Source organism: Cupressus sempervirens, chromosome 2 (assembly GCF_028749045.1).
Source record: "Cupressus sempervirens isolate cs-2001-9-10 chromosome 2, ASM2874904v1, whole genome shotgun sequence".
Classification (NCBI taxonomy): domain Eukaryota; kingdom Viridiplantae; phylum Streptophyta; class Pinopsida; order Cupressales; family Cupressaceae; genus Cupressus; species Cupressus sempervirens.
This window is the reverse complement of record NC_143119.1, coordinates 389,407,421-389,479,509: the sequence shown is the minus strand read 5'-3', so window position 1 is coordinate 389,479,509 and position 72,089 is coordinate 389,407,421. Positions and strand designations below refer to the sequence as shown.

The window sequence follows — 72,089 nt, the reverse complement described above, 5'->3', positions numbered from 1 at the left end:
AATTGATCTCCACCAATGTTTAGAGCTCTCCAAACTCTTCTATGCACAACTCTCCACAACTGATCAAATGGGGAATGATTAATGTCAATTTTTGTTTTGTTTTGTTTTTGTTTTTTTTCTAATCACATGGACATCACAATTATGATGCCAATGACGATGTCGAGGAAACTTGCAAAAAAAAACATAAAAATCACATTGCCATCACAAATTACCATCGCAATTTGACCCCAAATATTGTAGTGTCATGAGGCTAATATCGTGGAAAGAATATTGGAATACTTTAGAATAAATAAGAGGGGGGTGAATTAGTTATCCAAGGTCCAAATGTAAAAATAAAACTTTTCAGTGCTTAATAGATTCATATTAATAAAACCATATCATGCATGCATCCATTGGAACATCCAATACCTTAACTTAGTAGGTCACTGTCCTCGGTCAAAAAAACTTTGCAGAAATGTAAACATGAAATACCACAAAATCATTCACACAATTTGACACAAGGATTTTATGTGGAAACCTAATTTTAGGAAAATCCACCTCTAACATGCTGCCCATTTTCACTCTTCCGAAGTGATGCCTTGTTAAAGGCTAACCCTATTAAAGGTTACAATACACACTGTTAAATGTGACTTGGCTAAAGTATTTCAATCACCCTATTAGGAGTGAGCCTTGTTAGAGGACTTTAGAACATTCCATTAGAATATTACTTAGTTAAAGGATTTACAAATGACTATTAGGTCAACCTTAATCTAAAGGATTTATTTAGATTGATACAGTTGTTAGAAAGTGACAACAGGATTTGATCTGATAATAAAGCACAACTCACTTGTAGATAACAAATCTTTGGTTCAGTCCTCCATTCCTTTTGGCATTCATACTCTTCATCTCTGATTGTTTTTTCACCCTTCAAGCCTTCTTGCTTTGCATGTCAATTACAGACTCTCTTATTTGGCCATCATATGAAGCAACACCCTAGACTTCTTGTCTTCCTTAGATTCTCGCACATGATAACCCTTCCTTCTGGCCTACTATCTCTATAAATAGAGAATTTAGGTCTTTTTTCATCTAACCACAATCATCCATTTTAGGGTTAGGTAAGATTCAATGAATCTACCCACTTTTCCATTTTAGTCCCTTCTAGAAACCTCTTCTACAATCCTCTTTGAATTCACCAGAAAATGGTTTATCTTGAATTCTGTGTCACTAGCTCATCATAGAAATCTACCACATGCTTCACACAATTCAAGAAATTAACTTTGTTGGCTTAGATTCATCAAATCTTTGATTAGACTCTATTTACTATCACTTGACATTCATACTATTTACTCGACAATAATAGTCTTTTGATGCTCAACCAACACTAGGTTGTTCAACATCAACTAAGTTTTCCTTGCTTGATCACTACTATTATTACCCTAATGCTCAACACGTAATTTTTTTTTCTGATGCTTGGTACATACTAACTTTTTGATGCTCAACACATACTGAATTCTTCTTGGCTTGACCTAAATTTTCTCGGCTTACACTATTTGCTTGGCCAGCCTTGGCAGACACTTTTTATGAAAACTCTTCTTCTATACTTAGCTTAAGTAACCAATTACTTTAACCTTAAGTAGATCAATAATACATGATATCATCAATGTCTTACTTGGTTTTAGTGCTCCTTTTATACACCAAATAACTCAACCTTTCTCTAGGTACTCTTGTTATCTTATTTTATTTAAATTCTCTTCATAAATCAAACAAATGATAGCATTCAGACCAAAAAGCAGTTGTCTCACCAACAAGTAGTAAGTTTGACATCATTGACAAAATAATGATTGTTCCATGATAGGTTCCACACTTCAAACAATCTCTTTTCAATAATCTCCGTCTTTGACATTGATGGAAAACCAATACCAATAACAATACCAAAAAGAAATTTAATACCTTTGAAATCTTTCCCTCTATTAATATATGTGCCTCTTTCTTTTCCTTATTTGATCTTATCTCTCTAATATCTCCCTCAATACATTTTTTAGGTTTTAGGTACAACACTTTGTTATATCTCCCTTAACCTTATATCTCCTTCTTTGAACTCTCTCTACTATGTCCCTCTTTCTTATATCTCCCTCTTTGAGAACGATGCCAAAGACTTGTAATCTATTCATGTAGATATAATCATATCAAGTTCTCCCTCTGTCACCTTGCATATGACTATAAATCTTTTGATTCAACTCCTTCATTACTTTAGACAGCTCCTAAAGTAAGATCCACTGCACCAAATTTTAAAATATTTCATTCAACTTAGTTGACGTAGGGCACTACTCTTGCTTCTTAAGTAGCTATGGATAGGGGTATCACCCCTAGTTTATCTCTAACATATTTATGTGCATCCTTAGGTAAATCCTTTGTGAATATATTAGCTATCTGTTCTTTTGTATTCACATATTCCATTCTTACTTCTTTGGCTTGAGCTAGATCTCTCAAGTAATGATACTTGATTGCAATGTGCTTTGTCTTTGTATAGATCATAGGGTTCCTTGATATGTTTATAGCACTTGTACTATCACAATAAAGTACCACATGTTCAGTAATTTCTTCCTTCATTTCTTTGAGTGGCTATTTGATCTATACCAAATTTGTACAATTCATTGTAGTAGCCACATATTCAGCTTCAACAGTAGATTGTGATATACAATTATGTTTCTTACTAGTCCATGAGACTAATCTTTTTCCTAAGAAAAATGCTCCACCACTTGTACTTTTCTTGTAATCAATATTTCTAGCCCAATTAGCATCTGTACAAGCTCTTAATTCAAACTTATCATTCTTCTTGTAGTATAGACCACAATCTTCTATACCTTTCAAATATCTCATGATCCTTTTAACAACCATCAAATGATTCTTGTTAAGATTTGCAAAAAACCTCGCAACAAATCCCAATAGCTAATGCAATGTCAGGTCTACTGTGAACTACATATTGCAATTTTCCAATCATATACCTATACAATGTTTGATTTACTTCAAAAAAATCATAAGTTTTGGATAATTTGTGTCATGTCACCATAGGAGTACTAATAGGTTTTTAATCCTTCATCCCACAAGTTTTCAATATTTCCTTTATATACTTGGACCAAGTGATGTAAATACCATATTTCATTTGATATACTTGTAATCCAACAAAGAATTTAATCTCTCCAAACATAGACATCTCAAACTCTTTCTTCATTTCATTTGCAAATGTCTTATACAATGCATGTTGTCCTCCAAATTTTATATCATCAACAAATATTTTAGCTACTAAAATCCCTTTACCTCCTTCTATCTTCAAGTATAGATTGTTGCTATCATCAGTCTTCTTGAAACCAATCTTCACAAGATATTTGTGAAGCCTCTCATACCATGCTCTTGGAGCTTGCTTTAAACCATATAAAGCTTTGTGCAATCTACATACCATGTTCTTTTTGTTTGGATCAAAAAATCCTTCAAGTTGTTAAATGTAAGCCTCCTTTTCTAGTATACCATTTAGAAATGTTGACTTCACATCCATTTGATAAACTCTAAAACCTTTGTATGTAGAGTAAGCAAGAAGAGTTCTTACTCCTAATCTTGCAACTGGGGCAAATGTCTCTCCATAGTCAATTCCCTCTTCTTGTTCATATCCCTTGCAAACTAATCTTGACTTATTCATTATGACTTCACCATTCTCATCCAGTTTGTTTCTGTACACCCACTTGGTTCCAATCACATTCTTTTTCTCTGGTCTATGTAATAGAGTCCAAGTTTTGTTCTTCTCAATCTATTCTTTCATGGCTTTACTATAGTCTTCATTCTCTAATGCATCCTTCACTGACTTAGGCTCATGCATGCTCAACAAACATGTATCACTTCTCAATCTATTCCTTGTCATTGGTCTTTCCTCGTTATCTCCAATAATTTGTCCAATAGGGTGATGTCTTCTAACATACTTTGACAATCTTAGTTCTGCTCTTCTTTCTACAATGGGTTTGTCAACTTCAAAGTTGCTATGTACTTCTCTATCATGTAACTTAGCATTCATGTCACGTACACTAGTCTTAGCATCATAATGTATCTCGGCTTCTATCTACAACTCAGCTCCTAAATGCAACTCAGTTCCTGAATGCAAATTGGTTCCTAAATGCAACCCAATTCTTGAATGCAACTCAGCATTCATTGTATGTGACTCAGTAGTCATTGATACTTGTTGTTGCTGATTTACAACTTGGTTCATAGCTTGATCAATATTCTTCATAGTAGTATATGAAGGTTTTGTACTCTTTAGGTTCCTTCTTAGGTTTAGCTTCATATACCTCTGTATATTCATCAAATTTCACATTTGCACTTTCCACAACTTCTTTAGTGTTAGTATTTAAACACTTATAAGCTTTACTTATTGTGGAATAGCCTAGAAATATACCTTCTTCACTTTTAGCATCAAGTTTACTATTCCTATTGTCCTTGAGAATGTAACACTTGCTTCCAAATACCTTGAAATATTTTACATTGGGTGAGTATCCATACCATAGTTCAAAAGGTGCAAAAATTTTACCTTTCTTGACTTGTACTCAGTTCAAGGTATAGTCAAATGTGCTTACAACTTCTCTCTCATATTTAAAAGTAGCATTCTTCTCCATCATTGGTGTTCTAGCATAGTCCATTATAGATATGTTCCTCCTTTCGGAAATCCCATTTTGTGGAGGGGTCTTAGGTGCAGAAGTTTGTCTTTTAATTCCTCTGTCATTATAGAATATCTCAAACTAATTTGATATAAATTCTCCACCTCTGTCACATCTCAGACATTTCAAGGTTTTACCAGTCTTATTTTCAACTCTTGCCAAGTACCACTTAAACATTTGAAAAATATCAGATTTTTATTTTAAAAATATAACTATCATCATCCTAGAATAATCAACAAATACGATAATGTACTTGTCACCTTTGTAGCTTTGCACATCAATTGGTCCATATAAATCTGTATGAACTAATTCCATAATTTCTTCTGAGGAGTGAGTCTTACTTTTAAAACTAGATTTTTCATCTTGCCTAACTGACATTGTTTGTAAATCACATTATCAGATTTATGTAGTTTTGGAAAACCTCTAAATCTTTTCACGTTACTAATACTAACTAAGTTATCAAAGTTAACATGATATAACCTCTTGTACCATAGCCACACATCATCAAATTCTACAATAAGACAAGTAGCATCATTCATGTCAAGATAAAATAGATTACCTCCAACTTGATCTCCATTTCCAATTATTTTTCCATCAATGTCAGAGATCCTTTCTTTCTTGTTAAAAAAATCAACTTTACAACCAGAACTATTCAATTGTGACACACTCAACAAGTTAGGGTTAAGTCCTTCTACATAGTAAACATTGTCATGCATGATCTTGTCTGTCAGTTTTATTGATCCTTTACCTTTTATCAGAAAATGTGCATCATTACCAAATCTAATACTATTTCCATTTTATTACTCAAGGGTAATGAACATAATTTTGTCTCCAATCATGTGATGTGAACATCCAATATTAATGACCCATCTATCACTTTTCTTCACATAAGATATCAATGCAGTTGTCTCGTCTTCATCAAAATCATCTTTCATAGAAACATGCACAACTTCATCATCATGGTTATCAAATCCATCTATTTTTTTCCTCTTTAGCAATGTAGCATGCCTTCTTCCCTTTGTCTTTATATTCTTTGTTGTTCTCATCTGTTTTACTTATGTATTTATCTCCACTTCTACTGTTCTTCTTCTCTATATGCCTTGCAACAATATGACCCATGCAACCTTATTACAATTGAAACACATGATAGGTAACTTACCTTTGTATTTCCCTCTGCCTTTGTGAAATATCTTAGCCAACAATGCTTCAAGCTCTTCTACATCATCTTCATATGTATCACTATCACTAGAAACATGTTTGGCCTTTTTCTTCTTATCTTTGGGTTCTTTCAATTTTAGTTTAGCTTTGAAAGTAGATTCAACCTTTTCAGTTTTAGAATTATCAAAATTAGAAAGTTCAAAAGCAGTGAGTCTCCCCATAAGTTCTTCAAGGGTTAGATTACTACTAGGAACACACCTTAGTTCTTGTATGGAAGAGACTTTGATAGCATAGATAGGCAGTAGGGTTCTTAATACTTTGTTGATCACAGTCTTATCTTCAATAATACCATTTTCTCCTCTGATAGCATTCACAACATCTTTGATTCTTGTACAATACTAGAGTATAGTCTCACCTTCTTGCATTCTCATGTCATCAAACTTTCCTCTTAGACTTTCAGCTTTGGCTCTAAGAACATTCTTGTCTCCTCCATAGATTATCTCTATAGCATCCCACATCTTTTTAGCATAATTACATCCTTTGATGTCATCAAACTCAAAGTAGCTCAGGGCAGATGCAAGCTTTAACATTGTCTGATTGTGTTCTTTTTTTCTTTTTTTCACATCATCAGCAGTAGGATCAACATGCTCAGTGTTAATGGTAGATTATGCATAATCTCCAAGTCCTCCTAGATGTAGCTTCATCAAACTTTTCCATGTAGGAAAGTTTTCCTTGTTCAGTTTGAGCACCTCCTTTCTGTACATCTTGATCTTTAGTGTTTAGTACCTTTAAACTATTTCCTTACAAGCACCAATTGCTTTAATACCAATTGTTGGAATACTTTAGAATAATTGAGAGGGGGTTGAATTAGTTATCCAAGGTCCAAATATACAAATAAAACTTTTCAGTGCTTAACATATTCATATTCATAAAACCATATCGTGCATGCATCCATTAGAACATCTAATACCTTAACTTAGTACGTCTTTATCCTAGGTCAAAATAAATTTGTAGAAATGTAAACATGAAATACCATAAACTCATTCACATAATTTGACATAAGGATTTTACGTGGAAACCTAATTTGGGAAAAAACACTAGTATCATGCTACCCACTTTCACTCTTGTAAAGTGTTGCCTTGTTAAAGGTTACAATACACACTGTTAAACGTGACCTAGTTAAAGGATTTTAATCACCCTATTAGGAGTGAGCCTTGTTAGAAGACTTTAGAAAATTCCATTAGAATGTCACCCGATTAAAGGATTTACAAATGACTATTAGGTCAACTTTAGTTCAAAGGATTTATCCAGACTAATACAGTTGTTAGAAAGTAACAATAGGACTTGATTTGATAATAAAGCACAACTCACTTGCAGATTATAGATCTACAGTTCAATCCTCCATTATGTTTGCCATTCATACTCTTCATCTCTGATTTCTTGTTCACCCTTCAAGCCTTCAACCTCTTAAGCCATCTTGCTTTGCATGCCAATTGTAGACTCCCCTATTTGGCCATCATGTGAAGCAACACCCTAGACTTCTTGTCTTCCTTAGATTCTTGCACATGACAACCTTTGCTTCTAGCTTGCTATCTCTATAAATAGAGAATTTAGGTCTTTTTCTATTTAACCACAATCATCCATTTTTGGGTTAGGTAAGATTTAATGAATCTACCCACTTTTTCATTTTAGTCCCTTCTAGAAACTTCTTCTACAATCCTCTTTGAATTTGCCTCAAAATAGTTTATCTTGAATTCTGTGCCACCAACTCATCATAGAAATCTTTCACATGCTTCGCACAATTCAAGAAATCAACTTTGTCAGATCAGATTCATCGAATCTTTGATTAGACTCTTTTTATTGTCACTCGACATCCACATTGTTCACTCAACAATAATAATCTTCTAATGCTCGACCAACACTGGTTTGCTCGACATCAACTAAGTTTTCTTTGCTTGGTCACTACTGTTATTTTCCTGATGCTCGACATGTACTATATTTTTCTGATGCTCGACACATACTAACTTTCTAACACTCGACACATATTGAATTTGAACTAAGTTTGCTCGACTTACACTATTTTCTCAACCAGGCTTGGCAAACACTTTTTATGAAAACTCTTCTTCTAGACTTCGCTTAAGTAACCATTTACTTTAGCCTTAAGTAGATCAACAATACATGATATCATCAATGTCTCACTTGGTCTTAGTGCTCCTTTTATACACCAATAACTCAACCTTTCTCTGAGTACTCTTGTTATCTTATCTTTTTAAATCATCTTCATCAATCAAACAAATGATAGCATTTAGACCAAAATGCAGCTGTCTCACCAGCAAGTAGCAGGTTTGACATCATTGACAAAATAAGGATTGTTCCATGATAGGTTCCACACTTCAAATAATCTCTTTTCAACAAGGAACACTCACTTGACAAAGGAAGAGGGTGAATATGCCCAACATGAAATACCCCAAGGCACTTTATAATATTGTGTGAGTACAACAAAACACAAAGATGTGCAAGATCCCAAAAATGCAATAGACTAGGACTTCATCTTAGTGTGTTTGCAAATATACTACAAAAGGATGTCAACAAAGATTAAAAGAGACATAAGGCTGATACAAGAGATAATACAACCAATGAAAAATCATTTAAAGAAACAAAATTGATCCTCAGACCTGAAACAACCAAAATATCCACCAAAATGCAAAAAAGAAAAAAATTGAATGGGATGTGCTTGGAGCAAAATATGGAAAATAGAATGCCTCGAGATATGTCTCCAGGAGTGCAAAATAGAACCTTTGAATCTAATTACATAAACTAGCAACTAGAAAACATCAAAAGTCCAAATAAACTACACCATTATGACGGGCTTGGAATCAGCTTTCTGATAGTGTCTTGTTTCTGAAAAATGAAGTCTGGATGAGCAAGTTACAATAAAAAAACCACAGGTAGTCAAAAAAGAGCTAGAAGTGCAAAATAAAATATCATTTCCTTGAGATCCATGCCAAATTGCATTGGTTTCTGCACTAAAGTGTATTGATTTGCATACCAAAATCTCAAATTTTGCACCAAAGTTATTAATTTGTGTGCCAACAAATCTTGACTTCTGTGTCAAAAATCCCAAATTTGAGAAAAAATGTCAATTTACGTTGTCAAAAAATCTTAGTTTATGTGCCAAAAAATCTCGATTTCTGTGTCAAAAATCACAAAATCATTGCCTCAGGAAATGTACCCAAACTGGGAGTAATTTTTTTGCCTCAAATTCTAACTATATTCAAATTGGACAAATTCTATATGAAATAGGGGTTTTTGGGCACTTAGTGCTCAATGATGAGGTTCGTTTGGGCTCAGAGTGCACCAAAAAAAGGTAATGCCCTAGATCCAATACAAAAAAATATTTGAAAAATGAAACCTCTGAAAGAGAAAACACAGATCTGAAAAGCCAAGCCAAACCTCTCATAAGTAGAATGAGGGCATGAAGATTTGGAGCTTTGATACTATGTTGAAGTTGATGAAAGATCAATCCCATAGCTCCCAAGAATTGCCTATGTGCAAACACTTGTCATAGAAAGAGAGAAGCAAAAGCTATGGAGGATGGAATTCCCAGATCCACAGATGAGGCATTCTTGACGAGGAAAGAGAGAGATTGCTAATATCAAAAGTGAAGGAATAAATTACAAAGAGATCAATCCTTATAAAAAGAGATCAAAACTATAATAGGTAAAACCTAGGTAGCATGATAATAATTAATTATTATATGCCTAAAGTTTAGCTTAAGTAAAATAGAGATAATAAGTGACTTAATAATTAAATCAATATGATTTAATTAATAAGTAAATACTTTATTACTCTAGCACTTAATGTTATAGGGAGGTGGTGTTTCCATGATAACTTGGATCTTCTTGTTGTGGTCTCACACAAAATAGGGACCCCCTAGTTTCAAAATCCTCCATGAGGCACCCAATCAAACACCTTGGTCATCTAGAACCCCCCCATGTCTAAGTCAAACCCAACCTTTGATTAGGCAGTGTCAAGTAGTCGAACATGGCAAAAAATCAAGTTTCAGGTCTCAAAATGCATAAAGTGCTCAAATGTGCACTTTACCTCTCTTTGAGGATGCGCATGTGTGCACCCTTGAAGGTGTGTATGTTTGGAGGTGCACACTAAGGAGGGATGGGTCTATATAAACCCCACCCACTTTCTTCTCCTCACTTAGTATGTAGCCTCTTCCCACAACCACACCCTTGCACCTATCCAAGCTGCACAAATCTACATCTATAACTACCCTTGTACCTCGACTAAGGTAAAAACATCACCTTATGAAGGTGCGCACATGCGCATGTGGACACCCTTAATAGGTTTGTATGTGCTCACCCTCAAAAGGTGTACATGTGTGGCCCAAGACCTAATCTACCCCCTTTAATAAATAAACCAAAAAAATAGAAAGCAAAATTGCACCTTTACATGTGCACAGTCACACACATGCAAACCTTGCACAGTTGTGCACATTATCCTTAAGTGAAAAAATAAAAGTGCACTAGCACACCCTTCGTAGGTGCACTAGTGCACGTATTAGACACTTAAGGAGATTTTTTTCAATTTGGTTTTTTTTTGTCAGTTTGGGTCTTGACTGAGCAGGTGCAGTAGTGCGCATATCAGGCACTTAAGGGGGGATTTTGTTAGTTTAGTTCATTTTTTTCACTCAATTTTTCATCAATTTGGATCCCAACTAAGCATCATTAAGGTCTTCTTACATCAAGGTACTAATGTTTCCCCCTTTTGTGTAGATACAATGGCATCATCATCATCTTCCATGGTAGCAAAGATAGCACCCAAGCCAATGGCATTCAAATACCAAGGAGCCTCGAAGAAGTCCAGATTTCAGAACAAACAAACGAAGATTCAAGATACAAAGCTAGGTCATATTGACTGGAATATTTTCTTTACCCTCTACAACAAGCGTAAAGAAAGATTAGTGATGGTGTTAGCCCTAATCCGGAGTGGGTTAGTGAATGCCACTTCACACCCTACATCAATTCAATCTTTTGAGTTAATCATGACATTGGCCCAACATTATGCGCTAGAGAAGGTCGTAAAGACTGTGACTAGAGACATAGTCCTTGATCTCAGGCCATGAAACATTAAGAAGGTTTTCCACCTCCCTAGGGTAAACCAATACCTTCAGATATCTTATGAAGGTGCAGACATATGGTATAGGTAGAATGAAGCAGAGACCAAGGAGCTGGCATAATCTAAGTACCTAACTGATGGGACACCCTTGGGTCAAAGAGCAAGAAAGGTTGATATGATGTGGGGATTCATGATAGATGATATTGGATATTCAATTGTTCTCCTCAACATATCCATGAGACTTCATGCAGTAGGTCACTTAGAGACATGGATGGTGCACTTCATTGAAACCATCAGAACAACTAAGATGCCTATTAATTGGACCACTATCCTGAGTGACAATTTGGATGAGCAACTGATCTTGGTTAAGGATGATCCACATTTTTACATGACTTCTTATATGATGTATCTATTGGCAGCAAGAATCACAAACTGCACAGGGTTGTACAAGAAGGGAAGCTTGCAAGACACAGATGCTTGGCCCTATGTAGTATATCCATAGCTTGTCAAGAAGAAACTCCCACTTTAAAAAATGTGGAATATAAGATGGTAAATGATGGTTTCATATTCACCATCATTAGATTCATAGAAGGTGATTATGCAAAGAGGATGTTCGCAGAGGCTGCAACAAGGATAACTGGAGTTAGTGCCTACTACTTCTAGTTCAAGACCTTTACTTATCTCTGGGTAGCTAGCACTCTATTGCTCCCCAAGAAGCTCCTAAGATACACATTAGATAGGCTCATCCTACTACATAGAGCTCGCCAACTCACTTTTGCTTATGAAAGAGTGAGAAAACAATATAAGAAAATATGTAGTTGATCACCATTGGAGCATTTGAATTGAAGCAGAAGCAAGACATGCTACATTCGACTCAGAATGGGATCAATATCCCTTGGAGGATTATCAGGCTCCACACCCATATTTTTATAACACTGGGATGGTGCAACATCTAGTAGTAAAGAAATTTGTACACGAGGAAACACTAGAGGATCATTGGATGAATACAATAGATGAATACAATGTCTATATTAGGGACTATTGTGTAATGATTCTACACCTGATAGAAAAGGTGCTAAACATGGAGATACCCTTAAAGGCTTGGCACAAGGATGTCGCTAAGATAATGGATCCCTTATAAAATAGGGATAAGATCTATGATCAGCTCATCATGAATACAAAAATAGGGCATGAGGAGAATGATGACATGGATCATCGAGGTTGAAATGTAGTCAAACTTACAACGAATGGATCAGGAAACCATTTCGGATGGATCCAGTTCCCTAGGCCATGCCTCTTTAGGCTACAACTAGATAAAGAAGGGAAAGGGAACACAAGTCACTAAACTGACCTACCCTACCAAATCACTAGTGAGGTTGGAAACAGTACACCAACATGAGTATTTTGAGACTGGAAAAGGAAAGGGTAAGAAGAGAAAGGTAGCCCCAAGGGTAAGAAAGCAAGTGGTAGAGGCCCAAGCAGAATTGGCTACCTAAGAACCAAAATCCCAACAAATGTTGGAACAAGCTCAATAGGATCAACAACAATAGGTATAATCAAAAGAATAGGAATCAGTCCCACCACCTTGAGCCTCAAAGAAAAAAGCCTCCCTGTTGGTGCCCAAGAGAGCTTGAATAGAAACAACGGTGGTAGGAGTAAAAAGGAGAAAATTAAAGAAGAAGAGCACTCCCTCTCCATTGGTGTCAAAAACTATTCTTGAAGTGGAGGATGAGGAAGAAGGGGAAAAAAATGAGTTTGTCCCTTTGAACAAAAGAACTCGTTCGGCTACTGTGGCCGAAGAAGAGAGAAGGAGAAGCTCTGCACAAACACTTTCAACCTTACTTAGGGAGCCCATCTAGGTTGAGACCTTAGAAGATAAACAACAAAAAAGGATAACATAAATGGAGGGTGAGGGAGAATATGTTCTTGACCTCTCAAAATTTGATTTTATGCACATAGGCACTAAGATGGTGGCAGAGAAAATAAGGGATACTCCTAGAAATGAGTCACTAGGAGAGGATTAGAATCAATTAACTCCTCTACCTCAAGGACATGTCAGCATTCCTCCACCACTATCATAGGGCATGGAAGTGATACTGGATAAAGGGTCAGTAGCTCCACCTCCTTTGATAATCCAAGCAAAAATAGAAAATCATAATATAGAGGAAGGAGAATATGAATAGTTGCATGCTGATGAAGTATTTGGAGAAGGAAAAATAGAAAAAGAAGGACAACAAGTTCCTCTAGATACAAAGGCTAGATCATTATCCCAACATAACACAAAAGCTCTCTATGAAGATCTTCCTTGCCACCAGAAGACTTCAGAGAAGAGTGATAAGGGAAATGGGCTTGCTTCATAACCAACTTCTTCAGTACAATACATGTCACCAAAGGGGACAACACCATCATGGCTAAAGAAGGAGGTCATGTTTAGACAAAAGAGACAGATAGAATTAATAGAAGAGGAGGGAATGATAGAATTTATAAAAGTGATTAAGAAACTTGAGCCACCTAACAGTGATGCCAAAACGCTTGCCTTCATAATGAAGAATAAAGATCAAGATCTTCTAGCACATATCATCATTTTGCCTCCTCAAGCCGACGCCGAAGAATTGACTCCAAAAGACTATCAGGTGAAGGAGGTAATATTGGGAAAGCCCTCGGTGGATATGACAAAGGTCTTGATTATTATAGGCCTTAAGAAAATATTTTCACACTTGGACCGAGATGAGTTAGAGCTAATAATGTTGTCTAAGTAGAATGAGCTATTAATAGGATGACATATGAGGTGGTGAGGCCAATAGATTTTTTCGATCCTAAGATCGCTCTTGGAGCTATATTAGAAAAGAAAAAAGTATGGCCATAGATAGATTCATTTTTTGGCACATGGCAGCAATGGCATCATATTTTTTAGGAAAAGGGAGTGTAAATAGTACAAGGAAATTTATAACTATTGCACAATATCCAAAATAACACCAATAAATTGGTTTCTATTATAAACCAAGATTTTTGGCTTATGAATGAAGTGCATACATGGGCTAGTGACTTGCAGGCACTTAGATCTATCAAAGGCATAGGTATCAGATGTTGATGGAGATATACTTAGCAGAGGAGCTAGATAAATTAGATGATTGGATAGAAGAGATATAATCAGAGAATAAGGTTATGGAAGGATTACATGAAGGTATTCAACAAATTAAGAATAAAGCTCAAGAGTGATTTTTGGAAGCAGATAAGTACTACAATGTTGTTAGCCTTGAGATTTTTGAAGATGAGTCAAAGACCAAGTTTTCCTCCATAAAAAAAGTGGTTCAATAATTTAGAGATACATCAAAAATTGCTTTGTCAGATGATGATATAAGACAAGCATTTAAAATTGAAGAAGCATTGTTAGGACTAGATACTAATATTGAGGATTTTGTGGATACAAGAATAGAAGTAAGAAACTACTGGTAAGTAGTTAAGAATAAGTATGATTCATTGGATTTATCCGAGGCAAATGAAGTGGTAGAGATAATAGAGAAGTTCAAAAGTTAACATCTAGAGATCATTTTGGTATGAAAGGGAAGAAAACCCAGATGCCAGAAATGCAAATTTGACACTTACAAAGAATTTTTGTATTTTTGGCTCCTGTCAACAAGGTGTGCTTTTTTCGAAGGTGCACCGACAATTTTGAAGAAGAAGCAGTGCGCTAACGTTTAACTACCAGTTGCTATTTTAGAGCATTCCATGCATCAAAAATGCATCTTGATGATAGTTCAACTCCCAAAGGCACCTAGAGAAGATTAAGCTTCCATTTTTAGAGCTCTTAATGACTCCTAGATCATCTCATGGCTTCTATCTTCTTATTTTCTCATTCTTTTATTCTTTTAAGTCATGTAAAGGGTCATGCACCCGTTAATTGATATAAACAAGGTTGGAGACCTGCTTAGCACCATTTAGAGAGTCAATTTGTATATAATTAGATCTGTTTTATTATTTTTTTAGCATCCATTTGTATTAAAAGATCTCTCACTACCAACATAAAGGGAGGAGATGATTCTTTTAAATACATGGATGTAATATGTACTCCAAACCATTATTTTGATGCAATAATAGATTCTATTGGTGTTCTCATTCTGAGTGTAGTTATTCTTGCCAGAGTGTGCTATTTTTGTGAATGCATGTTCATGAATAATAATGGAGCCAATGGTTCTATTGCATTGTTATGATTGTTGGATCTTTTAGTTGGGGTGTTTGCCTTGTGTTAACAAATTCCATTGTTGTGATTAATTGGAGAAAGGATCATATTTGTTCTTACATAGAGTTTTTTCTCATGTGAGTGCACTTTTCATCGCCTCGGGAATTGATGAAACATGAAACATCTTTTGTTTTTATTATTATTGAAGTTCTCATTGATGATTGCATCAGTGGAGTTGAGGAAGTGTTGCTCCTAATTTCATTGGTTTTTGACCAAGATCCTTTTGATAATTTAATTCACATACATGTTGTTGCTTTGGCTTATTTTCGTTAGGAAAAAGACTAAGCATATATTTATTAAGTATCATGTTTTGAGAGAGAAGACAACAAAAAGGGAGACCAAATTGGAGTATGTGAGTACTAAGGATCAGATTGCATAAATTTTTATGAAGCCCTTACCTAAAGATACAATTTAGTACTTCAGAGGTATTTTTGGGGTTATGCCCCTACCTATTTCAGAATAGATGATATAGAGATTGCATCAGTCCAGTGGTATAGAGCACTATTGTTTGACTAGACTAAATGTTGATTCTTCTCGTATGGGGGCATATCTGTGATGAGCAAAGGTATTGAGGACTTTTGGTATGTGGTATTGAATAGTGTCTTTGGACACTTAAGCTAATTGAAGACTTGAAGCAATAAATTGACATAATGAAGCCTTTATCATTGATTTCAACGGGGGAGAGAATGCATGAAAAACATCTCCTAAGTATGTATGGGGGAGAGTTAGAAAGAATCATGTAAAAGAGAAGGAATATCTCTACGGGGGAGAAATGCAACATGAAGAGTTTTGATGAATGGGGGAGAAGCTAAGAATTTGATTAGTGAACAACTCATGATGCCAATCGAGAAGATGCAGAGTAGAGCAGTGCTCTAAAGGATATTAGATTTGATTGATGAAGAGGATTTTCAAAGATGAGAACAATAACAACAAAAACAACATAGTATTGTTTAGTATTCTTAGAATCTAGATGTTTTTAATCTATGTTTCCATCAATGCCAAAGGGGCAGATTGTTAGCATGAATGGTGATGGTATTCCTTTGGGGGAGTATCCTAAGCATTGGTGAACATGTAGCAATATTGACATGTTGCATTCATGACTATGTTTTTCATTGATGTCAATATAGTAGCAAGTCTATGAATACTAGTAGAGTAACTTGATAGAGATCAAGGTTGTATGGAAAGAGATTCGATGATCTAGTGATGCAAGAGGAAGGACATGTTCCACATTGCATCTTGATGATAAGGTTCAATGTGCGTAAAGTAAGTTGAATATGTATGAAAGATATGCTTGATTTACAATGAGCAGTACAGAGATAAAGTACTTGAGAAGCAGTTTCTGGTGATTGCAATATATCTTCTAACAAGGGATATAATCTAGAGATGCATAGTTAGTCAGTGAAAAAAGACAATATGATGGCAATATTAGCGAGTGCGTAGGACTTGGTTTCGCACATGTGAGAAGTTGTATAGACTGTGAGCCAACAATGCTATTGTAATTACAAATTAATTAATTATCGTATTATAATTAATTGGGAAAGCCTCAAGGCTTACTCAAGGAATTATTTTGAAGATACGGTATAAAGGAAAGATGTTTTCCTTGTTTGTAAGTGTGTGTGATCAAATATCAAGTGCGAAGAGTTGCGAAAATGAGCAAAGTGTTTGGTGAATGTGAGTAAGCGTCCAAGGGATTATTAGATGTGAAGTTTGTGATCTGGTAACAAGATCAAAAGGAGCAGAGCTTCGATTGACATGATAGAGTAAGATGAAGGAGTAGTACAATATGATTCTATTTTTCTACAAGGAATAATACAAAGATCATTTGGATAGTGGGTTCATTGGTCTTGCCCCTGAAGGTGTTTAGACAATGGGTCCATCTACCTTCTACAACTTCTAACAGGGTTGGAATCTCCTAACATAGATTCAAAGTCTCCTAACATGAACTAATGTGTACTTAATGTTGTTATAGATTCCTAACAGGGTTCATCCTCTAACACAAAATATTTATATTAGTACATCATCTTGTGGGTACCATCCCCACCAGGGTTTTCCCTCTGATCAAGGTTTTTCCAACTTAACATATCTGGTGTTATTATGCATGAGTATCTTGTTGTGGTTTTTGATTACATTGCTCGTATGGTTAAGATTTAATAAGGTCGATAATTGTGATAATAGTTGGATAGCTGATCCACCTCCCCGTCCTCCAACACCCCCCAGTTATATTGGTGGACCATATATTCTAACAAAGACCTCTTCTACTGACTAAACCTTAAAATTTCAATTCATAACACTTAAGCAGTTCTATAAGACCCCTAATTCCTTTTTCATCTTTGAAAAACATACACTAATTTGAACTTTCCCATTCCTTCACTGTATTCATTTCCTTTCAATTTTACTTCTTCCCACTCTTCTTATGTTGTTCTTCTTGCTTATAAGAAGTTAAATCTTCATCTAAAAAGAAATACGTGCCTTTAAATAATCTTCCATTTATTAAAATTTTTAAAAAGTTAAATCTTCATCTAAAAAGAAATATGTGTCTTTAAATAACCGTCCATTTATTTGTCCTTGCTTTGTAAAGTCAGGGAACTAATTTCGATAGACCCCTAATCAATTAATTTTTTTGTCTGATTCAATGCCATATTCTAAAGTTGGAAAAATTATATTTTAAAAAGCAATTAATGAATGCAAATTTCTAATTTCTAATTGGTGGAATCAAATTTTGCTAGGGTTTCAGTGCTTTTTGTGAAAATAAAAAATAGATGAAAATTGTGGAAAAGATAGGCTGGACTCTTAGCTAGAATCTTCCACTAATTGTTCTTTCCTTTTGGAAGGCTCTATCCGATCAAGCTCCAAAACATGGATTACTCAACTTTAAAATTGCCGAGTCAGCTCTGCTTGCTTCCCTCATCATCTGTCACTGGAAATCATAATGAAAGAGTCCTCCCCAAAGAAATCTAAGTGTAATAATGCCGAGCCAGATTCACTATGACAAATTCAAGCCTATGCATTTATGTTTACAAGATAACACAAATCACGATTTTCAACTCAATGGGATGAAGAGGCCTACTTACAAATATATGGTTAGGGGTTGTGACAACCATTTGGGTGTAGGCCATTGTTGGAAACAATTACACCTTTGCACTTTTTTACTAGTTTTTGCTCTGTTTTGGTTATGTTATTTTGTGTGTGCACCTGATAATGACTTAAATGGTAGCGCAGATGTGTGTCTTCCTTTGCATGGAAGAAAACATCACGACATTGATGAACGCGGTTGTGTTGGTGAGTTGTAGGAAAAACTTCTCAAAGAATAGAGGCCCCATTGTTGGGATTCTGAAAGGCAACGTTGGCCTCATCACCACCATTTACAACATAGTGCTTGCCAGCAACCCTTGTTCATTTTTACTCATGTTTACCATTGTTCTGGGCCTTGTATGCTTTGCAGCCATGGTTTTTATGAAGCCCACACCTAGTGCAGTTGGGGGAACATAAGATAGCAGGAGAAATGGTTTGCACTTGGTTATTGTATTAATCTTCTAATCTCTTTCAGATATCTTTCTAAAATAGGCTTCTCTTTGAGGAGGTTTGAAGGCCTTTTCAAAGTTGAATATCCTACAAAAATTTATTATCGAATTTAACATAAATTTACATAATCTTTGCTTAGTGGGTTGTCCACATTTTGTGCCAAGCTCGCAACATCAAGGATTCACATGCCCATTCTATCAAAGACATAAGTGAAATCAACATTTGAAGATTGCAAATGATCCTGGATAGGAAAAAAAAGTGGGGCTGAGCACAAGAATGAACCAACCAATATCATGCATCATAACTAAGAGATGCTTTTATTTTTTCAAACATGAGCACTTCCATTCAAATCCATTTGTGAGAAGGTTGCTAAATCTTGTACCACTCATCTCGATTGCATATGCTTGAGAGCTTTCTCTTTTTTAAATCAAACAATCTTAACATATCTAATTCCATATTATATGGATAGAGGGTACTGGCAAAATATATTGATTTTGATTTTTCATCTGTACATAGAAATTGTTTAAAAAAATTATGTCAGTCTTGTGTAGATTGTCGTATACTCTTTTGAATGTTTAAACAAATGTCTATACCCCATTCTTTGGCTCTACTTGTGCATGAGCACAAATTATGTGACAACATATTTTCTTGAGAATATCAAAAATTACAATTCTTTGAGACTCTTATTTAATCAGCTTACATGTGTTGTGTATGCTTTTTCGACCACCATTAAACAAGAGAAAATCAAGATTGGAAAAAATAAGTCAACTTTGATTATTTAACATTTTTTCAATGCTTTCCCATTTTCGAACCACACCTACCATCCAAGTTTCTAAAAAAATAAATCTATTTTTTAATTGATATTTTCAATTAAAAAAAAAAAAACTTTAAAATTTAGAACAATTTTTTAATTGATATTTTTTAATTAAAAAATAAAGAAGAATAAAACTTTAAAATTTAGAGTAGCCAATCCAAAAAGTAAGGTGCAATGAAGATTTTTAGATGTGGTAATAAATACATCCTACATATAATCTAAATAGTTAGCTAATATAAACAATTTAATATAGAAAAAATGACTTATACAATTATATAAATTATTTTCTCTTTGTATAAATTTTGACAAATAGCTTATCAATATACATTATTAAAGTGGAATGAAGTAGACTTAGTAGTACTATAATCATATCATAAATTAAAGTTTACCATAGAAATGTTTCTTAATTGGTATTTTTAAAAATGATTTCTAGAGTAAATTAATTGATTAATTGAATTATTTGGTTTGCATTAATTGACTTGTATTAGTCATTATTAAAGAACACTAAATTTAGAAACTAAATATACTCTAATTATACACATTTTTCTACTTAAAATATTGCATGTACATGCTTTCTTTTAACAAATCCCTCTTAACCACAATTTTCTTCTATCATATGCTCATTCTATATCAACTTTCTTATATTTGTAATATTGCCTACTTTTTTGTGCACATAAGGTAGGGACTCTAGCTTGCTCAGAGCTCTTGTTAGTCCCTTCCAATACTATTGCTTTCATTCAATTCAATTGACCAATCAACTCACAGGATTAAAAAAATTAAAAGAAACTTCAAATGTTTATATTTTTTTAAATTTTTCATTATTTTACAAATTACATTTTTCATTCATTCTATTGAATCATTATATTTTTGGTAGGGAGAAAATTCAATTTTCTCCAACAAAAATATAAATCATTAATTACAACTTTATCATGCATTAATTACAACTTTATCTTTTCCACATTTATGACAAGTTCATTATATTTTCAAACAAGTGACATTTTATTTTCCACCTTACACCACTTTGAACAAAAATAAATGTCTAATCAATATTAATTATCACAATTTATTTTTCTTACCAAGTTCAAATAAAGAGTTAAATATTTTTTATTTTGAATATATTTATTAGTTTTACATTGATGTTTATTTTTTGCCATTTGTAAAATGTTATTTCTTTAAGTTTACACTATATTTTACTAACTACTATTTTACAATCTTGACCTAATTTTTTTAATGCCATTTTACAAATTGTCAAACTAATACTACCCCTCAAACTTACTAGATATTTTGATAATTTGAATTAAGTAATCAACAATTTATTTTGTAAAATTAATTATTTCAACTTATAATTGAATTGTTAGAAATGAGTAGTTCATTCATATATATAATTTTCTATTGTTATATATATATTTCTTAAAATAATATAATTATTAATATTTTTAAAATTCATTTCATCTCTCTATTATTCTATCTTTACTTATCTTTATAATAACATATCATTCCTTTTTAAAACATTTTCTTTCTATCATTTCTTTCAATCTATAAATCTCTATTTTCCTTCTTTATCAATTATCGACAGCTCTTGTTAAAAATCATATTCTCGTCGTCTTCACTTTTGTGCTTTCAAAGGCCCTTAAAATTCCACTAAGCCAAAAACCTTTGAGTAGGTACATTTATCAATCGTTAATAATATTTGAGAGAAAATCTTTTCGTGACCGCGAAGGGATAGGGTTTCGTTCGAAAATATGTCCCGATCCTATAAGAGTTGCGTGATCCTTCTGAATGCAGCTAAAGAAGAGGAGGGCCTACTGTGGGCGTGACAGGGTTATCTTGCAGTAAGAGGGGCGTAAGGCATGGGAGGGTTGGCAAAATTAGACTGGACAATGAACATTTTAATCTTGCCAGTCCCTCCAATGCCTATACTCCTCACTGCACAACCCTGTCCTTCCTTCACAATACAATATTACGTTTCTGCTAGTTCACGGTATTTTCTATCTTTTAAATTTGTTTGTGCTTATCTGCAAGGGGTTTTGGCTTCTTCTCTTTATGGTGTTTTATTCAATGGACTATATTTTGTAGCGAATGCGTTCAGAGAAGATTTTTTTCTGGGTTTACTTTAGGGTTTCGTCGAGGTAGCCAGGAGAAACAGGTTATGCCCAGTAAGAATCTGTGGTAGTGTTTCGAGGCTTCGTCGTTTAATGCGTACTAGCAGGTCGTCATTTTCATTTAGTCAATAAAATATTAGAGCTTAGATCTCTCCAGCGGCGGCCTTTGTTTGAGGGAGGATTTGGGTGTTTGTTAGGTTTCTAGAATATTGACATCACGGCACTGCCGCTATATGATCATCTAATCACAAGAGCAGGGGTCTACAAACACATTTACAGCAACTTCGGTAGTTGTTAGCGTGCTCTAAAGAATCAGCCGCCGATCTCAAAAAACCTGCCGAATTGCCCTTTCCATGTTTTAAGCTCATGCTTCTTTTCGGTAGCTATCTGGGCAACAATAGTAAGAATGTCAGACATTTCAGTGGGATACGATCCTTAACTTCACGAGGTAGAAAAATATGCATTCTCATCTTCTGAACGAGATTGTTGAAAAAAGTCATGAATATTAAAGAAAAATAACTTTAAAGATAACTGCACAGTTTAGCAATATAAGCTTTCTACATATTCCAATTGCCTACAAAGACAATATTTCTGAGCAGGGTTCAAAATAAACTTTTGAACTAGGATACCAAACAAAACAAAACAAAATGAAATACATAAACTTGTAAGATGCGAATCTAAGGTGTACATCTGCACAGATAGTAGAATAACCAATTATTGGGTGGAGACCTACCCTTGTCATCTTACAACTACCCGTTGTGTGATATTTTACGCCATTGCCCTATTACGATTGGGGACCCCCTCTTTCATTTGGCTTTTGTAGCGTTAGGTGTAGAGTTGAATTGAGATTGCAGAGTGAGATTTGGTCAAGTCTCAAAGTTTGGGATCAATGCAAAGAGGAGAGGCAATAAATAGTAGCTGGAGTCAAGTGATGTGAGGACCAATTCAAATAAGGAGGCATAAGTGAAGGACAAATTTAACATATAAAATTTAAGCCTCTCTTCAAGAGAGGGCCAGACGCTGCCCTTTCATAAAGATTAAATTCTCTACTTCTACCTCCTTTAATTTTTCGTTGAATCCTTAGCCCATGTAGAATCCCATCATGTTAAGATATTTGTTTAGAAGTTCGTCGAAATGTCTAGGTATGAGGGAGCCAATGAGTGGTAAGAAGTAGCATATAATGACAAGTAATATTGAGGATGAAAGACAAGGCACACTTCAAGGAAGGAATATGAGTTATTAAGGTAGTTGGTATTTGAGGATGAGGCTTCAAATATCCTTTGTCTTAGTTGGATTCGGCCCCAACGAGAGGATAAATCTTGGGCACTTGTGAATTTTCGTGTAGGTGGTGTGAGTGATGAGGACAAGCATGCTTTTTAGGATGAGCTAGAAAGTGGGAGGATGATGCATGTTTGAGAATTAAGACTAGTTGAGAGATGGCAAATTATGCCATTCTTCGAGGATGAATCCTCATCCACACCCATTTTTTGCTAGTGCATGATGGATTCAAGCAAACACAAAGGCACCAATAATGTGAAATGGGGGAATGGCAACTTAAAGAGGCGAGGAGGTTGCCTAATATAATAAACAAGTGTATCCTCTGTGAGGAGTAGATTTCGCCCCTCCAAAAGGATTTTATTCTTTCACATGTAATTTCTGATTTTTCCCAAAGGCAAGGGCAATTCCAACATTTCATGTGCATAATGAGTAGGTCAAGTTGAGAATGATCGAGCAGTTCGAGTAAGGTGATGAGATTGGATTGTAGCAAAGTTCTCCAACAAGGGTGGCTTCTGACAATTTGGGAGAAATGTTCTTTGGTATCATTTTTTTGCCTTGTCTAAGTCGGTTGTGGTTTTGAAAAGAGAGAAATAAGAATAAAAAGAAAATCGCCAGACCCATTGCAAGGTCAGCTTGTATTGAGAATTGTGCCCCTTACCTATTCAACATGTATATAAAGGGGGTCAATTCAAATAGTTTGGACGTCAAACCTTTCAAGTTCCTCTTTAAACCCCCTTCTATTGGTAGCAGCGATTTATTTCTACTAACAATGATTTATATGCAACAACTATCTCCTTAATTTGAAGGTGAGATTCTGTTACGTTTGAAGTGAACTCCAAATTCCATTGGCGGGTTGTAGTTGAGAGGTGGTGAAATTGTGGATATAAAGATATTATAATGCTATGACCATGTGGTTTCTTTTTTATTTAATGTGTTCTTTTGTAACTTAAAATGAGATTTCACTCCTTTAAAATCAAAATGTTAAGAGATAAAGAGTGCCAAAAAAGCTAATTTTTAATCGTTTTGGATTAAAATGAATTAGGTTCAAGAATCATTCAAATGAATTTAATTTTATTGTATTAGAAGCTTTATCAAAACTAGTTTATATTATAATTTGAAAGCTTCATTAACGATAAGAAGTCTTCATCAAATAAGAGGTGGTGGAATCTAAAAGAATTTTATTCTATAGACTAAATTTCTTTGTTTTGACTCTTCTCATCTTCTTGTAAACTCAATGCATTTTTTCTTCTTGTTTTGCAAGGTCATTCTCAGAGAGGAAGGGGCTTGATGAGAAGAGGATGGTTGCAAGGTAATGATCAAGAACATCAAGGCCTCAAGTGCTAATTGCTTGAGGAATTTCTCAATCTCCAAGATATTTAAACGAGGAAGATTCAACATCAATATCACCCAAGGAAATTCCAAATTGAGACCAAAATGGGATTGAAGATAAAGTTCAAAGGGAATCAAGTTCAGATCATATAGAAATATAAATTCAAGCTTTGAATCCAAGTCAAGCCATGAGGAAAATTCCCAAGGGATAGAGAAGATTTGAAAGATGAAGTAATCTGGGAATATGGGCCACCATAATCATCCTCCAACAGATTGATAGTTTTGGAAGAATTAATCAATGTTAGAAATGTTGAGAGATACTTTCTAAACATCGAGCAAGAAATATTTGCAATATTAACAAACACACTGTACAAGCTAGGATTTAAAGTACATGGTAAAATAGATCTACAATAAAGATGATGAGGTGGCAATTGATTGTCTTCTCCAATTAGAAATTCCAATTGCAAGCACAAGCAATCAAATTATGAAAAGTGTTCTATTTTCTCATTGGTCGGGAAATCATTATAATTTTCTTAATGCCACATGAAATGGCACTCTCTTGTAATTGGTTGTAAACTTGGCAACCCTAATTAGGGTTTGTAGGGATCAATCTTGGCCTTTGATCTCCAATCGATCTTGGCCCTTCATTGCATTTGAACATCTATATAAAGCCAATGCCTTATCATTTGTAAAGAGTTAGATTCATTAGATTGGAGGAGAAGTATTAGAGAGCTAGTAATAGAAGTAGGTTAGCTAAGGAAGAGACTTCATCAAATTGTTGCTATGGTGCTATCAAAGTAATGTGTAATTCATTGTTGGTTCTTCACAATGAATTATATAATATTGCTTTGAAGAGCTGCACTCACTCGAAGTAGATATTTTTTCTTGTTGAAACAGTAATTAGTTGGATGAAAGTAGTTGTAGATGTTTACTTGCTTGACCTAAACAAATTTGGGCCATTAGCTTCTTGCTGATGGTAAGATTGTCTTGTAGTAAGCCAATGATTGAAAGCACTTAACTTCAATTGATATTCAATCTTTAGTTTGCATCCATTTGCTGAGATTGGGGAGGAGATGTCGATTTGGAAACCATTTGGAGCTTCCTTAGAAGCTTGCACTAGGTAGATGGAGCTGCTAATTAAGCCTCATCTAGTAGAGTCCAAGTTCATCCATGCTTCTTTCCGTTCATGGTTAGAAGTAGAAGTTTGCTTTTAATTTGAAGCGTGAATTGAAAGATCAAAGTACATTTTCATTGCATATAGTGATGTTATCTTAAAGAGGCGAGGAGACATTTAAAGTTGCATAAAATGAACAAGTGTATTTTGCCCATCCACGTGGATTTTATTTTTTCACATATGGAATTTTCCATCTTCCCCGAAGGCAGGGATGACTACAACACTCCATGTGTACAATGAGGACTAGGTCGAGTCGAGAATGATAGAGGAGTTGGAGTAAGGCAATGAGATTGGAATTCTAGTGAAGCTCCCCAACCTAGGTGGACTCTGCCAACTTGGGAGGATTCTATCCTCAAGTATCATTATTCCACCTTGTTTGAGTTGGCTTCCAAATACAATAGCCACGATTTTGAAAAGAGAGAATTAAGAATTTATTGCAAGGTCAACCTTATTGAGAGTGGTACACCTTCACCCATGCAACATGTATTTAAAGGGAGTTGATTTAAATCATTTGGATATCAAACCAGCAAAGTTTCTCTCTGGATTCCTGGCAGCAAATGACTCTACTGGCATTAGCGACTTATTTCTCCCAACAACAATTTAGAGGAATCGATTATCTTTTTTATTTGAAGGAGAGATTCCTTTACATTGGAAGTGGACACTGAATTCCATTGGTGGGTTGTAGATGAGAGGTGGTGAAATTGTAAATATAAAATGTTATAATTCTATGGCGCCTTGGTTTCTTTCCAATTTTAATGGGTTCTTTCATAATTAAAATTGTGATTTCACGCTCTTTAAGTCAACATGTCTAGTTGTCAAAAATGCAAATAAATTAAAATAAATTAAGTCGAGGAATCATTAAAATAAAAATAAGTTTAATAAATTCATTAGAAGGTTTTTTCATTTGAAAGCTTCACTAATGATTATAAGCCTTAATTAAATAAAAGCAGCTGAAATCTAGAAGAATTTTCTATGCAAATTCTATATTTCTTTGTTTTATCTCCTCTCATCGTCTTGTAACCTTAATGCATTTTTCTTCTTGTTTTGCAAGGTCAATCTTGGATAGGAGGTAGACATTTAAAGCTGTATAAAATACACAAGTGTATCCTTTGTGCGAGGCGGAACTGCTCCTCCACAAGGAATTTTTTTCTTTCACATATGCAATTTTCGATTTTCCTCGAAGGCAAGGATGACCTCAACATTCCATGTGCACAATGAGAAGTAGATTGAGCCAAGAATGGTAGAGCAGTTGGCATAAGGCAATGAGATTGGAATTCTAGTGAAGTCCTCCAACCTAGGCGGACTTCGCCAACTTGGGGGATTCTGTCCTCTCAAGTATTGTTTTTCCATCTTGCCTGAGTCGGCTTCCAACTACAATAGCTACGGTTTCGAAAAGAGAGAAATAAGAATTTTAAAATAAAAAGAAAACTGCCACCCCCATTGCAAGGCCAACCTATATTTAGAGTCATTCCCCTTCACCCATGCAACATATATTTAAAGGACTTCAATTCAAATTATTTGGACATCAAACCAGCAAAGTCCCTTTTTTGATTCCTAGTGGCAAACAGCTCCTATTAGCGGCAGTGAATAATTTCTCCTGACAACAATTTAGAGGCAGTGACTATCTCCTTAATTTGAAGGCAAGATTCATGTATGTTGGAAGTAGACTACAAATTCCATTGGCGGGTTGTATTTGAGAGGTGGTAAAATGCAAATATATAGATGTTATAATTCTATGCCCACTTGATTTCTTTCCAATTGTTAATGGGTTCTGTGGTAATTAAAATTGGAAGTTCATGCCTTCTAAATCAAAATGTCAAGCGATAGAGTGCAAAAAATGCAAATTTATAATCTTTTGGAATTAAAATAGATTAAGTTGGGGAATCATTAAAGTATTATTAAAGTTTAATTCATTAGAAGCTTTGTTGAAACAAGCTGAAATTTTAATTTGAAAGCCTTACTAATGATTATATAAGCCTTAATTAAATAAAGGGTGGAATTTAGAAGAATTTTATTGTACAAAAAAATTAAATTTCTTTGTTTTGTCTCTTCTCATCATTTGACAACCTTAATGCATTTTTCTTCTTGTTTTGTAAGGTTATTCTCGGAGAGGAAGGGGCTTGGCAGGAGGGGGATGATGGCAAGGTGATGATTAAGAACTTTAAGGCCTTAAGTGCCAGCTACAAGAGGAGTTTTTAAAGCTCCAATACATTCAAATGAGAAGGATTCAATATCAATGTCACACAAGGAAATTCCAGATTGAGATCAAAATGAAATTGAAGATTCAAGTTCTAGAGGGAATTCAGTCCAATGAAGATATGATCAATTTCACAAATGCAATCAAGTTCAGATTGTACAAAAATGCAAATTCAAGTTGTGAATCGAAGTCAAGCCATGAGGAAAACTCCCAAGGGATAGAGAAGATTTTGAAAGATGAAGTCATTTGGGAATATGGGCCATCATAATAATCCTCTAGTAGATTGATAGTTTTGGAAGAGTCAATCAAAGTTAGAAATGTTGAGAGATGCTTTCCACAATAGAGCAAGAAATATTTGCAGTTTTAACTATCACATTTTACAAGCCAAGATTCAAAGCACATGATTAAATAGGTCTCTAAGATAAGGATGATGAGGTGGCAATTTATTGTCTTCTCTAATAAAAAAAATTCAAATTTCAAGCACAAGCAATCAAATCATGATAAGTGTCCTATTTTCACATTGGTTGGAAAAATCATTGTAATTTTCTTACTGGCCCATGAATTGGTGCCCTCATGTAATTGGTTATAAATTTGGCAACCAAAATTAGGGTTTAGGGATATCTACAATCTATCTTGGCCCTTCATTGCATTTAAACATCTATAAAAGTCCAAGACCTTCTCATTTGTAAAGAGTTAGATTCGTTAGATTAGAGGAGAAGCATTAGAGAGCTAGTAGTAGAAGTAGGTTAGCTAAGGGAGAGACTTAAATTGTTGCTATGATGCTATCAAAGTAATCGATAATTCATTGTTGGTTCTTCATGGTGAATTGCTTAATATTGTTTTGAAGTGTTGCATGTTTTCTTCAAACTTTCAGTTGGAGTAGATTTATTTTCATGTTGAATTGGTTAATTGAATAAAAGTAGTTGTGGATGTTTCTTTGCTTGACTTGAACAAATCTGGGCTACCAACCTCTTGCTGATGGTAATAGTGCCTTGTGTGGTAAGCTGATGATTGAAAATACTCAACTTCAATTGTTATTTAATCTTTAGTTTGAATCCGTTTGATGGAATAGTTTGAATCCGTTCGATTTGAAAACTATTTGAATATTCCTTAGAAGCTTGCACCAGGTGGGTGGGGTTGATGTATAGCATCAGTTGAAGTAATATTAAGTACTTGGAATCATGATTTATATGAACTCTGTTTTACTGGTGAATATATATGTATATATATACATTTAATTGTTTACAAAATAACTTCATCAATATCGGGCTTGTCTTGAAAAGACTATTGTTATCCGGGCTTTGTATTTATCTGTTCTGCCGCCGATTGCAAAGGAAACATATTACATTTGTTGTGGTGGAAACTAGTGATTAGTTATGCCCACATAGAGGCATGACCCTATGTGGCCTTTGGCCACGTAGAGTCATGTCTCTACGGGACATGACTCTCCATTCTAATACATATACGATGCCAAGCAGTTGTTGGAAATATATCAATAACAAGGCATATACAAGTCCCAGTGATTGCTCTCCCTGCAGGTAAAATAAAGACAAGTTCATCGATTCTCCATTGGCATTGAAAGTTGAAGATCTGCAACAACACCGTCAGTCTGAGATACAAGTAAGTTAATCTGAATTTGTACAATCTGCTATAATAGTTTATCTCTATTAGAGATCTTAATTTAACATGGTATCATCCTGATAGGAAATTCTATTATTCAGAATTAAAACTAAAATCTCAGATTTACCAATATCAGAATTTTATCCTCAAATTCAAAATGGTTAATCATGTAAGATTAGAGGATAGAATTGAGGGAGCATCAAACTTTTCGTCATGGAAAATTCAAGTCATGATAGTACTAAGAGAAATGGAATTAGAAGAGTACATAGAATCAAACAAATCTATTCCTGAAAATAAACTAGATAAAACATGAAAAAGACACAATAACAAGGCTATGAAAATTATTATAGACTCGGTGGAGGATCATTTTCTTTCTTCTATATCGAGTCTCAAAATTGCTTTTGAGATGTTCTCCATTATAAAGAATACATTCGAAATTAGTAACACAAGCAGATTGCTAACATTGAAGCAAGATCTACTATATGTCAAGATGAATAATGGAGAAACTGTTACGTCCTATTTCCTAAGAATCTAAGAATTAAAAGATCAACTTGTGACCGTTGGAAATGAAGTAGATGACAAAGAACTTAGCATTATAGCCCTAAAAGGACTACCACTGTCTTGGGAGACATTTATTCGTGGACTAAGTTCTTGACTAGATCTTCCTAAGTTTGAACTACTCAAAAATGAATGCACTCAAGAAGAGTCAAGATTAATTACATGAGGAATCATTTCAAATCAAGAGGGAGAATTTCTAGCGCTTCAAGTGTGTACTAATAATAAGGGAAAAAGAAAGGGAATTTATCAAGACAACAAAGAATTCAACAAATCATAGAAGAAAAGGGATTGGTCCAAAGTACAATGCTTCAAATGTGACAAATTCAGTCACATTCATAACTTCTGTTCGGAACGAAAGAAAATTCAAGCAGCCCTAGTGGAAGTTAAGTATGAAAAGGATGAAAACCTTGCATTTTAAGTTGTTGAAGAGATAAAGTGGAAAAATTTTAAAGAGAATACCAAATTGAGGAATCAAAGGGAGTGATACATTTCCAAAGTTCGAATACATAAGTGACATTTGCAATGTTGTACTCAGATAAATCAGTCATCTATAAATTCAGTTTTTGAATCAGAGATATGGTATATCAAAATTGATTTACATAAGTACAAATGAGCAAATAACAGATATTCTTACTGAACCTCTTGTCAATGTTAAAATAGAATATTTTAGAGGTAAACTTGATATGATCAAATTGTAATTATTGAACTTAAGTTTCAATTGATATTGTGTTTATGCTTCTAGTTGAATAGTTGCATCAGATATGTAAGTCCTCTTTCAGAAACAAACACACACACACACACATATATTCAGAAGGTAATCTTTGTAAGGTGATGATCTTACAAATGATAGGCTTGTTATTATGACAGTTTTTGTTTTGGATATGCCAGAAGTCATTGATAATGAATGCATTATGATTACTCTAGATATTGTATTGGACAATTAGAGATCATAATATATGTTATAATAGTGTTCATAACATGGTGATTAAAATTATTTGACAAGTCACTATTTCAGAGTGTTAAAGTCAGATAATGTGTTATGCACAAATATATATTCTGGTATTTCTTAAAAAAATTATTGCTTCTCCTTTGCTAAAAGGGAGTGTTGATGTATAGCATCAGTCGAAGTAACATTAAGTTCTTGAAATCATGATTTATATGAACTCTGTTTTACTCGTGAAAATATATACATATATATACCTACATACACACACACACACACACACACACACACACACACACACACACACATTCATTTAATTGTTTACAAAATCACTTCATCAATATTGGGCTCTTGTCTTGAAAAGACTATTGTTATCAGGGCTTTGTATTTATCTGTTCTGCTGCTGATTGCAAAGGAAACAGATTACATTAGTTATGGTGGAAACTAGTGATTAGTTATGACCATGTAGAGGCATGACCTAGAGTCATGTCTCTACGGGGACATGACTCTCCATTTATATATATATATGATGCCGAGCAGTCGTTGGGAAATATATCAATAACAAGGCATATACAGTTCCATTGCTTGCTCTTCCTGCACGTAAAATAAAGATAAGTTCATCGATTCTCCATTGGCATTCAAAGTTGAAGATCTGCACCATTCAAACAACACCGTCAGTCTGAGATACAAGTAAGTTAATCTGAACTTGTACAGTCTGCTATAATAGTTTATCTCTATCAGAGATCCTAATTTAACAGGTGGAGTCACTGATTGAGCTGCATCTAGTAGAGTCCAAGTCCATCCCTGCATCCTTCAATACATGGTTAGAAGTAGAAGTAGAAGATTGAATTTAAGTTGAAGTGGAAGTTGGAAGATCAAACTACATTTTTATCGCTCATTATGAAGCTAAATCATTAGGAGTGCAAGCAATTGATATTTGTTGAATGAATGGTGCAAGTCCCCCAAACAATTACTAACAAATCACATCATTTCACTGAGCAGGTTTCCACAATTGAAAGGAACCTTGAAGTCATTTCATGATCTTACGTTGCAAGCTCAGCATGAGAGATGACCTTATATCAAGAGAGGATTGAATATTTGGTGTTTCATCCTGAAACATTAGATGTTTGATTCTGCATGTTGTAGTGGAACAAAACTCACATCAACACTATGAAAGCAGTATTAGAGTCTCATGGTTCTCTTACAGTGAACTTTCATAGAGATACCAGCTTTGTCATGACAGGCCTATTTCTTATTATGAGTGTTGAGATTTAGAGAATGATCTTCATTTCTTTCACCTTCCCGCACTCTGCATATAGCAATGGTTGAAAAATTCAATTTTAATAAGAAAAAACATTTGAAGGTTGCAGATAGTTTAATCTCCTCACTACTTTGCTTGGATGAATTTTCTCCAAGCTGCTTGACATACTACTTCAAGCTGTGTCACTTCCCTGAGGCTGACTTGCAACTCCTGAAGTATTGCTAAACACTAACACAGTATAATAGATTTATGTTAATGATAGAATTATTAATAATATTATATTAGTTTAATACAATAGAAATTTTTATTGGGCCGACCTAGACTCTTAATTTTGGTCCCAAATTTATAATCTAGTGTTAAAACAAACATGTGTAACTAAATGATCTTCTGGCTTGGTGAAATCATCTGGAAGTTTGCTGGTAAACTTGGGAGATTTTGCAAACACGAGAGCTTGGACAAAACAATCAGCTATCCTACAAGTTTAGGTCTCAATCCCTTACCTTGCAACATCAATTTTTTTATATTTGAGATTTTAGTTCTCCTTTTAGTGATTAATACAGATCAGCATTATCTAAGGGCATCTACCATTTAAAAAAAAAGGTAGCAGTTTTGACTTGGAGCTATGAACCTGTGGACCTCATCCCCTGTATAAACATTCAACAATTACACCCCAATGGGATTTGAACTTTGATGACGAAAACACCACCACTGCAACTTAACCACACACCATGCCAGCATCAGAAAAGGCATCTACCACAAAGGGTTCAAGGGTAAACTAATAACAAGGTACTAGCTTACATGTTCCAGTCACTCTTGAGATCATCTGAGCACTACTATAGAAAGGGCTGGAGGTTTACTGTGATCTCAAGCAAGCTGGGCACTGTATCAAGCAGTTAGATATACACTGCTGATGCCATAGTGTCACAGATAGCAGCAACAGAATCCATCATTCAGCTTCAAGGCCATTCTCGTGCCAGGCACAATGAATGCCATCTTGCTAGATCTGAGGCTTTGCATCCCACAGCAGCAGGCACAAGTGAATCCTACTCCTACACAAGTGTTGAACACTTCAGTAGTGAGTACAGGTGATTCCTGAGCTCTATAGAAGTGCTGAACACTTACGTCAGCACCTACCAGGTCACTCTAAACATTAAATGCAATCAGGTGAGGTTAGAGGTCTACATGAATCAAATCCAGTCTGATTAAAAAGTGCAATATCTTTGATCATTGTTGTCAGCAGCATTACTTTGGTTTTTGACGTTTCCATTCAAATGCCAAATTATGTTGAACAACTGCTACACTATGGTGTGAGTGGAATGGGTATCCTTTGGTGTTGGTTTTTGTAAATTTTTTGTTTTTTCTGAGGCAATCAGCAACTAGTTTCTTTTCTGTTTGGTACAGTGATTCGCATTGATAGATTTCTGCCAATTCTGATCATCTAAACCCAAGATTCATGATATTGAAAGTTGGAAAACCCTAGGTTTATTTTAAACTGGTCTCACTACTCTGCTGGGATGGTTTTTTTTATGATGCTTGAAACTTCAACTTGAATCTTTGGCCACAAGGTTGGTCCTTGTCTTAGTAATGGGAATGGGTGGGAGATAATTACCTCTGGCTTCAATAGCTGGCCATCCTTAAGTTAAAGTTGTAGCTTCAGTTGGATAAATTTGATCTGAGATACATTGTTATTATTGGTAAATCATTATTTTCTATATATATGCCTATTCAAGTAATAATAATATATATTATTATATATAGTATATAATATACATATTATAGTATATAATATGTGTATACACACACACACATATACATATACATATATATTATATTAATTATTATTATGAAATATATGTATTAATTAAATGACGATTAAACCTTAAAGAGACATGTCTTGTCTCATATTTATATGAGATCTAAATCTGCATTTAGAAGATATCTATAACAATGACTATATTATTACATTTGCAGAAAAGATCCATGTTACTTAACATGGTATCAGATGCAACGGCAAATGTAACTTCAATTAATTTCTTCAGATTTGCAGAAGTATTATAATGCATGAGGTGTTTATAATAGAGAAAGTTATTAATGGGCATCGACTAGACCTGGGGGTCAAATGTTGAACTATTTTTAAAGGCCCTGGAGTCGGCCTGTTACACCAAATGTGGTAGAGCATGCCGAGCCTAAATAAAGATGCGGGATCTTCTTGAAAAAGTGGGCCTCACCCAAGGGCAGATCTTTATACGTAAGATGAAGATATCTGTAAAATGAAATAGCCATCGGAAGCATGAAACAAAAAACGGAAGAGAAGGGAGTTAAGGGAAATGACATCCCGATAAGATTGGTGGTAACATTGGGAAGCTTGCAGACACTAGAAGAGGCCAAACACCTAATAAGGTCTAAATTGCAAGAAATGTATAATCTGCCAGAGGAAATTTGCTTATCTGCCCATTTATGAAGTGTTCAAGTTGTGATTGGTCTGTAAACAGTGCAAATCCATTTTAACCGCTAAAAGCTTTATGGAACTATGGACAAATTTATCCCCACTGATTCCCTGGTTTCTGTTATATCACTCATCGAAAGTACTTTCAGTGTATGATCCCTATTATTGTACGTGGACTAACATGCCTGTTCATGAGCAGTGCGTGCTGGATTTGCCAGTCCTATTGATGGCCTCTGCAGGGGGCTTACTCTGTTTTAGGAGTCAAAATGCAGAAAACACAACCATAATTGTCTGCAATCCTTTTACAAAAAAAACCCATAAGATATTGCCAGAAATGATCCAAATTCGTTATGTCGATATCCTGGGCATGGTGGCTGATAAAACAACAAATTCTTACAAAATCCTTGTAACTGGGACCTCCTAGTTGTCCACTGATGAGAGCATAATGGAAGTTTATGATTCCAGGCTTGGAAAATGGATTTATCAATGCAATTCCAAACAAAAGTTTCTGCAGTTTTGGTACGAGGTCCATGCCATTTGGCTCAAAGGGTTCTTCTACTGCCTTGCAATGCCAGTGAATGCAGTGCAGGGGTACTGCCTGCAAAGATATGATATGGAAGCAAGGAAGTGGGATGATCTTGATGTGAAGATGCCATCCCATGATATCCAATGCCCATCGTTGCTCATCTGTAAGGGGTGGTTACTCCCTGCTGCGAAGATTGTGAAGGATTATTCCACTAAGAGTAATTTAAATAACACTATCAGTCTTGCACTAAGTAGTGAATATGATATCACAGACATGTATGTACGACAATAAAATTGTTGAACAGAATGGTGAGATGAAAACATCATTCCTCCAACATCACCAAACAATAAGTTTAAAAAAACCAAAAAACAGTGAAGCATACACATAGGGGCGAAGCGTGCCTAAAGCGTTTCCAATGAGAGAGAGAGCGGCTGCTGTAATGTCCGAGAGAGAAGATGAAATAAGTGAATCTGATCCGATTACTCATGACGTAGTATGGAGTGGTGGAAGACCCGAAGGAACATGTGTATAATCAGACACAAGCATATTACAACGATGTGAAAAACAACAACAGTGAAAGTCAATATCCCCTCAATCAATGTGATCAAAAGACGTAACACAAGGCACAAAGGTGATTAAAATCTGAGGTAATTTTAAGGTGTCAACAAAGTGGTAAGAGTTATTATACAAAAATGGGCAGTACCTTTGTCCCCTTAATGAGTTGGACAAATGATATTTTACCGAAGACTTGTCACTTTGCTTCCTTAAAATCGGCATAGATGGCAATCGACCTCAATCAGTTTTAATCCGGCTCAAACATATTTATCTTAAACGAGAGATATCTGCTTGATCACATGCCATGCGAGTAAAAGATGAATCCCCCACAAAAATGGAATGGTGAAATCAAACCTGACATGTGGCAGATATAAGGTGCCTAAGGTGATGCAACATCAAGCACCTAGCCCATGAATAAGTTTGTTAAAGGTTGCAGGAAATTAATATCCCTTGAATGTGTAATGATCCATGACTTGGAACAAGGGTAATCAAACCCACACCCTAAGAAAGTAAGTGCCTGTAGAACATTGTCTACGAAGGATTGGCACAAGGCAATCAATGGCTTTGGTGAAATCCACAGAACCTTAGCGACAATCATGATGTGGCTCACATAAACCAACGGTCTCCAATAAATGTGGATGTGGCATTACTGGTTTGTGTGGTAGCGTTGGTTGGGAAGATGATCAATTGGTGAAAATAAGAAAGAGGGAAATCGAGATGAAGAGGGAGCCTAACATGTTATTAGAGGCAACCTTGAAAGAGAGGGAGAAGATTGAGGATGTTATCTAGTAAACCTTCAGTGAACTTGGTCTTATTGATTAAGAGAGAGTAAACAATGTTGAGATGGATTCTCTAGTGTTGATAGCATAATTCAGTTGAACAACATTTTGTCAATAAGGGGAATAATTATATTCAATGTTTCCACTATCTAACTAGCTCGTCAAGGTCTTCAACTCATTTTGGATAAGCAAGGGCAATACAAATCAGATTGGATAAATGGATCAAGCATTGTCTAAAATCATCTCGAACAGACAACCCGACAATTGAAGAGTGTCTCGATTGGGAAGAAATCATTGGACCACACATAACATGAGAGCACGGATATGGGTTGATTTAGATCCAATATTTGGATCAGCTCTTTACTTGCAGAAGGGGTAGATCTTAAATTTGGGGCAATCAACACAAGGAATTTTTTTTTTTGATGGATCGGTAAACGGCTGAAGCCTAGATTAATTATTATTATTTGTTGGAATTAATTATTATTATATTTTAAGCGAAGGTAGATTCGAACCCAAGACCTCTCACATGAGAGGTTCACAAGTTACCGTTGCGTTGTAGGCTTTTGCCTGCAATCAACACAAGAGATGATGTCAAAGAAATCCATATTTGATTTGATGCAAAATTGTTCAACAATACAGAATGAGTGGAAATTTTACATTGTGGGGGGAATAATAGTCAATGTTTCATTCCCACTTGAACCTTCCTTAGAGGGGAGATGTTCCATTCTCAAATAAATTAAGAAGACAATTTCTGAATCTTCATGTGTAGATTAGTATTCTTATCTTTTACATTTATCTCTCTCTTATTTGTAATTCTATACATACTATAAAGGTTATTTGCCTTGATCTTTTTTACTTTATGGTTGAAGATGTTCTTACAAGAAAAGTAAGTTGGTACTTTACACATGCTACCAAAAATTGTGCAGATTCAATCTAATGATAGCAGATCCAAAGACTTTGATGATCGATGAATAAAGTGAGGCTCTTGAAGAAAACATCTTTGATGATTGAGATTATGAGATCCTTCCTATATTAAGAGGGAGTATGACACCTCTTCTAAAGCAATGCAAGAGCTTAGAAGATTGATACTCAGAGTGAGTTTGGAAATACATGTGTAACTACATGCTTTGACGGGCCTACTCTTGAGTGCATCATTAGTAAGTACTGACTTATCACTAGAAAATCAAAAGATTGATATCAGATTCAGAGTGAGTTCGATAGGCATCTTTGGGTGAAGAGAGCTTCTGATAAAGTAACTACAAGACCTGACTTCCCAAGATCATTGTTCAGAAGGAGAAATTTTGAGATGCAAATCTTTTGTGGATGATATCTTCACTATGAGGAGAAGTTCAAAGTGAAATTCTTTGTAATGTTCTCTCCTCTATGAGAGAGAAGTCTGAGGTGAAAACCCTTGTTCCACCCTCTAGTAGCAGCTATGGTGGGTCCACCCTCTGACTTGGTTCATGGTGGATATCATGTGAGTTACTACATGATGCTGTTGTGATTATGTCATGAAAGGTGATGATCTTTCATTGATGTATATATTTAGAGGGGAGCAATTGAAAGGTGACGATCTTATCAATAGCTGGACCTGTTATCATAATAGACTACATCAAGTTGTTGCCTCGGAGTGTAGAAAGTTATGATAACGAATAGAAGGTAACTATTGTAAGGTGACGATCTTATCAATAGTTAACCTATCTCCTAACACCAAGATATGTTGGAGCAAGTGTTATCTTGGTTCTTTAGGCCGGATTTTGCCGGACACCTTGATAACCAACTTATCATGGTTCTTCCACCCTCTAGTAGCAGCTATGGTGGGTCCACCCTCTGACTTGGATTACGGTGGATATCATGTGAGTTACTACATGATGTTGTTGTGATTATGTCATGAAAGGTGACAATCTTTCACTGATGTATATATTTAGAGGGGAGCTATTGAAAGGTGACGATCTTATCAATAGTTAGACCTGTTATCATTACAGACTACATTAAGTTGTTGTTCCGGAGTGCCGGAAGTTATGATAACGAATAGAAGGTAACTATTGTAAGGTGACGATCTTATCAATAGTTGACCTATCTCCTAATACCAAAATGTGTTGGAGCAAGTGTAATCTTGATTCTTCAAGCCAAATTTTGCCGGACACCTTGATAACCAACTTATCATGGTTCTTCAGGCCGGATTTTGCCAGACACCTTGATAATCAACTCATCATGGTTCTTCAGGCCGGATTTTTCCAGACACCATGAAAATCTATTTGTTATGGTTCTTTGGGCCAAATCTAGCCGGACACCATAACTTAAACCACACTTAAGGTGGAATTCAAATCTTGTATTATAACTGCTGAAATTCTCTCCTTGCTAAAGAGGGAGTTGAGAAATTTAGCCTCATAGTGAAATGAAGCAAATTCCTTGTTATATATATATATATATATATATATATATATATATATTTGTGTTGATATCCTCATATATGTCATTCCAGGAATATCATATTGAATCGATATCTCTTCATATACTTGAGAGCACAAGGTGCTCTTCAAATCCCTCCCTAGCTAAAAGGGAGTGTGAAAGTTGCAGCTTCAGTTGGATAAATTCGATCTGAGATACATTGTTATTATTGGTAAATCATCATTTTCTATATATATGTGTATTCAAGTAATAATAATAATAATAATTATATATATATATATATATATATACTATATTAATCATTATTATGAAATATATGAATTAGTTAAATGATGATTAAACCTTGGAGACACGTCTCCTCTCATATTTATATGAGATCTAAATCTGCATTTGGAAGATATCTATAACAATGACAATATTATTACATTTGCAGAAAAGATCCATGTTACTTAACACCTTCCTCATCTAAAGGTTGCTGATTGGTTTTATCTTTGCATTGTAGTACCTTTTGACTGCATCAAATTCACCATACACAAACTGTTTCTCAGCTGTGACACCCACAAATCCTTCTGCTTTATCCTCTTGCTTGTGAGACAGACTCGTCTTTGGAGGAGGCCCCAATCTACAAATTTCTTGCCAATGATCAACTAAAACAGCACCCACACTTATTAGCAGTGTTGTTTTGAAGGTAGAATCTGCTCATCTTTTTTAAAATCTTCCTTCTACATCCTTTATGAAACAAATACCCCAGCCATAGAACTGCCCCGACTACTGGAGTTGTAATGACTATAAATATTTCGCATTAAAGGCACATTCCAAATTTAGGTCTAAAAGTTGGAAACATGTACATGAGACAAAAAAATTGCATTCAATTCATCAAATTTTTTGAATCATTTCATAATTTGATCTCATTTTTCAAGTTGTCAAAGGTTATTGTTTTCTATGCTCGACTTTCACTCATTCCTAACTTTAATGGAGTTTTATAACCACTCAACAGGCACATATAAATAAGCTTTTCTAGTTAAATCTACTATCTATACCTACTTATCATATATATCTTAAATATGGAGTGATAACTACAGATTTATAAACATATTTCAAATTGCTACAACATCAAGCACAAAGGAGAAGAGGTATTTTGTATGTGAATTGGGAGCCTACTCAATTCATCATAACCAATCCATATACAAACAAGTTACAATTCATGGCCTTCATACGGTCTCTCCTCTGATTGCGTGCTGCAAGCTCCTTCAGTTCTCTTTAACTTTTTCCACGCAGCTCTATCAGTCTCCTCTTTCACCTCACATGGACTACTTAAACACTATTTTCCTTGCCTTCCCTTACCTTGTTGCTTCTAATCTTTATTTGCACTTCCTCTAACCTTTCACACTCAATCTCATCTCCTCCCTGCCTTGTGCGCTGAGACTGCTCCTCTTTTCCCACAGCCAGCAGTCCTTCACTATTGGAGCCCAAATCTTCTCTCTATTTCTCACATTCTTTTTATTGATGAATTTCCTCAATCACTTGGCTGCCTCTTCTTCAATTTGTCCCCCTCCCTGTTTAGAAACCTGTAGTTCATAATTTAACAAAGATTTTATTCTCTAAGTGCACTCTTCTATTCAACCATTCAGTGCCTTTTAATTACTTCCATGCATGTGCCTCCTCTCATTCAATAAGGCTCATACTTGCACTCTTTTAATTTTATTATTTAATTAATTTAATAGTATATTCATCTGTTTGGGCGTTTGTTTTAATTTGTGCATCTTGTCTTTTGTTTCTCTTTACTGATATTGTTTCCACTCCCATCCTAATATTTATTTCTATTACAATGCATGTTATTTCTCTTTCAGTTAGTTTCTTGAGAGATAAACTTTTTGGATTCCTGTGCCAAGAATGATAAATCAAACCTCTCCAAGTTTCCTCTTTCCATTGCTCAAGCTTAAGCTATTTTTATTTCTACAAAACACCTAATTGGAACTCAAAGGACTCCTTTGCATCTGAACATGGCACTTTGCCTTCAACAGGGGATGATCATGCATGAGACACACCTGGTAAAAAAGTAATGGACCTGAGTAGTAGAACTAGTCTTTCAAGTTGTGAACAACTTGCAGAATGCTCCCATGCTGAAACGAGTACCTGTAAATTACTCCTTTTTCCTCCTTTTCCAACAGTTGATTCAAACAAGTATCCTTCCCTGGCAATGCTGCTCTGTACTCAACCTCTTGAATGTGGAGTGAATTCTACCATGAACCAAGTACCCAAATGTAATTCATATTTTGCTCCGTTGTGGATTTCAACCCACCATATTCTGACTCTCCACCAAAATGCACTTGCATTAATCTCTGCAACACCATACAAATCTCTTGCATACCAAACATTACTGGCAACATCCTTGTGAATGTGAACTAACTTACCATAACATGAAAATCATCATCATCTTCAAATTCAATAAAATATGATTCACTATTTTTCTTCTTCTGCAAGCTCATCATGCTCACATCCCGCTTTAGAATAATTCAGAACTGAAGTTCACCTTGTTACATTCATTGTTACAAAACCCTTTTCTTTAACTTGATATTTCACTATTTTTATGCCTTCCAAAAGACACTGCTGCTGCAAATTTATCTTCCACATTCAAAATAGCATTAAAGCAATAAACTTGAGATTCATCATCCACATTCTGCACTAAATAATAAATATCTCTAATTAGGGAATCTTCATCTTCACCACTTTCAAATAAAGAATCATTGGAAAACTGCTGTTTAACGCTCATATTGTTCCTCAAATTCAACCTTCTCAGAATGATTTATTGCTGCAAGAACTTCTCCATTCCTACATTCTTATCCTCATCAAAGAAAACATAAAAATCAGACTTCATCTCATCACCCTTTGGTCAAATTTCTGTTCCTTCTGCAATAAGTTTATTTCATTCTTCTTCCATTTGAACTAGTAAATCATCCTTCTCAACTTTTTTTGTATCCTCTGAAGAAATCTCTTTTGCTGTTGCAATCTTTGTAACATAATTCTCCTCATCTTTTAATACTCATTCCTTAGCATCTTGTTTATCGATCTCGCCATATTCACTCTTCCTCTTCTTCCGTGGTACATCTTTTCTGATGGAGGATTCTTCTCCTTTCCAACTCTGCTTCTATTTCCATCACTTGTTTTATCAGGTCTATCAGTCCAACTCTTATTTTTTCTTGCTTCCCGTCTCTAATTTTTCCGCAGTTTCTCTCTAGTTTTCTCAAGTCTAGGAATTATAAGAATCCATCCAATCATAAAAGTCCTTTACCGTTTCCATACTCAAGGACTCACAAAGCCCCAACATAAATCCCCCTTTCAACACTTTTAGGTTCTGTTGCAATCTGCCCCACATTTTGACAAATTAATTACGAACTCATGAACCTCTTCTCAACAAATCCTCTTAGTAGCTCCTCTTGCAAGCCACGCATACATCAAATTCACACACACTCAGTACAAACTGCCTCACATTGGGCGCTCAACCTGCATGCAAATAGAATAAATATTCTACCTACAATCTTCATTTTCTAAGAAAGAACAATAAAGCACAGGTTCAGGCTCTTTGCAAAATTTATTTTTATTCATTAAATCTGTAATATAATGGTTTACTGTTATGGTATCTCAAATTCACCAGTCTCAGAAGGAAACATTATGAATGGCAGCAAAATGAAAAAAAGAAAAAAACAATATCTTTATTCAATATTTACTCAACAATATCTTTATTCAATATTTACTCTCAAACCTGCAGTAATCAAACTCTTCTCTGCAACCTATCTTCTTCTAACCCTGAACACACTCTTGTAACCATTCTCAATTTAAATTAAGCAATACTCTTCCCTCAATTAAACACTAACCACACTAAGATCACAACTAATATTTATCAACCTACTCAATTCATCATGACCAATATATATACAAACAAGTTACAATTCATTGCCTCCATACATCCTCTCCTCCGATCTCATGCTCCAAGCTTTTCACTTCTCATGGCCTTTTCCACAGATTTCTATCAGTCTCCATCTCTTTCACCTCACACGTGCTTCTTTTAGCTTCCACACTATTTTCCTTGCTTACCTTATGCACTCACTTCTAATCTCTTCTTTGTCGTCTCTCTAATCTTATGCATTCAGTCCCATGTCCTCCCTGTCTTGTGCATTGAGACTGCTCCTCTTTTAATACAACAACCTATCCCCCTCTATCACATCAAATTTTACATTCTCTTAATTGATCAATTCCCTACCTCACTTGGCTGCCTCTTCTTCAATCTGCTTCCCTTCCTGTTTAGAAATCTGCAGTTCATAATTTAATGAAGATTTATTCTTCTGTTCAACCATTCGGTGCCCTTTCATTGCTTCCATGCACGTGCCTCCTCACATTCAATAACATTGGCACCTCCACTCCTTGATTTTTATTATTTAATCAATGTAAGAGTCTATACATCTCCTTGGGTGTTCGCTTCAATTTGTGCATCTTGTCTTTTGTTTCTCTTTATTGATATTGTTTCGATTCCCATTCTATGCTAAGCATAATATTTACTTCTACTGCAACATGTTATTTATCTTTTATCCCGTGCCAAGAATGGTGAATCAAACCTCCCCATGTTTCTTTTCTCCAGTGAATTCAATATGCTGAGGCTTTAGCTAGTTTTATTTCTACAGGAAACCCAATTAGCTCAATGTTTTCAGAACTCAAAGGCCTCCTTTGGGCATTATTGGCATTTAGTCTTCAAGTGTGGATGCTCCTGCATCTTTTATCCCGTGCCAAGAATGATGAATCAAACCTCCCCATGTTTCTTTTCTCCAGTGAATTCAATATGCTGAGGCTTTAGCTAGTTTTATTTCTACAGGAAACCCAATTAGCTCAATGTGTTCAGAACTCAAAGGCCTCCTTTGGGCATTATTGGCATTTAGTTTTCAAGTGTGGATGCTCCTGCATCATGAGTTATATAGAATGACAATTTGCACAAATCAGGTGTACTTTTCGAATAATTATAATATGATACCTCAAACCACTGATATTTTATAATACGGTCATTATTTCTCAACCTAACAATCACATAACATTAATATATAATATCAAAAACAAAAACCTCTTATAGGAGAAAACCACAGCAAAATATTGCTTATATAAACTAGTTTAACAAACTTTGTAAGCACCAACCAGCAGGAGACATCAATCTCCACAATTATAGTTACCAACCCCACTGCTAAGCACCAATTCAACGAGAGGCACCTATCTTTCCTTTGAGAAGTGCAAACTTCCAAACAAAATTCAACCTTCTAAATGTTGCTTTTGCAGATGATGGAAACTTCAATTGTTTCAACAGTTATATTTTTCACCACAAATCTTCTACAACACCCCATATCTGCAATAATTCTCTACTTTAGACATGTTATTATCACCTTAAGATATTTTCCAAATTTTACAATAATTCTCTTAGTTCTATTATATCTCCCTCACAAATCTGTCTTCCATTTATTATTCATACAAATCTACCGCTGTATAAATGATAGATTTTCTAATCTCCACTCTTCATCCCTTTTCCCCACATATTCTATATTCCATTTATCTCTTCATACTTCTATTCAGAGTTGCACAATGGCCCTACAGATAGTCAGGCTTAATATTATTTGCTGCCTCTTCAAATTTGATCACTGCATTTATTAACTTATTATCAATTGATGCCTTTTATTGGTGACAATATTAGACCCATTTGCTGCCCTCATCAACTGATACAATTATATTACCATCTTTATTATTAATAGTTTCTCTCTTGAGCAATTAAGCACATATATTTGTTTTTGAACATCTCTTAACAATGTTGACCAGTATTAGCTTCAAATGACTTTGTTTTGGGCTTTGAATATGGACAAGTCAGCCCGCTTTTGAAGATAATTTAAATTTAAATTTATTTCCATCTTGAATGCTAATGAAGGGATGTAGGCTAAAAATGAATAGAATATTAATTTAAATTTATTTTTGTAAGATTAAAGTGCCAACACGGAGTATAGGTCAACAGTTAGAAATGATTAGTGACCTTTGGCTGTTGGATGATTATATCAATCTTTCTTAAAATCTTTGTTTTCCTATTACATTAATGACGAATAATTTTAACAAATCTTGAACAACAATTTCCTTTGACATTAATGACAAATGTCTTGCTACCTTTGACATGTCTAATGCTAAACAAGCCATTTTGGTGATTGTTGAACATTTGATTTAGTAGGTTTGTATTTCTTCTTTGCTCCCACCAGTAAACATAAGGTTTAGAATTTCATGTTCTAGAATGAGTGATTTTGGGCCTTCAGTTGTACAAATTTTGAAGCAAGTGGACTTGAAATGGACATGAAGCAGTCCTATAGTGGAACTCTATTAAGTGGACTTACTACACGTGTTTTGGTTGTGATTGAATACATTATTATACAGAGAAGTTATCTTCTTAGTTTGGGGATGGTTCTATTTGCCCTTTTGCAAGCCCCGCTTAGCATTAGCTGAGTTCTTTGATTTGTGTTAAGGTTATGCATCATCTCTTGATATTAACAAGATATGTTTTATTATAGCTACATGGGTAGCTATAGATCAGTTTAAATTAGAGCTTTAGAAATGACGTATTCTTGTTGCACCATAGTAAATCAAAATCAAATGGTAGAATCTAGGCATGTGATAAAGCTAATTTTGAATAGAGATATATGATCCTCCTTTATAGAGATATAGTTTGTAGTTCCATTAGCATTTAGTCCACGCTAACCATGTAGCTGGTAGTTTTGGCTATGGTTTGGAGGCAGTCTTCTAGTGATAACTATTGTGATTATTTTACCTTGGAGAATTTCTAGATATTGTGGTGTTGTGGAAGTTCAGTTGAAATGTGATGGTTGGTTGGGTATTTATTGATGCTAAATAGATAAGGGTGACTCAACTTGATATTTCCTTATTGATTGGAAATCAAGTTTTCCAAACAGTGAGTCGTTTGTCATGGTCTTAAAAAAAAGATTCATAAGCGTACACTCAATTATATGTAATAGAGGCATGATGGTGAGATCGTCAATAAAAAAAGTGAGTGTAAATTTGAGCATCACAAGAGGAAGAATTATATCATACCCAACTTTGGAGGAGGTCCGCTCAATAAATAATGATCCAATAGGTATAGCTCATCTCACTTATTAAAAACAATCTACTTTATACCTTATTTGTTTACGAGTCTTGAACTATGGAGTTAGTTTTTACCATGGGTTTATGGAGTGTAAAGAACAATTAGAGGCTATTGGCTTATTTGCTAATTTAATGAATGGATGCATATTTGGAGATAACTTCTCTAAATGGGCTGTTGGAGGAGGAGATTTTTATTACATAGCTATATTGCTTGTGTTTCAAAGAAATGTTTGTTGGGTTGCAAGCTATTAATTTTTTTAATTCATGGTAACATAATTTATAAGTAGGATAGTGCTGTTTTACATCAAACTTAATAGGAAAGATGAGCCACACCTATCATGTGAGTAAAGTAGGCAGCTATGTTATTTTCTAAACACACTACAGTTTGTGAACATGTAATTTATATGACACTGAACTTCAATAGAAAAGAACTTTAACAACTAGTTCAACTTTGTTGGTATGCTAGAAATTTCGTATTAAGTAGTAGTTGGGACTTCGTTAGCTTGTTGGAGCTTTAAAGGTAGGTTTAACTTTGTCAACATGTTGTAACTTTAGTGGTTGGTTGGACTTCGTCATTATGGTGGAATTGCAATGACATGTTGGACTTAGACAACATGTTGAAATGTTAGAGGCAATAGAGTTTTGTAGCAATCCACTAGTTTTACAAGGATATATTGATGAAAATACAAGACATATTGATAGGACTACTAATGGGAATGTGTTTACCTTATTTGATGGTGTGTTTAGTTGGACGAGTAAGTGATAAGGTATGATCATTCTTCATACAATGGATTTGACCTAGAGCTCCTAGACAACTCTTAATTCTTTAGATTGATACAACCTAGCTTCAAAGCTTTCTTTTGGACATGGGCTTAAGATAGGTTATGTAGTTATTATCTTGTGTGAATAAAGTATGACCTTGGATAAAACCTTGTCTTTGAAATGTGCACGACAGACATTAGTGCTTTATTCGTGATATGATGTCGAATACGAGGGCCAAGGTCAATATGGTGAAATATTGATGGATGCCATAGTTTTTAATTAAGTTGACTAGCTAACAAGGGGTTGACCCTTATACAACCACAACCAAAAGGTGTCAAAAGATCAACAACACATAAATAGAGGTCTTGGCTATTAGAAGTGACAAATTAACAATAATGGCTAGAACAAACCATTAATAACACAATCACAACAAAACTACTAACCCACATCAAGAGTGAGAAACCAATTCACTCATAGCGGCGGGGATGGGGGAGAATGAGAGGTATCGTGATTGTTCTTTCATCTATAGGCAATCGTCCAAGTGATACTATCATTATGGTCCCCACCACATAATAGTGAAGCCCCCATTGTGGGATTGTCAACACTAGGAATATAGTGTTGGCAACATGGTGCATTAGTTGTCAAAGATTGGAGCAAATCAAGAGCAACAATCATAGAAGAATCTTTGCAATTAGAAGGAACTACACCAGTAGTGATAGATGGGATCGAGTCCATTAGATTAGAGGAGACCAAATTAGTAGGAGTATCACTTTGGGGAGATTATCATCAACAACTAGTGAGAAGTTTTTAAAGGTAGAATTAGAAGTTTGTATGGTCAAAATGATCATCATTTGCATATTTTCACCAAGTAGAAGCAGCTTTGCAACACAAAAATAATTGTTCGTGGTAAGATGGCTAGTAGAAAAGCATCAATGACATTGGTAGGGGAAGCCCTCATAATCCAATGATTGAGCCCAAGGCATGTCTTTAACCATGAGCACCGTATACCCAAACATTGGTGTGGAGATATTCATATCCACCAAAATGCAAGACAAAGTAGATGAGCCCAACGAAGTCATAGCCTCATCCACCTTTAAGAAATGGCCATTAGAGTTTCTAATGGCCTCAAAGCCAAAAATCTCCCAAAAATTCAATGTTGTTAGAGAATAATGGTTGCTAGGAACTTGTTACCCAATAATATAGATATAGAAGAGTCAAAGGCCAAAGACCAATGAATCTACAAACCAACCCACAACGTTGATAGAAATTCACATTATACACTACATCTCGGCCATGCACCACCATAGGGGAGCTCTCAATGGGTCAAGCTTTCACTTTTGGAGGAATGAAGGATGGATGTCATAGTTATTAATGCTTGAATGCTACAAATTTAATACCTTTGACAAGAATCTAAAGAAGGTTGCACTTATATTGTAAAATAAAGTAGCCAAAACATATTGTCAAAAAGATGAATTTATATACTTTGGCCCTATAGAACATATTGTCTATCTAAGGTATACAATTTCCTATCATGATTCAATTAGCACAAGGGGATTCGTCTAATAATATATACTATAAATGATGCTCCAACACAAGGTTAAGATTTTCCACTACTATTTAATACTTGTCCAAATTGGAGTGAAAACCATTATCTTCTAGTAACCTATTTGATAATTTTAATATTGGTAATCTCCACATGGGAATCAAAACTAGATTTATTAATATAAACATATTTCTATTTGTTTTAAGTCACTATTTTAAATATAGCTAAACATCTTAGCAAGAAAATTGGGAGTTACATAATGGAGTTATGAATTCCAAGTATTCATTGAGTTATATAGATATCATAATGATAATGATGGTACAAGTACAACATTTGGAGATATAATGTGGTATCTATACTAAATCATCAATATGAATTATAGTCAAGTATTTATTAGATGTCACATAAAATATTTCAATTAGCACCTATAAGTAGATGTTTAGTTAGGCCTCCTTGTGGCGATTTCAAATTTTCATGTCCATTATGCTTATTGTCCTCAACCCCCATTTCAATTCTAGTACTTTCTTTTAGGTGCAAAATGCCCATGGCGTTGTGTTTCCCCACAACTAGGCTCAAATTTGAATTGAGGCCTTGTTAAAGTGTTTTGATGGGAATTTACATTGCATGGTCAACCTAGGTTAATTTTGAATCTCAAAATGTTGCGAGGTATATAAATGGCATCTGTCTCCTCATTTTGGTAGGAGCCACCATTTATGATGGTACATGCATTCACAAGGTAGATCTAACAATTACCTTTATATTTACGTACTTTATTTTATATAATTTCATAACATTTTCAAGGTTGATTCCTAAACAATTCCATATTTTTTCTCCATTTTTTGTGCGGATAGACATGTAGTGAAGTGGTTGGTTCTTAATTCAAAGTGTAAGGTCTTCTAAACTGAATATTAAAGTTTCAAGCAAAATTATTGTTGTACATTTTTGGTAAATCTAATGTATGACATTTCCATTCTGGTTTTATTTCTAGATCTCATTTGTATGCATTGGATTGCCTCTTTTGATTTGATAGTTAGATGTGCTCATCATTATATTTTATCAGCTATTTAATTCACGTTGCATAAATTCAATATGTGTTTGCATGTTTCTTTTAAAATTATTATTTGCATTTGTCAAACATATAATTCTTTTAGTTCCTTGTGTATGAGTCTTATATCATTGAGTCCTACCTATAAGATTTTAGTTAAGTCGTAGACTTATGAGCTCCTTTGATCCTAAGTCTTTTTTCTCTCTTATGCATCATGATGAGAAAAACATGCCTACTAGTGAAAGTCCATTATTGTCGATACTCCTCCTTTCCACTCTTCTAATAATGAAGACGAGACCTTAAGAGCCCCTCATACACAAGTGCAAAAGCCTTCCCATGATTGAAAATTTTGAGCAATTTTCAGGATAAGGATTTTTTAATGCTGAAGCTATTCCCTTAGCAGAAGGTTTGAGGAAGTTAATTCACAATGATGAACATGGTGTTAATGTTTTACACACTATTTCTCATCAAATTAATAGTAATGTTAAACTCTTAAAGAATGTGTTCAAGATCTTGGTTTAACTCAATTTCCCACTAGTGTTCATACTTTTATTCCTATTTATTTGTCTTTACCTAGTGTTTCTACTTATGATCCACCACTCATGAGTATAACCATTCCAAACGTTAATCCTAAACATGTTAATCTTGAAAGCATTCCTAATTATATTAGTCCTTATATAGGTATTTCACGTGTCTCTTAACCTTCATCCATGCCTACCTACTACACTATTCCATTTGTGTATTTCAATGGACCTTCCATTTCCCATAATGGTCCAAACCTTTCACCTATGTCTCATACCAACCTTTCCACCAAATCCATTATCAATTCTTTTTCAAACCATGCCATCCTCACAATAAAAAATTGTCTGTATGACTTAATCCAAATTCCACTTTCCCACTTGTGAAATTATTACAATATATGGATTAATGCTTTTATTCCATAGTTTCGAAGCAATATTGGTCCTAGGATTTCTTTGACTAGTTTGATGCATTGTGAACAAGGTGTTAATTAAAAGAGGCTTATTCCATTGATAAATTTAAGAATTTATATGCTCAAATTTATGATCTTGTGCCTGATATTGAAGTTCAATATATTTTAATATCTAGTTTATAAAAAGATATTAGAGATGAGATATTGTTGTCGAAATTCTCCTCTTTTACTCAATTATGTGCAATGCTTCATAATTATCAGCTTCAAGTGAGTCAAATTGAGAGCACTACTTCAATGGCTCTAAATAAGAATGATGTGACATCCCAAATTTTCTAGAAATTTCAAAAACATAAAGGCTTCATCAAGATCAACAATTAATCTTCAAATGTTGTTGTGCAAGTGACAAAAACATCTAAAGTTTTACTCCTTTATCATCTTATTTTAAACATTCTCATAATTTACAACTCTTTGAGAATCTTTGCATAATATGACGTTAAAGTTGATTAATGCTAATGTTTCAACACTTCCTCCCATTAAGACAATTGATCCTTCAAAACCACCTCCCAAGAACTTTGATCCTAAAGTTTTTTTGTCAATATCATTGTTAACCTAGTCATGATACTATTTTTTTTTCATTTGAAATTCAATATCTAAGACCTATTAATTCTAATGTAGTATCTATTGAGGATGGTAATGATCAAGGAAACTTTTTTTTCCCCCCTTCCAATCAAATCTTGAAAATTTCTACTAATATTTACCGTCTTATTCTACTAATACCATTGAGTCTACCCATTCTTTACCTTGTACCAATTTTGTTAGTTATCTTACCATTGTGAGCTATGACACTGAGTCTGTCAAATCCAACAGTGTTGTCAATCTTATTGATTAGTACAAACCCAAACCTAAAGAAAAACTTAATATTTACATTACATTTGGTCCTAAGGAGTCTATTAGGTCATCTGATAGTCCTCTTTACATTGTTACCAAGATTAATGGTCTTCCCTCTCGTGGAGTTCTTATAGACCCTACTAGCATGGTGAATGTTACATCTGAATAACATCTTTATATAAGACACCTACGCCAAGATTCTTATGACAAATATGATGTGATGATAAAATATTTCAATGGTTTCACTTACCCTACCCGTGGTTCCATTACATTTATTGTAGAAGTTGGTAAGAAAATCGTAGGCATGACCTTTATTGTCATCCTAACTTTCAGTCACTTCCATGTTAGACTTGTCTTCCTTGGTTGACTTCTATGTAATCTATAATCTCTTTTGTCCATAAGCGTTCAAAATTTTCTCATGATGGATAAGTCATCACAATTAACCATAGTCTCTACCAGTCTTTAACTACTCAAGATAAATTTGACCTTGACTTGTTTCAGCCTTCCATGCCTCAACTAGTTCAACCTCACAAAGACAACTTATTCACATTGTATAAAAAGTTCAAAGTCCAAAAGATTTGTGAACTTAGCAATCTTAAGGTTGTTCCATCTACTTACTCTAGACTTACACATATTGCTTACCTCTCACACCTCCTATTTATGCTTCATTTCCGCCTCCTATATCTTATAAATGATTCACATATTGTATCTCTCAACTTATTGTGGTGTCTTCCATCCTTCCTCATAAAGAAGAAAAAGTCCCAATGTTGATTGATCCTAACCCATCTCAAATTGCAATCAAAACTAAATGTAATTGTTGTGCTTGTTATCGCCATTGTAGAAGTCATGCTAGGGCATGTGAGAATGCTTCCTAAAGTTATTTCTCCTTACCTTTTACTAACCTATGCATAGCCTAAGGGGGGAAGTTAATTTAAAGAAGCTGAAGCTAAAAAAACATAATAATTCTATTCATCTTCAAGATTCTCTTATGATTAATCTAGATTAAGAAGATACTCTTAATGAGGATGATTTCAACGTGTCTAATGAAAATGATGTTCATGTTGAAGATTTTGATGATATGTATGAGCTTATTGGTTTTAATCAAGATTTATCTACTAGATTTTAAAAAAAAGAAGCATTTATCTCTTGCACCTAGTGACAAATAAAGTGACTCATCATTAGAGTATGATCCTTGTTTGAAACTTGCAATGACTCAATCTGTCATGTTTGACGTTGCTCTTCTTGTGTGTTTCTTACCTTCTCTAAATAATATAGAATGAGATGGGGGCCACATGATATGCTTGATTATATCCTATTGTATGACGATTCTCATGTGTTTGTCTCTCATGTCGTATCTTTCCCATTACGTGTTTCTTGTTATGTGTTTTGTTTAGATTTCTTTGAATGATCCTTATTTCTCCACTGGCACAAGGTGACAAAGGAATTGAATTGTGACATTCTTCTACTTCTATCTCATATATGCTATATGTCAGATATATTTTATGTCATACATGTGGTATTGTTCAAGTAAATGTGCCTTTATGTTGTTTGATTGAGATGCGTACACAAACTAGTAGCTACCATTCTTTGTATCTCATGCGATCTTCATCTATTGTGTTCGTAGTTATGCTACCTTTGGGGGATGATGACTTTTTTTAATATAGTTCTTATATGCATGAGTTATCATATGATCATATGGACCTGAAATTAAGTAGATCCCTTATGTGCTCTCTTTGTCATTCATTTCATTTCCCTTGGTTTGTCCTTTCTTTAGGGCATCTCAAAGTGGAAATGTCTCTTATGGGTGCATGCATTATTTGTTCTCTTATGGTTTGTCCTTTATTTGGGGCATCTCAAAGTGGAAATGTCTCTTATGGGTGCATGAAACTTTTGAGACCTTTGAGATATAGTCATTATGATGTGGAGACCAAATTTTAAGTGGATCGATGAAGGAAAGGGAGGACCTAGGAGGATAGACCCCGCCTTGAGCTTAATGCCATGAAAATAGGATCTTTTAGATTTTACCCCAATTTCATCTAGGAGAAAGGACAAAAAAGGGAAGATCGAAGGAGAAATGCAAGAAGATCGATGATATCTCATTAAAGAGGTGCTAAACCTTCATTAAATTGAAGTGCTTCCAATTTAAGACAGTACATTTAGCCCCCACTTTAGCAAGAGTATGGACTTGATCCAAACTCTTGGTAAAGTAGAGCACAAGGCATAAGATACTCTCACTATAATTAAGGAAACAAAGAATCCATTAAGCCCCCAGTGGGTTGAGACTTTTCTAATTCCCAAATCATAGTAAGAGAAATCAATGACCGAAAAGAAGAAAAGAGTAGTGATTATCTCTCCCAGTAGAGTGCCCACCCTACTATGTCATTGAAAGAGTTGCTCCAAAAGATGGCATCGAAATAGTCTAACATGGTGGTAACCTGCTAGTCAACCCATCAGAAGGCCCATCCATAGATCAACGTTCTTCATATCACAATGGAAAGGTCTAATATGGCTAAGTTTCCCATGTATGGGACTTAGAAAATTGTTGTGTTACCCATAGATGAGACTTAGCATTTGTGCATGTAGAGGAGAGAGAGACCCAATGTCAAGATGCTCACTTCCTGTATTGAATGTGTGTATGAAGAATCTATTCTTTAGGATTGTGCATAATCCATAAAGGGATTCACAATATGTGTGCATAGAAAAAGAGAATGAAGTAGCAATGCATCAATTTGAGAATAACTTAGGAAGCATTATCCAAGGCTAAAGTACCCCAAGCTATACTCAGAATTTGTATTCACTACCCCATGATTGGAATGTGGAAATGAGTAAAGTGTATGCCCCCACGTTAAAGTCATTGATAACACTTTAATAGGAGAAATGACTTTAATGAAGTATATGTATATCCATTAAGAGACGTTTCCACTATGAGATGCCCCCAAAAGAAGAAAAATCAAAGGAAATAAATACATAACATGTAAGAGCACAAAAGGATCTACTAACTTCTGGGTTAGTATGACCATATGATAACATGTAAATATTATATCAAGTATGAAATACCATCATCCCTCAAAGGAAGTAGAACTACAATATAGTGGAAGAAAGACATGCAAGAGTTACAAAGAAGAGCCTTTTTGGACTACCATCATGGAGACCAAAAAGAATTGGTCTTGTTGTGTCGCAAATCCAAGTAGACAACACAAGGATACAAGTACAAACAATAGCACATATAGAACATAATATGTAACAAAAGATCGAAGAGGGGTAAGATACAAATAGAAGAATTATACAATGTTTCAATTTTCTTTCTAACATTGTGCCAATATAGAAACAAAGGTCATCTAAAGAAATGTAAACAAACATTAAGAAAACACGATATGACGGAAGCACATCACAACAATCAAACACACAAAAAGCTACTATGCTAGAGCACAAGCTTCAAGCATATTTCCCTCCCTATCTTGTTCAATAGTAATAAGAGATGGTGGAAAACTTGCAAGAAGCTATATCTAGAACATAGTAGGAACAATAACTAAATCTAAATAAGGACCCTCAAGAGAGTCACTATTCTTAGGAGTACATGTAAGCGTAAGTTTCATAGAAATCGTGTTAGGTAAATCAACATCAAGATCAATAATCTCATGTTCATAATCATCTAAAGTATCTTCTTCATCTAAATTAATGGCAATAGAATCCAAAACAGGAATATCATAGCTATCTATATCATTAGTATGATTAACTTACTTTATAGACATGGGTTGATGAGAAGCATTCATACAAGCTTTAGCATGAGCCTAGCAATTCTATCGACATTCACGAATATTTCGGTTATGCTTAGTTTTATTAGAGACATGTTTAGAAGATGAAGAATAAAAAATCATAGGTTCCTTACCTTTTGATGGCACAAGAGGAGGAACAACAAGAGGCTGAAAACTAGGAGAAAGAACCACACTAGAAGGAGGAACCACATTAGAAGAAGGATCCATAGTATAAGAGGGAACCACACTAGGAGGATCAATAGATGCATGAGGTGGTTGACTATTAGAAATAGAAGAATCAAAATAAATAGGCATAGCTTCATATAGGAAAAAGACCACGATAAATATCCCTAAGCATACTCAACTCAACAATCTTTCAACATTTTTGAGCTTAATAAGATTGAAAAATGTAATCTAGATGAGTAGGAGGCGCAGTAGGAATAGAAGGCCAAAAGAAATCAAGAGTAGCACAATGTCAAGGTCTAGAAGGACAATATAAACTATGATTTATCGTCTTAATCTCTCCATCATAAGGAAATTTAATGCATTGATGAATAGGGGAAGCAATGGCTTTGCATGGCAGTCAACTAGGGTAAACCAAGATTCACTTAGAATTGATTGCGAGGGGGAATAACAACAAAGGTACTATTCACCACTTTACCACAAAGATCAACATGCAAAGAAATAGAACCTAGAGAGGGATACAAGAAACCATAACTGGGGGGAAGAACCGCACTACAAGGATCAATAGATGCATGAGGCAGTTGACTATTAGAAATAGACTAATAATAAGAAATAGGCATAGAAGGTGTAGGCAAAAGACCACGTGAAATATCCCTAGGCATACTCAAATCAACAATCTTTTGACATCTATGAGCTTGATAAGATTGAAAATGTAATCCAGATGAGTAGGAGGTGTAGTAGGAATAGAAGGCCAAAAGAAATAAAGAGTATCACAATGTCAAGGTCTAGAAGGACGATATAGACTATGATAGATCATCTTGATCTCTCCATCATAAGGAAATTTAATGCACTGATGAATAGGGGAAGCAATGGCTTGCATGGTAGTCAACTACGGTAAACCAAGCTTCACTTGGAATTGATCGTGAGTAGGAATAACAAGGTACTATTCACCACTTTACCATAGAGCACAATAGACAAGGAAATAGAAACTTGAGGAGGATACAAGAAACCATACCAAGTCTGAATCCAAGTATCAATTAAATAATATAAATCATGATGTTTTTGTTTAACATATAAATGTTCCTCAGTAATCACATTAACCATAGAAGTAAGATCAATGAGACACCCATAAGAAGGATATTTAGCAATCATAGTAGCAACATAAAGAGGACCATCAAGAGACTTAAAGATGTCAACATTAGAAAACATAATAGCGAGGTCTCTAGTACACTTACGACTAGGTTTAGGTTGATTATTTGAAGTAGAGGGAATGTCTTTCTTAGGTTGAGGTGGAGTTTGAACTACACATTATACAACATTAACAATATTATCATTCTCTCATTGCAAGGTATCATAAGAAGTGTTCACTTCAAGAGAAGAAGGAGGATGTCGAGCAATATTATTAGTAGTATGTTGAGGTAAAGAATTATTTTAAATTTGACAATTTTGATTAGGAGACACCACAAGTTATTTCCAATCCCGAATCTTATTTTTCAAAGAATAACACGCCTCAGTATTATGGTGGGGCTAGCTATGATATTGACAAAAAACTTTAGGATTAAAGTGTGGACATGATATAGTAGAAGGAAGAAGTGGTTTAACAAGAGGAAGTGTAATCACATTAGCAGTAACCAACCTATCCATAATGGAATGTAAAGACTCCAAGAGGAGTAAACTTACAATTCATCTAAAAAGTAGAGGAAGTAGTGACACCTCGAGATGCAACAACTACTTGATCATCTAATGTATTCATGCCTTTGTTAATCTTGACATAGTTGTTAGGTTTTTTAAATTTGTAATCATTAGGTGCAACATCACTTTTATCAATGGGTACATGATCCATTAGAGTGGTTCTATCAGTCTAACTCACTTGTAATTGATAATAATGAAGCACTGCACAAAGTTGTGAAAAGAAAGTAAACTGAGTAAGAAAAGTCTTATCTCTAATTTCTTTTTATAAATTTCTAATAAACATATGTTGAATATCAAGATCACACACGGGATAAGAAATTTGAGCATGCAAATGCTTCAATCTACCAATAAAATTAGTCACTTTCTCCTTAGGACCTTGTTTACAATGCATCAAATTAGTCAAAGAAATAGAAGGACCAATATTATTTTGAAACTGTTATATAAAGGCATTAGCAAGTTTATGCACAGAATCAATAAAATAGGGCAGCAAAGAGCAATACTATTGCAATGCTTTTTCATGGAAGGTACGAGAAAACAACCTAGCTAAAATCCTATGATCATGAGCATAATTACTACATAGAACTTGGAAAGTCTTAAGATGTGTTACAAGATCACCTTTACTATTGTAAGTGTCAAGGCAAGGCATATCAACTTGTTGAGGAGCAACAATATGGATAATGTTAAAAGAAAAAGGACTAGCTATATCACATGTAGGAACATTATAAATGAAGCAAGTTGTTGTTGCAAAGAAGACACAATCTAAGCAAGACTAAGAATAGTGGAATTATTAGAAGAAATAGGTGGCGCAAGGACATTTGATACACTAGGGAGAGTGCATGAATTAGTTGAAATAGAAGGACCTATAGGCAGAACATTAAGAACCACAATAGGATAAGTGAAAGGAAGACTATTATATGAAGGTTGTGAAGTTGACAAGGAAACAAGTGAACACTCAAAGACAAAGAAGGAATATGAATACTAATAATAAGAGGATTAGATGATGGAAAAAAGTAGTCACAATAGGATTAACATAAGTAGAAATGCTAGAGATAGGTATAAAAATAAGCAAAGTAGGTTCAAAAGTAAAAATAGGAAAATTCGTTCCTTGTTCACATGTAACTTGAGTTAAAGGCTTAACATGAGTATGGAAAAGGTGAGCAAGAACATAAAAAATATTAACACCATGCTCATCATTACAGATCACTTTCTTAAGAGCATCAAAAGTAGAAATAGTCTTTGTATTGTGATTTTCTTGAAGAAGTTAATCATGCATTTTATCAATCTCAATAGCAAGTAAGCCTTGTCCTCATCATGAGGCGAGTAGGAAGAGTCATGCTCCATATAAAGATTAAGATCATGAGAAGCCATAAGGTCACTAAGGTTCCAAAGGTGAGGAGAAGAGGAATCTAGATCAAAAGAGCCATGAGTCTACGACGTCTTCTAGCAGGAAAACTATAAGGGTGAAAGTGGTAAAGCTCATACACCAAACAAGGCAAGAAGATGCAAAATAAATCTAACCTTTTGATATGAACTAAAATGCAATATAAAGAAGATATAAAGCATACAAAGATAGATCACAAGATGACACAAGGAAATGTAACGATCTAACTTGGAATAAAAAATATAACACCCAATCAAAAGTGGAAATGTCGATAGCCAGGTTCACCAATAAAATAAGTGAACACACAAAAGAATGAAAAGGAGAATCTAACACCACAAAAGAAAGAGTTGACGTAGATGTGTTCACTAATTAATGGAGTGTTGGAAATGTGAATCAAGGATATGAAACCTAAATTCATCAGATAACCAACACACATATAGATAATAGTGGAGAGGGATATATAGGAGATGAGTCCTTCCAATCCTAATTCTAAGGAATTACGTCGAGAAAGATTAGTGCTAACCAAACAAGAAAGGGGCACTAATACTAACTAGTTCTAGGAAGAATAAGGGGAAATATAACTAGATACTTGGTAACTCTAGATGAGTATGATAAGACAGAGCTTGATGTAAGTAAATATGTTGAAATGACAAAGAAGATAGAGAAAATGCTTATATAATATGTTTTTATGGTTGTAGTGCTGATTGAAATGAAGATAAATCATTGGATCTAGGCGTAAAACTGCATAATGGACAAAACCTAGAAATTGTTCAACAATTTGTCAGGGATGAACTAGATGATCAGGGGTGGCCTGGTCACCATTGATCAATTAGGGGCAGCTTGGTTGGCCCTGATAGAATGTGTGCAACATTGATTCTGATTTTGTATTTCTGAAGATAACTAAAAAGGTTACTAAGATCTGCAACCTATTCATCAATTTGATATTCACAACTTGTGATAAGAAAGAGGTTTTTGTTGTTGATGGGGTGTTTTCCTTGGTCAAACCCCAATTTAGGAATTAATCTTAAATTGAAATAGCGTGAAATGTAAAGTAAATGTACAAATTCACCTTACAATAGTAGGATTTCTCGAATCGAATGCAATTTGCTTACTTCATCAATTGATTTGGACTTAGAAGATGAAGATGAATGAATGTAGAAGATGCAACAAAGGATCTTCCATGGATTGACAAAGATCTTGAAAATAAACTCCAATTTCTTGAATTTTTGAATCCTTGATCTTCAATGGAGGAATACTTGAAAGAATTCTCGAAGACTTAAAGACTTGAAAATTTGAGATCTTGTGCACATGAATGCTTAATTGTAGAATGATTACATATGAATTTGATTGATTGTGAATGTACAAAATGGAGAAAATGAAAGGGTTTATATAGATCTTAGAATTGATTAACCCCCACAGGCCAACCTACCTAGGAATTGACACCACAAAAGTATTCAGATATGGGACCTAAAGAGTGGACCCAAAATAGGTCCCAATTAGGGGTGCATTACAACCCTAATCAGCCCATTAGGTTACACTATGCCCCTTCCAACTAGGTCCCCAAACCTTCAAGATCCCTTTGAGATCCCAAAAAGGGTCTCAGATCTCTGAAATCAATTACAAAGTCTAAGATATAATTGTTATAGCACGAAGAGCAGATTCCAAGTGGATAGATGAAAGGTTGGGAGGACCCAGGAGAATAGATCCTACCTTGAGTTTAACGTCATGAAAGTAGGAGCTTTAAAGAGGATCTACTAGGTTTTACCCCAATTCCACCTAGGTGAAAGGACATAAAAGAGAAGAATGAAGGAGAAATGTAAGGAGATTGATGATATTGCATTAAAAAGGTGTTAAACCTTCATTAAATTGGAGTGCTTCCAATTTAAGATGGTACAGTCACATACTTTTGCTAAAGTAGGAGCTGAATGTATCACTCTAAAAAGTTAGCACCTATAATCAAATGCTTCGTTAGACCCCATTTTGGTGTTTGTGAGATTTCATCTCCATTATACTTAATCCAACTATCTATCTCAACTAATTGTTTGGCATCTACCCTATTTTTCCAAACTTCCATTTCAATTTTGACACTTTCCCCTAAACATAAAATGCACATGATATTGTGTTCCCTTGTAATCAAGCTTAAATTTGAATTGAGGCCCCATTATAGTGTATTTTAGGGAATTTGGATCTTGTGGTTACCCTACATTAATTTTGAATTCCAAAATGTTGGAAGGTATATAAGCGACCCATCTCTCCTAATTTTGGTAAGAATTGTTCTCTGTTAAAATGAAAGCACCTCATTTTGAGACCTTTTAGCCCACCTTAGTGTGTTTTTGGTCTCTCTTTTTCCTCCACAATTTGGCTCAAAATTCTATATCATTTATCATCTTACAATTTGGTCCTTGGTGTAGCTTTATCACCTTTGTGGCCATATCTTATTGCAGATTCATTATTTCTTGATTCTTTCTGCACCTTCTTTAAGGCCTTCTGGCCCTTTTTCTAGGATCCTCCTTGGGAATAGGTTGCCTTAGGCCAATCTATTCTCAAATAGGTTGACCTAGGTTAAACCTCTTCCCCAAGGATCCTTGACTTTTGGGCCCAAAGTGCCTTAGGGCCTCCGATTAATTTCTTTTTCTCGCGGGTTGGACTTCTTTGTTTTTTATCCTAAAAACTACTATAAAAGGAGGCTTAGGATCTTTATTTTCACAGTAAAAGAAATCCCATCTACAAGAAATCAAGCACTCACACATTCATGAGAGAATCTCCAAGCATTCATCAAGTTCAAGCATTTACTCCTTGCATCAAGCTTATTCCTTCAAGGTGGTAGTGGAGTTTGGCTTCTAAGGAGGAGATCTATCAATGAAAATCCTTCAAGTCCTTCCATCTTTCATCATGGTATGTCACATACATTCTTATACATGAGGTTTTGACTTCTTTGATTTCCTTTTGGTTTCTTTAAGTCAAGGCCATTACATTTGCATACTTGAACACATATCAAATTCAATTCCATCTACAAAGGTAATTGTATCTTTCATTTCATATATTCAATCATACTACATGTTAGCATTTATTTTATCAAATACATTTACATTTCAATTTGAAGGTTGATTCCTCAATCTAGGGCTTGACCAAGGAAAGTCCACATCCACCCAAAAACAAAATTCAAATTTATTGTGTGCAAGAGCATGTTAGGTAAATTGTGGTTACTAATTTGGAAATAACTCCTTAGAGCCTTTTAGAAAAAGTTAGGTTGACTTGGTTACAGGGTCCCAGGAACATGATGACTGTGAAACAATGTCTGAATACCCTTCCTCCAGGTCAACCTATTCTCGGAGCCTCGAAAAATAAAATAATTTATGGGGTTTTCTATTTTATTTAGGGATCCATGGATGAAATTTCAAAATCATACCCAAATCCACACTTTTTGGAGCAAAAAGACACTTTCCTCTACAGATTGCAAGGTGAATGCTCTATCATTCATTTCAAATTTCAATTTAAGCATAATTACATATCTTAATTGGGTTGGTTTCATACATTCAATATCTAAGTCTACATTACATATCTTACTTAGGAAATTAGTTCAATATTGCATTCACATTTACACATTATCGCACATGGGAAAGCATATTACCTTGCTTGCATCCTTAATACAATTTGATTTTAGCTTTGGCATCCCTCTATCTCATTGGGTCTTGCTAATCTGATTTGAATGGTAAAGAAGGTTAAGATTGAAGGTCCTTCTCTGCTTACATTACATTTGAATGCTTTAGTGTGTAAAGTGGAGGCCTTTACCCTATTAAACACTACTATTTTAAACCTAAGCAAGAACTAAGATCAAGAAATAAAGTTCTCTCTTATAATTTCAAATTCAAGTGTTCAAGATCAAGTCTCAAAACATTCTTCAAGAATCCAAGAAATATTTGAAGGAAATATTCACCATTGTAGAAAGATTCTCTCCATGAAGTCCAAGTAGAGGAGTACTCAATTAAGAAAGGAGGTCCTTTGTCCATCCACACACATTCTTCCTTCATATAAAGTTTTCATCAACCATAAGAATATTGAAGATATAGAAGTGTACCTACTTTTGAGCATATAGGTACGACATCTAAGGAACCTAATGAAAATGATAAACATTCAACAATTTAGATTGATATGATGCATTTTCCTAATGCACAAAAATAAAATAATCAACATACAACAATTAAAATGGACGTGTTGAATGCACCTAATGCAACAAATGAAAATAATCAACCTACACCAATTCAAATGCATATGATGAATGCACCTAATGAATGTAATGAACATACACCATTTGGAATTAATAAGTTGAATGCACCTAATTAAATTGAAAAGCATACACCATTTCAATTTAATGTGATTAATGCACCTAATTAAAATGAAAAATGCAAGAATATTAACACCTCATAGAATCATTTCTAAATAACAAAAGTTCCTAATTGACATTGATGAAAACATCATGAAGTCAATGCTTGATTTTTTTTTTGAGAGATCTTGTAGAATAATAGTTATAAGAATACTGAATAACTATTTTGAAAACTCAAATCAAAGTGGAAGATATCAATTAGTTGTCGAAATGATTAAAATCTAGAATTTAGAGAGACAATAAAATTTTTGGGGTTAAGAACATCCAAAATAGTAGTGTACGAACCACTATGATAAATCTATTTGATGCATACCTAGTAATTGGTTTGAAATCATATTGTAAATATACTAATGTTACTCGATGTGTCCTTACATCAACCATAATGAGAAAAGAAATGAAAAATATTATTTAATAATCAAAAAAAGCAAGTCGTTAAGGATATGTAGAACAACTTTACACAATATCTTTGAGAGGCAATATAAAATTAAGGATCCTAACAATAATTCTCTTTGAGAATTCTTGGATATACTTGTTGGAAATATGTATGATAGGCTAAGTTACTGAGAGGGGAGGGGGAGAATCAATAACCAATAAAACTTAATATTTATTTACCATTAATCCTTCATGTGAATTCTGATCTAATTCCATGCATAAGAAACTGAAAGCATTAAAACATTCATAACACTTTGACACACAATATGGTGACCTAGAAACCTTCCAAAATAGAAAGTAAAATTCGGGTGGGAATGATACCCACAAGCTTTAGTATTGCAGTATAAAGTTGGCCTATTAAGGCTTACAATGATCACTTCTGATGATCTACCCTGTTAGGAGCAATAAGGATTGCTAGGTCCACCTTGCAAAAGGATTTACAAACTTACAATAAAGTATGCACTCAAGTAAAGAGATTTACAAAAGACTGTTAAGTCTACCTTGTAAAATGATTCAATTGATCCACTTGTTAGGATGAAACAATGGCTGATCTCAAATCTACAACTTGGTTTGCTAAATGATATTCCTTTGAGTGTAATGATCACCTTGCTATGATAGATAAATCTTTGTTGCTCCTTCTATTATTGTAGCCTTTTTGCTTCACACTTCTGCTCTTCAAATTTGCATTATGCTTCTTGTCATGTTATTTTGGATGTGATACAATTCATTACATATATACCAATCCAAAGTATAATTCAACAAAGTTAGCTACAATACAATTTTACACAAAATACACAAAGTCGGCCCAACTATAGGAACTTGGGTTATAAAGACTAGCTTGGTGAGGTTCTAATACTTGACATCTATTGTCAATGCTCGACATTTTCATGCATTTGGTAGACGTAGAAGCTCGGTCCATACTGATCACTTCCAAGTAGTCTAAACTTGATCTGCACTGGTGACTTGGTGAATACTGTGAAACTTGACATATAAACTAAATCACTTGATTCACACTACATAGCTAGGTCAATGCTATCATAATGAGCTAGGTATAAACTGAATCACTTGGTTAACACTGAGTGGCTCAGTCAACATTGGATTCACATCATTGTAACTACAAACTCGGTAAGCACTACACAACTCAGTTTGCACTAAGGAACTCGGTTTACACTGTTGATCACCATTATGGTAGAAATTGCTTGATGCAAACTGAATATTGTTCCTTGAACTCGATAGCAACTGTAGAACTTGGTAAAGCCTGAAATGCTTGGTTAACATTGTTAACTATACAATAAGCTCGATAGATACTGAATAAGTGTGTGTCACTAATAAAAAACTTGACTGGAATGTCAACAATACTCCTACACAAGGACAAGGTTGTTGTTGATGAATTAATAATATTAATTAATTTGTTTTGGCATGAAAAAATAAGGGTTTCACTCAACCAAAGAGATGTTGTTAGAAGGAAAATTGGATTTAGAAACCATGAGCCAAATGTAAAACACTTTTTGTGAAAGGTTTCTTGAAATACTTTCTCTGATTAAAATTAGTCAAATATTTTTTGCAACGACAAAAATGTTTCATGTTAAGATTAATCATGTACATACTACATTTTTTTTGTAGGAACATGTTTAATTTTCCATGCATTATGATATTTACCATGTATGTTGTACTTTACAAACTAACAATTTTTTATAAGAATGTGGTCTACAAGAACTTCTTAGGTCATCGAGATAATTTCTTTCAAGTATGCATATATTATAAGATGATGTGTTTGAAAGGTTAGCGTCCTACATGTGGTGGTTTCCAATAGTTATGTAGATGCCTACACCTAGATAATACACATGAAATTGGTAAGAAACTAGGTTTTTTCTCAAAATACAAGTTACATATGGTGTTCAAGATGGAAAATAACTAAAGAGGTGTGAGTTAGTGATAAAGGATATATGTGTAGCTGATTTTATGATTTTTTTCTCAAGAGAAACTAGTTTATGAGTACATAGGTCATAGACAAGGTTCTTAGATGAGCAATTTAAGTCATGTAAGGAAAATTTTCTCCTCACTTCTATTCTCTCTAGTGTTGATTTTTCTAATAATTAAACACTAAAACCTCAAAGTGAAGTGCAACCTATTCTACACAATATAAAAATATTTGTACAAATAGCATTCATGTATGCCCATGATATCACAAAGGAGAACTGTAAGGTAATACATGTATCACTTTTATATTAGTGATTATCATACTTACTCACAAGTGTTTTTGCAAGTATTCTTTAAAAAATTTTATGACCATTTACGTAAAAGAGATACAAGGTATAATTAACACATAACATGGTTAGGAAATTGCACATCACAATTCAAGAATGTTAATGTTGTGGCTCTTTATTGCTTGTGAATTTAAAGGTACCATGTAAATATTTCCATGAATTTCTATTTATACCCTTGAGTTTTCTTGATCTTGATTGAATAAATGTTGAAGGTGATCAAGGAGGTTGCACACATAAAGGCTTGTAAATCTGATTTTAATAATAAATTATGATATTATCCTTAGGGTGTTGTTACCAAGCAAAAATGTAATGAAAGAACATTTCAAATCCACTCAAATTTTGCACGTCTTTATTTTTGTATTGTGTTCCTATGGTGAAGTTGGTGGTCCACCTCCAAGGTACATAATGTTTTTGATACCCATGTGCTAGTACTATTATCTAAATTTATTAGGTTGCTAATTTGAATCATCGTTTAATGTTCTCTACTGATGAATAGCCAATGTTCAAGTCTTGTGATCAAGAATACAAACATAAGTTGTTCCTTGTTATGTGTCAATGCTTGAGTCACCAAATAGGACATTGTGCCAATAAGGTCAATTTGGTGAGTTTATTGATTTGAGCCATAAGACTTTGCATCTAAAAAGAGTTTACAAGAGGGTTTCAACTAGGAAAAACTACAAACCTCTTCCCTTTGTGTTGGACCCCATATTTGATAATGAGGACTTTTAATGAAATGGAATGGTAGAGCATCTGAGGGAAGATGTGAAGGGGATTGTAACAGGTAAAAAGACAATAAAGTTAAAAACACAAAGTTGTTGAAAAACACTAAAAATCTAAAAAAATGCATGTACTTATATCTAAACATATATGTTTCACACACACACACACACACACACACATAATGCATACTAGATTCTTAGATGGTTCTTCTATACATTTAGGAGGCATTGTCATTGATGAAGCAACTATGACCATTTCCTATTTGAAAAATGATAGCACATGCTATATTCACATAGTTAGAATTTAGAGATTTTGAAGAAATAAGAGTGCAACTAAAATTAAATATGAATATGTTACCTCTTCCCTCTCCTAAACCTCAAAGATATCATGTGCATTTATTAATTTTATAAACCCTAATTATTTTTGTGTATAAAGTAAATAAATCAATTGTATTCACTAATATCTACATGCGCATGTCTAATCGCAATAAATTTAAACAAATAAATTTAAATTGCACTAAATTACATTTTTTCATTTGGTTGTCCATGAGCATATCATTTTCTATCTCGGTATGCTAGAAGATTCATTCATACACAAGAGGGCCTTGATCTAGGTGGGATTAACTAATAGAAATAAAATCAACTTAAGAGAAATGAATATGTAATATTAAGTCTAAATAAAAAAAGATTAAATCTAAATGAATCACATGGGTTCAATTAGAATTGTAAATAATAGATGTGCAAAATATGATACTGCAAATCTTTATAGGCCAAAGTCAATGGTCTAAAGTATAACATCATCAACTTGGGGAATTTGATCCTTGACAAGCCCTATAAAACACCAAAAAATACATATTAAAAAAAGACATTTTAAAACTAGCATATTATTCTATTTTCAACAAAATTTAAAAATCTTTACCTCAAGTGTCAAAGCTACTTGTGCACTTGGAGTCGAATGAACACTATGTTTTGTACTTGTGCTAGTTGTTGCACCCTGCAATGCATATTATTCACATATCACTTCAAGTTGTTCTATAATTTTTTTTAAAAAATATTGTATAATATTTAAGTGATTAATTAATATCATAAATGCACACGTGTCTGCTCTCTAGAAAACAACATGAGTGATAGGTAAATAGTAAGGGCCACATGTTAGAAAGTAAAGTCCACCAAGATAACTAAGGGTGTGTGTGGGGGGGGGGTGTTGAATCAATTATCAGATCAATATAACTTTTATCAACCTTATTAGACCTTAAGCATGTGAACAATATAATAAAAAAGTATAAGAAGATACACATACGCAATAACACCAGATATGTTAACTAGGGAAAACCCTGGTGGGAATGGTAGCCACAAAATAATGTAATAATATAAAAGTTCCTTGTAAGAGGACAAACTCGATTAGGAGCCAATGAAATACATTTAGTACATATCAGTCCTTGTTAGGAGACTTTGAATCTCTGTTAGGAGATTCCAAGCCTATTAGGAGTTGTGCCAACATTGTTAGGAGTTGTACCAACCCTTTTAGGAGTTGTAGAAGATAGATGAACCCACTGTCCAAACAAATTCAAGGGAAAGACCACCAAACTCACTGCCCAATTGGTATCTATATTATTCCTTTCAAAATAATAGAAATGAAGTTAAACTTTGTAACTCAAACTATTTCTCCATCCTCTTATTGTGCCAATATCGCACCAAATACCTTCTTAGATCTAAATTCTAGATCTTCAAATTTGCATCACACTGATCTCTTTGATTGCTTAAATGAATTAACCAATCTTCATGAATCCAATACAATTCACTTACTTTCATTACACACTTCACCACAAGGAAAATAACCTTCCTTTATATCATATCCTCAAAATAATTCATTGAGTCAGCCTTGAGGCTTTCTCAATTAATCATAATAGGACCTCATTAAGATATTACAATTCATTAAATCTTTTGGCAATTACAAAACATTGTCGGCTCATCATAAATACAACTCCTCACATGTGTGACCTTTGACCTCACACACTCGTTGGCATAATCATTAGGTTGTCTACTATCATTGGTAACTTCTCTCATTGTTATTCTATCCTTGTTAAGAGATACAATAAAAATACCAGAAACCACTTCTCAGGTACTTTGTCTACACACTACACAATATCCTCTATGAATCATGAATAACTCTCATATGTCTTCAACTCTCTACACGTGCACTTTTTCAAATCATTAGGACATACCATAGAAAAATTCCTCAACTACACTTGACCTCATCATCAATACACAGTCTGTACGACCTCATTCTCTATCTGCTACTCTGCCAATATTTATAGAAATAATACTATGTTGACATCAATGACAAATACATCCATGAATGCAACATTTCAATCATGCTAACAATCTCACCAAGTGTTCTAACAATACTTAGGATACTCCTCCAAAGGAATACCATCAGCATTCATGCTAACAATATCCCCCTTTGACATTGATGACAACATAGATGAAAACATCTAAGCTCCAAGAATACCAAATCTAACTCTATTATTGTTGATGATCTCATCTTTTCAAATCCTCTTCATCAATAAAATCTAAAACTCATAGGAACAACTCTCCATTTGTGCTTCCTAATTCTTACATGGATGACATCAACCATTCACACTTCTCTCCATTGACATCAATATCTCATGAACAATTCTCCCCCATACATTCTCTCCCTCATATACATGTCCCACATACTACTAGAAGATATTTTTCATACAATCTCTCCCCCATTGACATCAATGACAAAGACATCATTATGTCAATCATCTGCTTCAAAGTCTTCAACCAACTCAAGTGTAAAGTCATTTGACCTATCATACCACAAGCCAAAATCAAGTGTACCATTCAAATATTTGAATATTCTCCTTACTACTGTGTAGTGTGATTCCTTAGGGTCTTCTTGAAATATTTCTACTATACTAACTGCATTTTCTATATTTGGTATGATGTGAGTCAGATATTGCAAACCTCCAATAATGGATCTGTACTTCTTTTGCTCAACTATAGGTGTCTCGTCTTTTCTAGATAACTTGTGACTAGTTATCATAGGTGTACCAACAAGATTATAGCTTCCCAAGCCAAATCTATTCAAAAATTCTTTTAAATACTTAGTTCATGATAGGAAAATGTCATCATTGTTGTGCAAAATTTGTAAAACTAAAAAATGTTTGATCTCACCAATCATACTCATCTCAAATTCATTCTTCATTTCATTAGAATATTTATCAATTGCTTCATCATTACTTCCAAAGATTATGTCATCCACAAATATCACGATAATCAACAAGCCATCTTCAATTTCTTTCTAATATAAATTACTATTTGCAATACTTTAGCAAATTCCAACCTTGTAAAATACTTGTCTAACCTCGCATACTAGATTCTAGGTGCTTGCTTTAGTCCATAAAATGCTTTCTTCAACTTGCATACCATGTCCTTTTGTGTTGTCAAAGGAAATCCTTCAGGATTATCAATGTGGACTTCTTCTTCAAGTTCTCCATTCAAAAATACTAACTTCACATTCATCTGATACACTTTAAAATTCTTACTCGTTGCATAAGCCAAGAACATCCTTACTACTTCAATTCTAGCAACAGGGATAAATGTCTCTTCATAGTCTATACCTTCTTGTTGTGAATATCCTTTACATACCAATCTTTCTTTATTTCTCAAAAAATTACCTTGTTCATTCATCTTATTTTTGAAAACTCATTTAGTTCCTATAACATTCTTATTTTTAGGTCTAGGAACCAATTCCCATGTCTCAGTTTTCAAAATCTAATCTAGTTCTTCCTTCATTTCTTGACTTCAATGATCATCCTGACATGCCTCATTTGCACTCTTTGGTTCAACTTGAAAAATTAGACACAATTCTTGATGAACTTAGTTTCTTGTCATAACTCCTTTTTATTTGCTTCCAATAATCTAATTAGCAAGGTTATTCTTTGTCAAATTCCTGTTAGTTGTAGGTGTCACTGACTCAATTCTTGCTTCTTTTCTAAGTTCAGATCTTAATTCATCTCTTTGTTTCACAACTTGAATATCATTCATCTGGTTCTCTCCCTAAAAGCAAGGTAAATCCTTCTTCAATCCTTTTTTTCTCCTTAGATGTGGATTTGCTACTACTAGCATAATCTCCACTAGTGCTTGCACTTTTGATAAGGGTGAACACTTAATGCACTAAAAGTTGTTTGCACTCTAGGAAAATCTCTAGCCTTCTTCAAGTTCACTTCTACTACTTCCAATCTTCCAAGAAGAGTCTCTTTGGTAAACTTCTCAATGCAAGGTATCACTTTCTCAATCATTTGTGATGTCAACTTGAATGGTGGTATCAAGGTTTTCAAGATCTTCCATATAATCTCATCTTCATCTTTAGATCCATTGTAAGACTTAATTCCTACAATAATTTTTGATATTCCACCAATATAACTTCTTATAGATTTATCTTCCATCATCTTAGCATCTTGAAACAAACATATCCGATTTTGTAATATGATTCCAAAGTTGTTTAAATTTTATGAGATGTTTCTAAGGATTTTACCTAATTGTATTCATTTTCAGGAAGAGCTAACAATAATGTTTCTCTGGCAAGCATATTGCACATAAATAGATCTCTTTCATCTTCACTACATTCTTCAAGTTTTCTTTCTTCCACAATCTTCTTCTCATTCTTTATCATTAATCAATATCATGTACCCATGCATAGCAAATGTGTCTTCATCTTCTCTTTCTAGCTTTCATAGTTAACTCTTTGAAGCTTAGGACTTTCTTTTCTAAAATGACCCGACATTGATCTCCTTAAGCTATTAAGCATTTCCTATAGCAATTGTTAGAAAGTAAAGTCCACCAAGATAATTGAGAGGGGGCAAGGGTGAATCAGTTATCAAATCAATATAATTTTTATCAACCGTATTAAACCTTAAGCAAGTGAACAATATAATCAGCAACCATAAGAAGATACGAATACACAATAACACTAGATATGTTAACTAGGGAAACCCTTGATCAAAGGGAAAACCTTCATGGGAATGGTACCCACAAAATAATGTACTAGTATAAAAGTTCTTTGTAAGAGGATGGACTTTGTTAGGAGCCAATGAAATACATTTAGTACATATCAATCCCTATTAGGAGACTTTGAATCTCTGTTAGGAGATTCTAACCTTATTAGGAGTTGTAGAAGACAGATCCACCCACTTTCCAAACAACTTAAGGGAAAAGATCACTGAACTCACTATCCAACTGACCTCTATATTATTCCTTTTAGAATAATATAAATAAAATTTAACTCCATAACTCTTTCTCTTTCTCTTTCCTCTTACTGTGCCAATACCACACCAAATACCTTCTCAGATCTCAATACGAGATCTTCAAATTTGCATCACACTGATCCCTTTGATGGCTTACACACATTAAGTAATTTTAATGAATCAAATACAATCCACTTACTTTCATTATACACTTCACCACAAGGAAAACAACATTCTTTTATACCATATCCTCAAATTAATTCATTGAGTCGAACATGAGGCTTTCTTAATTAATTATAATAGGACCTCATTAAGATATTACAATTCATTACATCTTTTGCAATTACAAAACATTGTCAGCGCACAGTATATACAACCTCTCACACATTCAAAATATGACCTCCTGCACTCGCTGACATCATCATTAGGTTATCTACTATCACTATCTAACTTTTCTCATCATGATTCTATCCTCGTTAAGAGATACAAGAAAAACACTAGAAACCACTTCTCAGGTACTTTGTTTGCACACTGTCCTCTATAAATCATGAATAATTCTCATGTCTTTGACTATCTACATGCACACTTGTCCTCATCATCAATACATAGTTCATACGACCTTGTTCTCTATCTTCACTCTGACATCAATGAAAAACACAATCATGAATGCAACATGTCAATCATGCTAACAATCTCCCTAAGTGTTCTAGAAATACTTAGGATACTCCTCCAAAGGAATACCATCAACATTCATGCTAACACCACATCCTTTATTATGGAAGCATGAAATCTAATCCATCAATGTATACACAAATGGGAAGTCAAATCATCCTCAATCCCTTTAATATCCACTCCATGACATATAATCTGACAATTGGCACACATATGCTCAATTGGTTGGGGTGAGCCAAATGGTGCATCTAATGATGATCAAGGTG

At 34.4% G+C, this 72,089-nt stretch overlaps 2 long non-coding RNA genes and 1 pseudogene across 2 annotated transcripts; 2 read left to right on the top strand and 1 right to left on the bottom strand.

Moving 5' to 3' along the window:
- Positions 1–21,228: 21,228 nt before the first annotated feature.
- On the top strand, positions 21,229–24,945 carry LOC149572767 (uncharacterized). The gene is made up of 2 exons (XR_016359973.1): positions 21,229–21,524; positions 24,185–24,945. It is a non-coding gene; the product is annotated as an uncharacterized LOC149572767 (long non-coding RNA).
- Positions 24,946–28,823: 3,878 nt separating this feature from the next.
- Positions 28,824–44,286, bottom strand: LOC149572765 (uncharacterized). The gene is made up of 2 exons (XR_016359972.1): positions 43,905–44,286; positions 28,824–29,213 (listed from the first exon to the last, which is right to left on the bottom strand). It is a non-coding gene; the product is annotated as an uncharacterized LOC149572765 (long non-coding RNA).
- LOC149572766 (F-box only protein 6-like) lies at positions 34,296–35,268 on the top strand (annotated as a pseudogene).
- Positions 44,287–72,089: the final 27,803 nt, after the last annotated feature.